This window comes from Rissa tridactyla, chromosome 17, assembly GCF_028500815.1.
Source record: "Rissa tridactyla isolate bRisTri1 chromosome 17, bRisTri1.patW.cur.20221130, whole genome shotgun sequence".
NCBI classification, from domain to species: Eukaryota; Metazoa; Chordata; class Aves; order Charadriiformes; family Laridae; genus Rissa; species Rissa tridactyla.
Window position 1 is genome coordinate 8,328,803 of NC_071482.1, and position 70,161 is coordinate 8,398,963.

General features: G+C 53.0%; 4 protein-coding genes across 4 annotated transcripts; 2 read left to right on the top strand and 2 right to left on the bottom strand.

Moving 5' to 3' along the window:
• Positions 1 to 5,904: 5,904 nt before the first annotated feature.
• Positions 5,905 to 6,810, bottom strand: LOC128918692 (olfactory receptor 14J1-like; the record flags this gene model as incomplete). The annotated part of the gene is made up of 1 exon (XM_054223225.1): positions 5,905 to 6,810. A coding segment is annotated over exon 1 (906 nt), but the record flags the coding sequence as incomplete, so codon positions are not given.
• An 8,864-nt stretch (positions 6,811 to 15,674) lies between these two features.
• Positions 15,675 to 16,637, bottom strand: LOC128918728 (olfactory receptor 14A16-like). Its single transcript, XM_054223282.1, has one exon. It carries the CDS (start codon positions 16,635 to 16,637, stop codon positions 15,675 to 15,677), a length of 963 nt encoding a protein of 320 aa, XP_054079257.1.
• A 13,980-nt stretch (positions 16,638 to 30,617) lies between these two features.
• Positions 30,618 to 31,457, top strand: LOC128918729 (olfactory receptor 10AG1-like). The gene has a single exon (XM_054223283.1). It carries the CDS (start codon positions 30,618 to 30,620, stop codon positions 31,455 to 31,457), a length of 840 nt encoding a protein of 279 aa, XP_054079258.1.
• A 4,771-nt stretch (positions 31,458 to 36,228) lies between these two features.
• Positions 36,229 to 37,032, top strand: LOC128918730 (olfactory receptor 14J1-like; the record flags this gene model as incomplete). The annotated part of the gene is made up of 1 exon (XM_054223284.1): positions 36,229 to 37,032. A coding segment is annotated over one exon (804 nt), but the record flags the coding sequence as incomplete, so codon positions are not given.
• Positions 37,033 to 70,161: the final 33,129 nt, after the last annotated feature.

A 70,161-nucleotide genomic window follows, 5' to 3' on the forward strand; every position in this document is an offset into this window, starting at 1 on the left:
CAGGTGCCTGAGCATGGCGAGCAGCAGGCTGCGCAACGCCACGAAGTTGACTGCCCCGAGCTCGGGCGTCCCGATGGCCTCGTCCAGCAGCTGGTACAGGCTGAGCTGGGCCATGGCTGCTGCCCTGCCCAAAGCCATGGAGGCACCTGAGGGGGATGGGAACCTTTCTGCCTGAGGGGGGCCCGGGATGGCTGGAAGGGATGGGCAGTTGAGGCTCTCCTCTTCCTCCTCCTCTTCCTCTTCCTCCTCCTCCTCTTCTTCCTCCTCCTCCTCTGCTGGCTCCTCGCAGCAGAGTGGTCGCACCAGCGGGACGGGTGACAAGGGACAATGCAGCGTCCCCTGTCGCTAGGCGACGCCCCGCCCCCCGCAGCCACCTATCAACGGGGACGCTGCATTGTCCATTGTCACCCGTCCCACCGCGGAGTGGATGCCCTAATGGCGAAGGTGGAAGCAGACAAGAACAACCTGATGCTGGGACTCGATGTGGTGGGACCGGCCCCATGGGGGCGATGGGGCGAGCAGGGCCACGTAGCCACTTCTCCCTCTCCTCCCAACGCGAGAATGTTTCTTCATCTCTGTGCCATGCTGACAGCTGCTCTTTGGGACCTAGCCATTCTGCACACCAGGAATGCTCCCTTCTTCCTAATTTGTCCCTTTTTCCAGTAAGTTCATGAGGAAATAATTTCATGTGTCCTGGGGAGAATTAACCCTGTCCCCGCCAGAACCAGGACATTATCCACATAAATAAGGACATTCCATACCATCTATGCCATGCCCAGATCTTACAGATTCCAATGAATTGCCACCACTTTCCCCTGTCATGTATATATATACATATATATTCATGCAGACATAATGCCCTTAGTTTATGGGCCATCCCTCCAAAGTGTTCGTTGAGTTCATTTCATCCATGGCTCTGGGCTCCGTTAGAACAGTCTCTTGGCTTGTTTGATTGCAGCGCATGTCTCACATTCATGGATGACCTGTGCAATAGTGTCCATGGTCAAGGCCACCCCTCGGTCACGAGCCCCCATCTACATGTCGCATCTCTTCCTTGATGGCCTGAGGCGTCATGGGCCCACCGAGCTATGAAGAGTTCACCCCTATGTTGCCAGTCCAGATCCAGCTGAGCCACTTCAATCCTAGCAGCCCGATCCACCTGCTGCTTGTTCTGATGTTCCTCCGTGGCCCGATTGTTTGGTACATGGGCATCTACGTGGCGTACTTTCACAACCAGATTCTCTATCCAGGCAGCAATATCTTGCCATAGTTCAGCAGCCCAGATGGGTTTGCCTCTGCGCTGCCACTTGCCCTGCTTCCGCTGCTATAGCCACCCCCACAGAGTATTTGCCACCATCCATGAGTCAGTGTAGAGATAAAGTACCGGCCATTTTTCTCGCTCGGCAGTGTCCAAAGCCAGCTGAATGGCTTTCATCTCTGCAAACTGGCTCGATTCACCCTGTCCTTCACTGGCCTCTGCAACTTGTCGTGTAGGACTCCACACAGCAGCCTTCCACTTTCCATGCTTTCCCACCATCCGGCAGGACCCATCAGTGAACAGGGCATATTTCTTCTCATTTTCTGGCAGTTTATTATATGGTGGGGCCTCTTCTGCACGCGTCACCTCCTCCCCTGGTGACATTCCGAAATCCTTGCCTCCTGGCCAGTCCACGATCACTTCCAGAATTCCTGGGCGACTGGGGTTTCCCATTCAAGTTCGCTGTGTGATCCGTGCAATCCACGTACTCCATAGAATCATAGAATCATAGAATCTTCATAGTTGGAAAGGACCTTTGAGATCATCGAGTCCAACTGTACACATGTGGCATCAGTTGCATAATGTGTGGTGGGGACCCTTTCTTTGACCATCCAGCCCAGCACCGGCAGTCGAGGTGCTGAGAGGAGCTGTGCTTCTGTACCAACCACTTCCGAAGCAGCTCGAACCCCTTCATATGCTGCCAAGATCTCTTTTTCTGTTGGAGTGTAGCGGGCTTCGGATCCTCTGGATCCCCGACTCCAAAACCCCAGGGGTCGACCTCGGGTCTCCCCTGGTGCTTTCTGCCAGAGGCTCCAGGTAGGGCCGTTCTCCCCGGCTGCGCTGTAGAGCACGTTTTCAATGTCTTGTCCTGCCCGGACTGTCCCCAGGGCCACTGCATGGACTATTTCCTGTCTGATTTGTTCAAAAGCTTGTCGTTGCTCAGGACCCCATTTGAAATCGTTCTTCTTCCGGGTTACTTGATACAGAGGGCTTACAATTAGATTGTGCTGTGGGATATGCATTCTCCAAAAACCCACAATGCATAAGAGAGCTTGTGTTTCCTTTTTACTAGTTGGTGGAGACATAGCTGCTATGTTGTTGATCACATCCGTTAAATACCCACATAAAAATACCCTCTCGGGAGGTAATCTATACCAAGGATGCATGGAGCCTCTGGGCCAGTCACAATGGGATGCATTTGCCACTCATTCCCAGTTAGGCTCACTTCAGCCTCCATCCAGTACAGTCAGCTCTTGGGACCCCCCTGTCACCCCAGAAATACAGATGGGTTCTGCCCCTCTGTAGCTTGATGGTATTAGGGTGCACTGTGCACCCGTGTCCACTAGAGCCTTATACTCCTGTGGGTCTGATGTGCCAGGCCATCGGATCCACGCTGTCCAATAAACCCGGTTGTCCCTTTCCTCCACCTGGCCGGAGGCAGGGCCCCTCTAATCCTGGTCATACTATCTGGTACTCACTTCTTGCAGAAATGACTTGGAAGTTCCTTCAAGAGGATCAGAAGCAAGATCAGGCCTTCTACTCTGTCTGGGCAACTGCCCCCTGGAGGCCGGGGTGGCACTTTTCCTGGAGGGATCCCCTTTTGTGGTTGTCCTTCCTTGCAACTCCTGTACCCATGTCCGCAGGATTGAAGTAGGTTGTCCATCCCACTTCCTCATGTCCTCCCCGTGGTCACGCAGGTAGAACCACAGGGTGCCTCGTGGTGTGTACCCTCTGTACTCTCTCTCTTGAGTGGGGAAACGCCTGCTCCTAAGAGCTGAGATGCTGGCCCGTACAGGTGGGGAGTAGGACATATTCTCTTCAAGTTGCTGGACCTTCCGCGACAGTTTCTCCACAGCTGAGACAAGGGGGGAAGAGAGACTTTCTTCATATGGCCGGAGACGGCCAGCCACCTCATCCACCCTTGGTCCCTCTTCACCTTTCCATTCCATTACTGCCAGTGAGTCGGCATATGACGATGGTGCGTTCCGTACAAACTTCTGCCACGTGGGCCTTGTGCATTGCACCTCATCAGGGTCTGTGGGTAAGTCTGCATCATCCGAGTCATAATAAACCATCTCCCGCACGGCTAATTCTCTCAGGTACTGGATACCTCTTTCCATGGTAGTCCACTTCCTTGGTTCCCTGGTTCAGCGGCAGTGGCTTCCACAGAGGGGGTTGGAGTAGCCGTAGCGTCTGTCGCAGCGGTTGCAGTAGCCGCAGTGTCTGTCGCAGGGGTTGCAGTAGCCACACTGTCTGTCGGCCTGGTCTCCATCTCTTTCCCCCGAGGGTGCTGCGTACCACTGAGCAATGCCTGGTAGATACTGGCCAGGGCCCAGCACAGTGCGGTGAGTTGTGCCTCTCCAGAAGAGCCACAGCATTTTCCCTTCAGATATTCTACCACTCTGTCAGGGTCCTGTAATTGTTCAGGGGTGAAGTCCCAGACCACTGGAGGCGAGAAGATCTCTAGATACCTGCCCACGTTGTCCCACATGCCATGCCACCCCTGACTGTCCAGCCTCGGAGCAGATCTCTGCGTGGTAGTCTTAAATAGTCGTTTAACCCTAACCAAGACCTGGAACACGTTCAGGAGACATAACGATAGGACCAGGCTGGTTTGAGCATCCCAAGGATATTCAACATTCTCAAAAGCTGTCATACCTGACCCAAAGGAGAAAGGGAGGCAAAAAGAGTTGGGGAAAGTGTCCCCCCGTTTTCCCCCCAGACGGGGTGTAATTATTAATAAATTGTGAGAGACGGTGCCCAATGTACGGGAGGGACAGCAATACCACATAGACACCCCAAAGTAACTGTCTGAACAGTGATGTTATCATATCATAAGCTGATATCGCACAGGACAGTAAAATAATAATCCTGATCCCTCTCCCAGAAGTAGCAACCATCATCGCAGGGAGTACATGAGCCATATAGGAATTTACATAACACAGGCACGAGAACAAACCAAGCAACAATTTACCTAATAAAATAAACGCATACAACAAAATCGTTTTTCCCAGCTCTAGTTGAATTCTGTTGTTATCTCAACCCGTCGAGCCCCACGTTGGGTGCCAAAAAGGACTGTCGTGGTTTGGCCTCAGACGGCAACAAAGAACCCCGTGCCGCTCGCTCGGGCCTTCCCAGTACGGGAAGAATCATAAGAAAAAGGCAAAACTCTTGGGTTGAGACAAAGGCAGTTTAACAGAACAGCAAAGGGAACAAGAAAACAAACAACAACAATCACACGGACAGAGGAACATACAAAGATGATTATGGAACCGCCGCTCCCTGCCACTCCCCGGACCCTGGACACCCCAGCCCCCTCCAAGCGGAGAAGTCCTGCCCCCTCCCCCGGCAGCTCAGGGTGGGCATGGCTCACATGGCATGGAAGAGCAGGGAGAATTAACCCTATCCCCACCAGAACTATGACAGCTAGAGATAAGGAAAACCTTCTTCCTCATCAGGAGAGACTAACATGGGAGCAGGTTGCCCAGAGGGGCTGCACTGTCTTCATCCTTTAGTATTTTTAATTCCTTACTGCATAAATTCCTTAGCAACCTGGTCTGATCCCATAGCTCATCCTGTTGGGAGCAGCAGCTACAAGCAGAGACCTCCTGAGGTGCCTAAATGCTGACTAATGCTGATTTCTTCCCCTCTCTCTCTCCCCTTGATGATGGTGGGGGAAGCGCTTGGGTTCCCTGTGACCATGGAAGTGAATGAGAAGCCAGTACAGTCAGATCAAGGGCCGCTTCCTTCTCCTGCTGCAGGCAGTGTTGCTCACATGCAGGGCTGCCCCACAGGTACCCCCTAACAGCCTACCTACCCTAACAGGTACCCCCACAGAGCAGCCTCCTCTCTCCTGCACCTGCCTGGCTTTAACCCTTTCCACAAGCCCTGGCTCTGCACCACAAACACTCTGGTGAGAGTCCTCACCCCGCATGGTCACACGGTACAAGCTGCACTCCGAGGATTTTTCCTCCTGGGCGCTTTCCAGCCCAGCCCAGCTCCCTCCAAGCTCTCCCACCTCCCCTGCCCTCTCTCCATCCCAGCCCAGTCTGCGCTGGCCCAACAGCAGAGCCCGCCCCAGGGTGCTGCAGAGCTCTGGGCACTCACTCCACAGCCACAGCCCCTCTGAAGGGCACCGCAGCTGCTGGGGGGCAGAGGAGGGTCAGCCCCAGAGACGGGGGGCATTTGGGCACAAGGAAAAGGCAGTCAGTGCGCCCCTGTGTTCTCCTCCCCAGGATATTCTGAGGGGTCTGCAGCCCCTCTGTGCCATCCCCTCTCCCCAGCCTGGTACAAGAGCCCTGTCCCTGGGGACCCTCAGGCAGCTCCTGCCGCCCCAGTGACAGAGTGGCACTGGGACAGCCTGCCCCAGGCTGCTGCAGCCACAAAGGTCTTCTCATTTCCCATCCATTCAGCGCTGCTGCTGGGGGGTCTCAGAAAAAGTAGTTGCCGCTGGTTCATTTATTTTATTTAAACACACAGAGGGCCTGACTCTTCATTTACACAAATCTTTTGTGTCACACAAGACAGGTGGATATTTAAGGAGGGGGGGATGAATAATGATAGGCTCGAGCCATCACAACAGATACAGGGAATCATTTGCAGAGGAAGGTACACAATCTATGGCTGATGAAAAAATGTCCAATCAGTTTCCTCAGGGCATCCTTGAGCTCCTGGTTCCTCATGCTGTAGATGAGGGGGTTCACTGCCGGAGGCACCACCGAGTACAGAACTGACAGCACCAGATCTAAGGATGGGGAGGAGATGGAGGGGGGCTTCAGGTAGGCAAATACTGCAGTGCTGATAAAGAGGGAGACCACGGCCAGGTGAGGGAGGCACGTGGAAAAGGCTTTGTGTCGTCTTTGCTGCGAGGGGATCCCCAGCACAGCCCTGAAGATCTGCACATAGGACACCACAATGAAAACAAAACAGGCAAAGAATAAACAGGCACCAAACACAAGAAGCCCAACTTCCCTGAGGTAGTCTGCGTCTGAGCAGGAGAGCTTGAGGATCTGGGGGATTTCACAGAAGAACTGGTCTAGGGCATTGCCTTGGCAGAGGGGTATTGAAAACGTATTGGCCGTGTGCAGGAGAGCAGTGAGAAAGCCACTGCCCCAGGCAGCTGCTGCCATGTGGACACAAGCTCTGCTGCCCAGGAGGGACCCATAGTACAAGGGTTTGCATATGGCAACGTAGCGGTCGTAGGCCATGATGGTGAGAAGATAAAACTCTGCTGAGATGAAGGAGGCAAAGAAAAAGATCTGGGCAGCACATCCCGAGTGGGAGATGTCTCTGGTATCCCAGAAGGAGTTGGCCATGGCTTTGGGGAGAGTGGTGGAGATGCAGCCCACGTCGAGGAGGGCGAGGTTGAGGAGGAAGAAGTACATGGGGGTGTGGAGGCGGTGGTCACAGGCTACGGCAGTGATGATGAGGCCATTGCCCAGGAGGGCAGCCAGGTAGATGGCCAGGAAGAGCCAGAAGTGCAAGAGCTGTAGCTCCCGCGTGTCTGTGAATGCCAGCAGGAGGAAGTGGGTGATGGAGCTGCCGTTGGACATTTGTTCCCTCTGCACATGGTGGCCTGTCCAAGGAGGAAAAGACAGTGAAGAGTTAGGACAGACGCGTCCAAGTAGAACCTGTTGCATTGGTCACAGTAAGGCCCCCCAAATGACCTCCGTCCCTCCAGGAAGGCGTTTGTGCAGATCCTGGTGTGATGCTTGGTTTGTGCTGGCTGAGGGTGCAATGGGGAGCAGGGGACTCTGCTGTGGACTCCAGAGGACTCAGTCATGCTGTGCAGCAAGAGGCAGAGAGGAGCCGGGAGTGATCGCAGGTTAACTCTACCCCCGATATAAAAGAGCTTTTGACCACCGTCACTCCCAGTTCCCCTGGCTGCAGAACAGAGCTGGGGGGGTTGTTTTGTTTATTTTGCTCCTGTTACCCGTGTCCCACCTGAGGAGTCATGTTTGAAGGTAGAAATCCCTGGCATTTTTGCTACCCTATGAGTGCTATTGTGAGAGTCCTGGGAGGGAGTAGGACAGACCCTTAGTGCAGAAGGAGGAGAGCTGGTCTCTCCATCCGTCCTGCTCTCAGCTGCTTTTTGCCAGCACCACTTTGGTCTGGAGGATGATCCCATGAAGAGCAGAGGAGTCCAGTTCCAAAGTGCAGATCTCCAAACTGCCCTCCCCAGGGAAGAGCTGTCAGCTTTTGGATGCCCAGAAGATGGGGTGCCCTTTGTGGAGAGTTAACGTTATCCCCACGCCATGGACTGCATTGCCTAGAGACCCAGAGGTTAGAAGAGGCCTTGGGCACCAGGGACACATCTGCATGGCAGGACCTGCAGGGTCAGTTGCTGAGCGGCTGCTGAAGCCCCCACCCCAGAGAGACTGAAAACAAGAGCAACAGCAGCAGCAGGGATGGGTGGAGAAGCAAGGAGAAATGCCCCGATGCTTCTGCCAAAGGCAGACAAGGCCTGGGAGGGACAGAGGGTGCTCAGGAGAGTCCCTTCTGCTGCAGCTCTGGCCACGGATGAGGCAGCTGCTGCCCTGGATCCCACCTCCTTGAGGGCAGAAGCTCACTGGGCAGGGTTAGAGTTGGCACTGGCAGGAGGCAGAGTTCCTCTGAAGCACAGGGACCCTGCTCTGAAGGACAGCCCTGGGCACCCCTGGCTGCACACCCGCCTTCATGCCCCTGCAACCATCCCCAGGAGAAGGCAGCCATCGTGTCCTGTCCCTCTGACGGTGCTGCAGGGAAGCCCTGCTCTGCAGCACACCCTTCTCCTCCTCTACACCAGAGAAAGATCCCACAGGCTGTGGGCTACGACAGCTTTATGAGAACCCTTCAGGATCGGCACTGGCATTGCCCTGCAGCATGACACTTACCGTGCAGAGGGCTGGGAATCCTTCTCCCACAGTGAGCTCTCAGCTCTCCTCCCAGTCACAACTGCCTTCACGCTCCCTCTGCATTGATGGTCTCATCCTCGGTGCCTGCAGGCAGTGCCCCCAGCCCTGCTGCCCGCTTCACATCACCCACCTTTGTCCCAAGAGCCTGGCCCAGCTCAGCAGCAGAGGAGCAGCCCAAGGACTTTTAATGACCCCTTGGGTGGGTCTGGGGTGGAGTCCATGAACCTCAGACAGTGAGAGGAAGTTGAAGAAACCTCTCAAGATGACAAACTCAGATGTAAACTCCAAAGTTTCTTGGAGTGTTAATGGGTCCCACTGAGGACCATTACCAACAAAGCCTCCCTAGGGGCTCGTTAGAGCAGAAAACTGGAGGCAATAATGACAGGTAGGGAAAGGGAAATTAAAGGTGACTCTGATGCTGAGCAAACCTGAAGGTGTTACTCCTTCAGTGTCCCATACCTGCACCTCTTTCTTTGAAGGCACCCAATTGTCTTTTAATTTTCCCCCCAATAGCTCACTACCCTTACTGATATCTCTCCATCCTCCCTGGCTGTTCCGGGAAAGACAAAGCCATGGGCTGGTCCAGCCTCCCCCTGGGTGTCCCCTTGTACCCAAGCACTGCCCTCAGGGTGACATTTCCCTCTCTCCATTTCCGGTCCCAACATCCCAAGCCACACTTTGGGGCATTCTTCCTTTCTCCTGCTTTTTTTCCACCATGTCTGCCCCACAGAAACCTTCCCATGGCAGGCCGCTGTGCACGTGCCTCTCCATGGTTTTGGTGCTAATCCCCAATGATCCGACAAAGGTGGCGTTGGTGCTGTTTGTAGACGGAGTGGTGGCTGAAGGGACTTTATGAGGTTCCTCACAGACCTACAGAATTCTTGATGTAACACTCTAGGGAAGTCAGGCTCCTGTCCAAGTGGGACATCTGCCTTAACATTTCTCTCCCTGCCAACAGCGGGAAGCTGAAAACAAAAACTGAAGTAAGATTTTTCTCTTTAAGGTAAATCCCTGCCTGTGTTTGCAGGGACTGTGAACACCAGGCTGCTGCTGTCTGTCTGTTGAGGGCGTGATCCACTTGGTCTTCCCGGTCAGGTCAGACACCCACTGTAACATCACCTTTACCTGTCCTCTCTTGAATCCTCTCCCAAAAGCTCTCATTTGGCTCCCCACCCATCCCCAGGCAGAGCTCCACACACTCCAGCTGCTCTCTCACGTACAGGGAAGCTCCCCATCCTCCTCTTCCCAGGCTGTCCTTCCTAAAGAGCCTGTGTGCCTCCATCGCAGCAGTCCAGTCATGGGAGCCATTCCAGCGTGCCTCCATGGTCCCAGCAAGTTTGTAGCCCTCAGCTACAGACAGGTCTCTAACTCATCGTGTTTCTTCCTCCTGCTGCATCCGTCAATGTCCATGCACTTGAGAGAGCCTCCCCTTCCTGGAGCCTCCCCTTCCTGTAGCATCCTTGGATGTAGCCAGGATGGACCTTGCCTCTGTGCCCTGCTATGGGTGTTCAGATGCTGCTACACAGGCACCAGACCCCTTTGGAAGGCCCTGGGCTCTCTGCCCTGCACCCACGGGAGGAGGGCATGGCTTTCCTGATGGCCCTGTGCTGCATTTGCCAGCTCCATGTGAGGACGCTCTGCACCCCAGAGCCTGGCATCAGGTAACTGGGGTGTCGAGCAACTGAGGTCTGCCTGAGAAGCTGAGGAATTGTTTTCCACGTTTAAAAAAATACGAGCACGTTTTCACCAGCAGAGATGATTGAACACTTTTCATGAAATGAAGATGTTTTCCCATGATGCCAAAAAGGGCATTTTCAGGAAGTGTATTAACCCCAGGACAAGAAATTAGCATTCTCTGGAGCACTGTGTTATATGTTCTATCAGGCTGCATTGCTTTGTACTTTTGTTTGTGCATAATTAAGAAAAACCCTTCTGTTCCTGGCTGCGGCCAGTTCTCTAAGAAAAGCAGGTGGGAACTGGAGCCCCAGAGCTGTAACGTTCAACTACAGACTTCAGTGGGAAAAGGTTAGATTTTAACATTGAGATGTTAAAATCAGGGCCAGGTGGCCACGGAGAGAAATGGCGGGGTTGGGGTGGTGAGGAGGAACTGTCTATACGGTGTTTGCCATCGAGGAGACTGCTTTTCCTACATGCCCAGAGCTCCTTAGGAGGCACCCTGGATGAATATCAGCCGAAGAATGTTGGCAACACTTATTCTGTCAGCTGGGAAAAAAAACTGACAAAAGAAACCAAAAATCTCAAAAAGTCCTTTCCCTTTGATATTCATTGAAATCTCCCTCTTTAAAGTCCTGAAACCTCTCCAACCAGCTGTACAAGACTTGAAGACTTGAAGAATCTTATGGGGAAAGGCATGGCTCATCAGAGCTTTTTGCATTTTAACGACCCTGTGATGTATTTGGTGCTGACTCCCATGGACCTCAGTTACCGTGAGGAGAGTGATCAAACCACTTGAGAAGTTAAAGTCAGATGGCTCTGATGCTGAGTCAACCTCTGATGTCTTCTATCAAGGAAAAGTCCATTTTAATGTCACCAGAAGCACCCACACAAACCATACACCGGCTCCTTGCCTAAAAGTTACACAGGCAGTGGGGAAATCACAGGCCATGTTCCTGCTCCTGCCCTACCAGGTACGTGGGCAGCAGTGACTTCACCAGCACCTACACAACGCATGGGCCTCTTGCTGGCCTATCAGCTGAACGGTCACAGGTGACCTTGCAAACACCTACACAAGATGGGTGCCTAGTCCTGGCCTCCCAGATTCTCAGGCACCTGGGACCTCAAAATACCCAACACAAGACATGTTTCTCCTGGGCTCCTCAGGCACCAGTGACATCGCAAAGACATCCACAAGCCAGGTGACAGCTCCTGGCCTGTCATCTGCGCAGGGACCAGTGACCTCACAAACACCTACATGAGCCGTGCACCTGGTCCTGCCTTATCAGCTACTCAGCCAAGAGTGACATCACAAGTACAAACCTGAGCCACGTGTCTCCTATCAGCTACAGCAGCACCAGTGACCTCACCAGCCCCTACAGGAGCCCTGGCCTTGCTCCTGGTCTATCCGCTACTCAGGCACCAGAGACCTGACCACCCCGTCTCCCCGTGCTTGCTGTCTGCTCACCTCTGAGATACGACTCCTCACAAGCTCCTACACAGACCAGAAGCCTCCTCTTGGCCTGTTGGCTACTCAGGCAGCAGCTCCTCACAAGCACATACCAACCTATTCGCTGCGTGCTCGTCTTTTGGGGTGACCCAAGCCAGTACTGACCCCCCTCTCCGTCACTTGCTCGCCCCTCCTAGAAGGGGGCCGTAGCCCCTGGGCACGTTCCAGCGTGTCCGTGCCCCACCGCCTTTCGGGCACCCCTCCGCCCTCTTGAATTCCCCCCAGCCCACCCTGTCAGGGCTTGTTCTGCAGCCTGGTAAAGTGGGGGACCCCCACCCGGCCTTTTCCTTCTGCTTCCGTTCACATTTAAACTGTAATTCTTCACTACACTAAATCTTATTGAAGGGGGATTTACTCAATTCAAAACTATAGCTCCAATTCAAATTTATAGTTATTTAAACTTTGGAAACAAAAATTATTAATTTAATTTCTATATGTTTATTAATGTTTACCATTGTAGAAATCTATACACATACACATAAGTATATATATAAAAATAGTGTGTGTAGTATTAAAAACAATAAATTCATTAGTAGAATTATACACTTCCTTTCATAGATATATACAATATATGATTATATTGTCTAGAAATATTCTATTTTTATATCCAAACGAGGCAGGCAGCCCATCCCAGGGGCTGCCTGAGAACACGCGGGTGTGACGGTGTCAAGAACTGGCCGTTAGCCAATCACGGAGCTGTGTGATCTTTAACCAAACGGCAGCTCCCTGCCAGGGAATGGCGGCATCTCGGCATCAAATGGTGGACAAACCAAAATGGCGACCCCGTGCATGGAGGGGAAGGGCCTTCCGGGTCCCATGCACCTCCGGGTCTATCCAGGCAGGGTGGCCGGTGCTGGCAGCCAATCAGAAGAGAGCAGAGGCCCGGTAGAGGAGAGGGGGCGGGACTTCCGCCGGAAGCTGGTGGGCGGGGCAGCTGTCAGGCCGAGTGGCCATAAAGAAGAAGGTGCAGGGCCCCAAACCTGAGGGCAAAGGCTCAGGGAGGCAGCGATGGGAGCCAAAGGTGGTCAGTCACGCTGAGGGATGGAGGCGTGTGAGAGGTGGAGTGTTTATTCCAGCAAGGTCATCTGAGCGGGGACCTTGTTAATGGGGAAACGGGGAGAAAAAAGGGAGAAAAACCAGAAGCAGAATGCACTGAGCCACAAACTTGAGCAAAGAACCATGGAGTCCATGACAAGAAAGAACTTTTGCCAGTCCCAGGAATTGGTGGGCCATCAAGAAAGTCCAGGTGGCACCTCCAGGAAGATCAAGTGGCCGTTTGAAATGAGAATGTTGTGACTCAGAGGGAGCCTGGTCTGGGAGGGATGCGGGAATGAATAGAGCTGTGCAAAGCCCTGAGGGACATGCAGCGGAAGGGGGAGCAGGGAGGAACCAAGAGGGAGGAGGCAGAAGACGGTATAAAAGAGGCCAGTTGCATGTCCGACTGGATTGACCGGGGGAAGGGGACGGAGTTTTAGGAAGAGAGAAGGGCCAGGGGCTGCTGGTATATTCAGAACCAACCCTGATCTAGTGGGAGATGTCCCTGCCCATGGCAGGGGGGTTGGAACTAGGTGATCTTTAAGGTCCCTTCCAACCCTAACAATTCTATGATTCTGTGATTTCGGGTGTGTTCCTCTAAAGAAGTTGTCCTGGTCAATGGCCCAGCTGAAGTGCCTCTGTACCAATGCACGCAGCCTGGGGAACAAAGAGGAGGAGCTGAGCACCCTTGTGCAGCTGGAATCCTCATGGCTGGGGTTTGCTCCAGGCCACCCGACCAAGAGGAGCCTTTTGACGAAGCGTTCTTACTTCACCTACAGGAAGCACCACAGACACTCCGATCCTCCTGGGGGACTCCAGTCACCCTGACAGCTGCTGGAAGAGCATCCCAGCAAGCTGTAAGGAGTGCGGGAGACACATGGAGTGTTTTGATGAAGGGCTTGAGAGCAGCCCTGCAGAGAAGGGCTTGAGGATACTGGGGTTTGAGTAACTGAACATGAGCTGGCAATCATAGAATCATAGAATCATTTAGGTTGGAAAAGACCCTTGGGATCAACTCCACTCTACGAAATCCTCCCTTACACCATATCCCTTAACACCACATCTAAACGAGTCTTAAACACATCCAGGGATGGTGAAACCACCACCTCCCTGGGCAGGCCATTCCAGTGTCTGACCACTCTTTCTGGGAAGAATTTTTTCCTAATGTCCAGCCTAACCCTCCCCTGCTGCAGCTTGAACCCATTCCCTCTTGTTCTATCGCTAATGACCTGTGAGAAGAGACCAGCACCAACCTCTCTACAATGGCCTTTCAAGTAGTTGTAGAGAGCGATGAGGTCTCCCCTCAGCCTCCTCTTCCTCAAACTAAACAGTCCCAGCTCCTTCACTCGCTCCTCATCAGATTTATTCTCCAGGCCCTTCACCAGCTTCGTTGCCCTCCTCTGCACTCGCTCCAGCACCTCGAGGTCTCTCTCGTATTGAGGTGCCCAGAACTGGACACAATACTCAAGGGGTGGCCTCCCCAGTGCTGAGTACAGGGGCACAATCACCTCCCTCCTTCTGCTGGTCACACTATTTCTAATACAAGCCAGGATGCCATTGGCCCTCTTGGCCACCTGGGCACACTGCTGGCTCATGTTCAGCCGCTTGTCAATTACAACCCCCAGGTCCTTTTCTGCCAGGCAGCTCTCCAGCCACACTTCCCCAAGCCTGTAGCGATGCATGGGGTTGTTGTGGTCCAAGTGCAGGACCAGAAAGCCAAGCACATCCTGGGCTGCATGAAAAGAAGTGTGGCCAGCAGGTGGAGGGAGGGGATTGTCCTCCTCTACGCTGCTGTGGTGAGACCCCAGCTGGAGAACAGTGTCCAGCTCCGGGGTGCCAAGCACAAGACCAATATAGACCTGTTAGCGTGCGTGTAGAGTAGGGCCACAAAAATGCTCTGAAAGCTGGAACACCTCTCATGGAGAAAAGCTGAGAGAGTTGGGGTTGTTTAGCACAGAGAAGAGAAGGCTCCAGGGAGACCTTATTGCAGGAATCCAATATAAAAAGGAGGCTTGTAGGACAGTCGAGGAGAGACTTTGTACCAAGGCCTGCAGTGACAGGACGAGGGCCAAGGGTTTTAAAGGGAGAGAGGGCGGGTTTAGATTGGAGATAAGGGAGAAATATATTGCGATAATGGTGGTGAGAGAAGGGAACAGGTTGCCCAGAAAAGCTGACGATGGCCCATCATTGGAAGTGTTTAAAGTCGGGTTGGACAATGCTTTGAGAAGCCTGATCTAGTGAAAGATGTCCCTGTGTGTGGAGAGGGGATTGGACTAGATGACCTTTAAAGGTTCTTTGCAACCCGAACCATGCTGTGATTCTGTGATTCGATGTCTCTATGACCCACATACAAGGAAGCACATGGCAGTGGTGGTTACCCAGGGGGTGTTACTCAAAACCTGAAGTGATCTCAAGAGACTGAGTTTCCCACAACAGGACACTCCTAGCAGTAGCTGCTGGCACTTGTGCTCCCTCAAGTTCATCTCATCACCCACATGACATGTGCATTCCAGAGTCTGTAAAGCAAGAACAAACTTCTGATGCAGTCATTTTGTGTCCCTCCATGGAGGGACAGAGCAGCTCTCTGAGCTGAGGTGAGTGGCTGTTGCTGCAGCTGTGAGGGGCTGGTTGGTGACAATTACCCTGGGGCAGGTTCCCCGGGGTGTCCATGGACCGTGGCACAGAGCAGGTCCTGCTCTGCTGGTCCTTCCTGTCTCTCCAGAAGGCCTGGCTGTGTGAGAACACTGCTGTGTGCACCCAGCCTTCACACTCACACAGCTGAGCTCTGCACTGGTGTTTTCCTCTCCCGAGCGCTTCCCAGCTCAGCCCAGGTAAAGCAAAAGCTGCGTGTGTAAGCAAAGCAAAATAAAGCATTCATTCGCTGCTTGATTTTCTGCTGCTGCCTTTATTTTGTTTCAAGTATAGAGGGAGTTTGGCTTCTCATGTACGTCAGGTTATTGGGAAGAAAGAACACTGAAATGCTCAAAAAGCGAGATTAGGAATAATATTATAACAAGCCTAAAATAAGAGGAAGAGAGAAAAAAGAGAAACAGTGAAAGAGAGAAAGAGAGGAAGAGATAAAGAAAGCAAGGAATATAGGAAGGAAAAAAAAGGAAAAAAAAGAAAGAAAGAAAGAAAAGAAAGAAAAGAAAGAAAAGAAAGAAAAGAAAGAAAGAAAGAAAGAAAGAAAGAAAGAAAGAAAGAAAGAAAGAAAGAAAGAAAGAAAGAAAGAAAGAAAGAAAGAAAGAAAGAAAGAAAGAGAGAAAGAGAGAAAGAGAAAGAAAGAAAGGAAGACTGTAAAAAGCTATGAACAGAAGGTTGTCCTGCTGTTTTCTGTGAATATTGCAGTATATTGCAATAGTTTCCTCAGGGCATCCCTGAGCTCCTGGTTCCTCATGCTGTAGATGAGGGGGTTCACTGCCGGAGGCACCACCAAGTACAGAATGGACATCACTAGGTCTAGTACTGGGGAGGAGATGGAGGAGGGCTTCAGGTAGGCAAATGTGGCAGTGGTCAGAAACAGAGAGACCACGGCCAGGTGAGGGAGGCACGTGGAAAAGGCTTTGTGTCGTCCCTGCTCTGAGGGGATCCTCAGCACAGCCCTGAAGATCTGCACATAGGACACCACAATGAAAACAAAACACGCAAAGAATAAACAGGCACCAAACACAAGAAGCCTGCCTTCCCTGAGGTAGTCTGCGTCTGAGCAGGAGAGCTTGAGGATCTGGGGGATTTCACAGAAGAACTGGTCTAGGGCATTGCCTTGGCAGAGGGGTATTGAAAACATATTGGCAGTGTGCAGGAGAGCATTGAGAAAGCCACTGCCCCAGGCAGCTGCTGCCATGTGGACACAAGCTCTGCTGCCCAGGAGGGACCCATAGTGCAGGGGTTTGCAGATGGCAGCGTAGCGGTCATAGGCCATGATGGTGAGAAGATAAAACTCTGCTGAGATGAAGGTGACAAACAGGAAGACCTGTGCAACACATCCCAAGTAGGAGATGGCCCTGGTGTTCCAGAGGGAATTGGCCATGGCTTTGGGGAGAGTGGTGGAGATGCAGCCCAGGTCGAGGAGGGCGAGGTTGAGGAGGAAGAAGTACATGGGGGTGTGGAGGCGGTGGTCACAGGCTACGGCAGTGATGATGAGGCCATTGCCCAGGAGGGCAGCCAGGTCGATGGCCAGGAAGAGCCAGAAGTGCAAGAGCTGCAGCTCCCGCGTGTCTGTGAATGCCAGCAGGAGGAAGTGGGTGATGGTGCTGCCGTTGGACATCGGATCCCTTTGTTCCCGAGGTACTGCCCAAGGAGGAAAGCACACTCACAAGTCAGGACAGCTCTGAGCAAATCTCTTCCCATTGCCTGCCCTTCCAAACCCAAGCCCCGAAAACACTCTTTGCCTGTGTCCTTCCTTCCGGGAGCTTTCTGCATTGCCCTTGTTGGAGCTCTCATTGTTGCTGGCCAAGTGTGCCGTGAGGAGCAGAGCTCTGCTTGTGGGCTCCCAAGGAGTCATCCCTGCTCCACAGCAGCGGGGATTTGGGAAAGGGGTTACAGCGTCTGACATTCACTAGTTACCTCATCTGTAATCCACTTGTAACGCAGAGGAGCTGCTCAGCATATTCCTGCAGGAAAACCTCAAGGAAGCTCCTGGTTGTCCTAAAGCTGCAGTGACATGAGCAGAGCCAGCTCACTCCTCAGCCTTGTCGGGGGGGAACGACCACGCAGCTTTTGACTCACTCCCCCCTGGCCCCCTGCAGAGGAACAGGGAGAAGAGGGAGAAAAAGGAATAAAAGTCTCATGGGTTGAGGTACAGACAGTTTGATAGACCAGTAACGGGAAAGAAAATGACAATCATTGTAAAAGAATATAGGAAACCAGGAGTGGTGCAGTACAATTGCTTACCACCCGATGCCCATCCCGAGCAGCGAACACGGATTCCTGCCGCCCGGCCAACCCCCATTTCTATACTGAGCATGACGTCTGTGGTATGGAATATTCCTAGGCCCAGCTTGTCCTGCCTGTGCTCCCTCTCACTTTCTACGGGAAACTGAACAAGTCCTTGACTTAACATACACACTACTTAGCAACAACTCAACCAAAATGTCTCATCATCCTTAGTCTCATACTAAATCCAAACCACAGCAGCTTCTAGGAAGAAAATGAACTCTCTCCCAGCTGAAACCAGGACAACTCCCAGGTAGCGCTTGTCTTGAGGTGCTTCTGGAAAAGTCCCTGTGAAATGTCCACTGCCTCTGATGGAGCAGCAGAGAATCTCTGATCTTGAGCATGTCCTCCTGCTCTACCCAGGAGAGAGATCCCATAGGTTTTGGGCTATGAGAGCTTTAGGAGATCCCTGCAGGAACTGCAGCGGCATTGCCCTGCACCCAGAGACTTACCGTGTCAAGGGCTGTGAAGGTTTCTCTCTCTGTGAGCTCTCAGAGTCCTCCCACTCCCAGCTGCCTTTAACCTCTCTCTGCCTGCTCGTCTCCTCTCACGCTTGGCAGAGGAGCTCCTTGCCATGACTTTCCTCCGTCCCGGAAGCCTGGACCAGTTTAGTGGCAGAGGACCAGCTCAAGGCATTTTATTGACCTCTGTGGTGGTTTTGGTGCTGAGCCCATGAAGCTCAGACACAGGGGAAGCTGATGAAACCTCTCCAGAAGTCAACGTCAAATGTAATTATGAAAGTTTCTTGGAGCGTTAATGGGTCCCACTGAGGGCCATTACTGCCAAAGGCTCCTGGGGGCTTGTTTGAGGGAAAACTGAAGGCAGTGAGGGCAGGTAGGCAAAGGCAATGGATAGGTGTCTGACGCTAGCTACTCCTGAATGTGTGAGAGGAAGGCAAAGGGCCGAGCCCTGGCCTCCAGCCCCTGGGAAGGGTGATCCTGCCCCACAACCAGAGCTCAGGGTCTTCCTGGGGCATTGTGATGGGAGGACGTGCAACGCCAAGGGCAGAAACACAGAATGACGGCTCCTGGGTGGGGAAGAGGAGGCGCTAAGGCCCTAGTGCTGTAAGGATAAGGTGTCTTCTGGTAGCCTTGGTGGCACAGACAACAGCCACAGCCAAGAGGAGAAAGACATAAGCACTGTTGGGGCCTTTCAGCCTTTCCAAGCTCCCTTGATCGTCTCCACCACTGACTGTGCTATGGTGTCCCACATCTGCTCCTCTTCCGCTGCAGGCTGCAGACATCCCCCCTGCTTCCCCGTCTTGCTCTCCCCTCAGCATCTCACTGCTTTTACTGACCTCTCTCCATCGTCCTTGCCTGTTCCTGAAACACAACGCCTTGGGCTGATCGCGACTCCCTCTGGGTGATCTGTTGCAGCACAGCACTGCCCTTGCAGTGGCATTTCTTCCTCCTGGTGTGCAGTCTCAACCTCCCAAGCTGACGTTTGTTGCATTATTTCTTTCTCCTGCTGTTTCCCACAAAAGAGAAGATCCATCATCTCACAACCATCCCTGCAACCAGTTTCAGGCTATTCCAATACTGCCCAGAGCCTCCCTGCCACTGGGCCAGAGAAGCCCAGGTCCCTCAGCCTCTCCACAAAGCACACGTGCACTGGGCCCTCAAGCCCATCGTGGCAGACCTCCTCTGGACACTCTCCAGGTCCTCTCCACTTCTCCAAAATGGGGAGCCGCACACTGGGACACAGCTGTGTGTGTTGGGCCACACCAGTGCTGAGTCAAAAGGGTATCACGGAATCACGGAATCATGGAATCTTCAGAGTTGGAAGGGACCTCTAGAGATCATCTATTCCAACTCCCCTGCTAGAGCAGGGTTGCCTAAAGCACATCCCTCAGGGCTGCATCCAGGCGGGTCTTGAAAATCTCCAGAGAAGGGGACTCCACAACCTCCCTGGGCAGCCTGTTCCAGTGCTCTGTCACCCTCACTGTAAAGAAGTTTTTCCGTGTATTTGAACGGAACTTCCTATGTTCTAGCTTGTGCCCATTGCCCCTTGTCCTGTCGCTGGGAACCATTGAAAAGAGCCTGGCTCCGTCCTCCTTAAACCCACCCTTTAGATACTTGTAAACATTAATCAGGTCCCCCCTCAACCTTCTCTTCTCCAGGCTAAAGAGTCCCAGCTCTTTCAGCCTTTCCTCATAAGGGAGGTGCTCCAGTCCCACAATCATCTTGGTTGCCCTACGCTGGACTCGCTCCAGTAGTTCCCTGTCCCTCTTGAACTGGGGAGCCCAAAACTGGACACAGTACTCCAGTTGTGGCCTCACCAGTGCAGAGTAGAGGGGGAGAATGACCTCCCTCGACCTACTGGCCACAGTCTTCCCTATGCAGCCCAGGATGCCATTGGCCTTCTTGGCGACAAGGGCACACTGCTGGCTCATGGATAATTTGCTGTCTACCAGGACCCCCAGGTCCTTCTCCTCAGAGCTGCTTCCCAGCATGTCCGCCCCTAACCTATACTGGTGTTTGGCATTCTTCCTTCCCAGGTGCAGGACCCTACACTTGCTTTTGTTGAACTCTCATTAGGTTCTTCTCTGCCCGGCTCTCCAGCCTGTCCAGGTCACGCTGGATGGCAGCACGGCCCTCTGGAGTGTCGGCCACCCCTCCCAGCTTGGTATCATCAGCAAACTTGCTGAGGATACACTCTGTCCCCTCATCTAGGTCATTAATGAATATATTGAACAAAACTGGTCCAAGTATTGACCCCTGAGGGACACCACTCGTTACAGGCCTCCAACTGGACTCTGTGCCGCTGATCACAACCCTCTGGGTTCTGTCACTCAGCCAGCTCTCGATCCACCTCACTGTCACCTCGTCTAGCCCATACTTCCTCAGCTTCCTAATGAGGATGTTATGGGAGACAGTGTCAAAAGCCTTGCTAAGGTCAAGGTAGATGACACCTACGGCTCTCCCCTCATCCAGCCAACCCATTATAACATCATAGAAAGCTATCAGATTGGTCAGGCATGATTTGCCCTTGGTAAATCCATGCTGACCACTTCCAATAACTTCCTGTTCCTCTATGTGTTTGGAGACGACATCCAGAATGAGTCGCTCCATTACCTTCCCAGGGACAGAGGTGAGACTAACCGGCCTGTAGTTCCCTGGGTCCTCCTTCTTGCCTTTTTTGAAGATTGGAGTGATGTCAGTCTTCCTCCAGTCCTCAGGCACCTCTCCTGTTCCCCATGACTTTTCAAAGACGATGGAGAGCGGTCTAGCGATAACATCTGCCAGCTCTCTCAGCACTCGCGGGTGCATCCCGTCAGGGCCCATGGATTTATGAGTGTCCAGCTTGGCCAAGTGGTCTCTGACCCGGTCCTCCTCAACTAAGGGAAAATCTTCCTCTCTCCCGACCTTCCCCCTTGCCTCCAGGGTATGGGATGCGTGAGGGACGGCTTTATCAGTGAAGACCGAAGAAAAGAAGGCATTCAGTAACTCTGCCTTCTCTGTTTCATGGTCACTCTGCCCAAGACGACCTCCAACCTTTACATCCCCCACAAGACCTTCTCTGTTAACAAACAGTAGGTCCAGTAGGGCACTTCCCCTAGTAGGTTCCTTCACCAGCTGTGTTAGGAAGTTGTCTTCCACACACTCCAGGAACCTCCGGGACTGTTCCCTCTCTGCTGTGTAGTATTCCCAGCGGACATCCGGGAAGTTGAAATCCCCCACAAGAACAAGGGTGACTCAAGTTGCCTGGGGGGCACACACTCCTCCTCCTGCAGCCCCGTAGACAGCCAGCCTTGTCCACAGTGAGCGTGCACCACTGGCTCATGAGGTGTCCCTCAGGGTGCCCAGTCCCGTCTCCGCAGGGTCACTGCTCAGCACATCAGGTCCCAGCCTGTCCTGCTGCCTTGGGGTTATTCTTCCCCGGGATGCAGGACTGGACACTTCTCCTTGGAATACCTCAAGACATTTCTGTTGGCCAATTCCCAGCGTCTCTCCAGCTGCCCCTGGACTCAAGCTCCATTTGGTCATCCATTGGATCGAGTGCACCCTGAGTAAGTTTGCAGATGACACCAAGTCGATTGGGAGTGTCAACCTGCTTGAGGGTAGGAATGCATTGCAGAGGGATCTGGAGAGTCTGGATCGATGGACCAAGGCCAGTGGTCTGAGGTTCAACAAGGCCAAGTGCCGGGTCCTGCACTTGGGTCACACCAACCCCATGCAGCATTACAAGCCTGGGGAGGAGTGGCTGGAGAGCTGCCCTGCAGGAAAGGACCTGGGGGTGTTGGTCGACTGCCGGCTGAATATGAGCCAGCAGTGTGCCCAGGTGGCCAAGAAGGCCAACAGCATCCTGGCCTGTATCAGGAACAGTGTGGTGAGCAGGAGTAGGGAAGTGATCGTCCCCCTGTACTCGGCACTGGTGAGGCCCCACCTTGAGTACTGCGTCCTGTTTTGGGCCCCTCACCACAAAAAAGGTAATGAGGCGCTGGAGTGGGTCCAGGGAAGGGCAACGGAGCTGGTGAGGGATCTGGAGAATAAACTTTATGTGGAGTGGCTGAGAGAGCTGGGATTGTTAAACCTGGAGAAAAGTAGGCTGAGGGGAGACCTTCTCACTCTCTAAAACTCCCAGAAAGGAGGTTGTAAGGATGTGGGGTCGGTCTCTTCTCCCAAGTAAGAGGCAATAGGACAAAAGGAAACGGCCTCAAGTTGTGCCGGGGAGGTTTAGGCAGGATATTAGGAAAAATTTTTACGCTGAAGGGGTTACCTAGCATTGGAACAGACTGCCCAGGAAGTGGTTGAGGCACCATCCATGGCGGTATTTAAAAGATGGGAAGATACAGTGCTTCGAGCTATGGTTTAGTGATGGCTTTTCTCAGAGGTAGGTTGATGGTTGGAGTAGGTGATCTGAAAGGTCCCTTCCAACGAAGACAATGCTATGATTCTATTCAACTTCCATTCCCTTTTCCAGTCTTTTTGCACTCTCAAGTTCTTCTCTTGGATCATCCTCATCTCCTCCCATACAAACAGCCAACTCTTTTTCACCGTTTCCTTGTTGGCCCTTCCCTTGGTGTTTCTGAGATGGATACAGTGGCACTTTCCACCTTCCTCATGACGTCCATGACACTAGTAACCCCTTTTCTTACCTCTGCTGTCCTACAGCTACTCAAGTTGTCTTGTTAGAGGAACCACGACTCAGCATGAGCCATCTGCACATGCAATTTAAATGCTGGCGTGCTGGAGCTTCAGTGCACAGGGACCTTGAGACACCTGAGGACGTGGCCAACAGAAACCTCCTCAAGTTTTTCAAGGAGAAGGGGCAAAGTGGGAGAGGACCAGGTGAGGAGTGAGTCTGAGGAGAGGGGCCTGGGCATTTTGAGGGATGCCATATGAGCCTCTGGTAAAGGCTCAGCACCATTAAGGCCAGCTGCATATGGGGTGGTGTTAGAAGGACCGTGGCCACCCAGACATGGGGATTTATCGTCCCCCTCGACTCGGCACTGGTGTGGCCACATCTGCTCTCCTAGTATCCCAGAATGGTTTGGGTTTGAAGGGACCTTTAAAGATCATCTAGTCCTATGCCTGTTTTTAGGGACATCTGTGACTCGATCAGGATGCTCAAAGCCCTGCCCTACCTGACCCCAAACACCGCCAAGGATGGGGAATCCACAACTTCTCTGGGCAACCTTTTCCAGTGTCTCACCACCCTCACTGTGAAATATTTCTTCCCTATGTCCAATCTAAATCTACCGTCTTTCAGCGTAAAGCCATTGCCCCTTGTCCTGTCATTACTGGCCCTGGTAAAATCTCTCTCTCTCTCTCTTATAAACCTCCCTCATAGATGAAGAGGCCACAAGAAGGTCTCCTTGCAGCTTTTTTGTTTCCAGGCTCAACAACGTCAACTCTCTCAGCTGTTCTTCCTAGGAGACGTCTTCCAGCCCTCCAATGATTTTTGGTGATCCATGTCTTGACCCGCTCTAACAGCTTTATCCATGAGGCATGTGGTGAGGGTTTCAGCTTTGGCGTTCGTGTTCATGGAAGGATTACAGATGAGAGCTGCAGGTGAGGGATTAGGGTTAGGGTCCAGGCAAAGGCTTAGGGGGAGCTGCGTCCTGCCGAGTCTGAGGGGCAAGAGTGTGGAAGGCACTCAGCGTGTCTGGGCCCTCGTGGTGAGCAGAGGGAAAGCTCATGTGGTGATGACCAAAAGCATCCCCGTTTCAATGAGCTGGGGGTTAGCACTGCGCCCCTTGGCTTGACCGGGCACATCCAGGGGGCTACAGCACACAGGATGTCTCTGCCTCCTTTCTTTGTCACCCTGCAATCACTGCCTCTGGCTTTCGGCTCTAATCAGCCCCCAGGAGGCACGCTTCCATTGCCTGAAGCAGCTTCATCACCCACAGCCCTCAGCAGACCCTGCTGAACCTCCAAGGCTCTTTATTCCTGCCAGGGCCCTCCACACTCCGTGACCTTCCCCTGGGAGCTTGTTAACGTGAAGGAACTGTAATGAGTTTATTCTTGCATCTCAATTGGCCACAGGGTTGCAAGGGGACTTTGAGGGGAGACTGTCTCCAAGGAGGAGTTTTGCTAGAGTTTGCTGGAGAAGAAAAGTTTTGTTTAACAAGCACATAATGTAACATGGGCAGGGACATCGCTAGAGTTATGAGCTGGTGACAAGGTTCTGGGATGGAAATTTGGCCAAGAATAAGGCAAAGTTTACTTAATCTGCCACACTGTCTCTTTAGCCAACTCACTAATTGTACGTATATTTATAATTTCCTATCAGTGTCTCCAACATATATCTTTTATGGTGATGGCTTGAGGAAGGTGGACCTTATTGGAGGCTTGGACTTGGCATATAGTGGAGGAATGCATTGGGTTTCTTTAATTAATTTGTCTCTTTTTTTTCCTTCTGGTTGTTCAAATTTAATAAGAATCCCTTGTCTATTTACAGCCAAGTCTGTGGGGGAAACAGGCAGGAATTGGTGCAAAGGAGCTGTTAACATTCAGCTGCAGACTCAGCGCACAAGTCTGATGTAGGCAAAGAATGCAAGTCCCAGGCAGCCCCAAGAGAAATGGTGGGGAGGAGGAGGTGGGGGGGCAAGTTGTCCATATAGTGGGGGACTTTGAGGAGATGGCAGTTGGTTCCTTTCCGGTCTTCCTTAGGAGACCCTCTGGTTCAGTATCAGTTGGAGAAAGCTGCAAGCATTTCTTCTGGAAGAATAAAGAGACTAATAAAAAGCCCTTTCAAAATGAAAAATTTCCTTTTTATTAAGTTCTTCTTGAAACCTTCCACTTTAAGTAGACTCCTGAGACCTCTCCAATGAGCTGTACCAGGTTAGAAGCCCTGAAGAAAATCATGGAAGAGCTGTGGCTCATTAGGGCTTTCTGCTTTTTAACGAGCCCCATGGGGCATTTGCTGCTGAGCCCAGGAATGCCAGATACTGAGAGGAGCTGGAACAACCTGTGCAGGAATTCAAGTCAGAAGCAAACGCCAAAGTGTCTTTGAGCATTAATTGTCCCCACTGAGGGCCATTACAGACCAAGCCTCCCCATGGATTTGTTGGAGCAGGAAAGTGGAGGCTGTGATTACAGGGAGGCAAAGGCACTGTGCAGGTGGAGCTGGTGCTGAGTAAAGCCTTGATGTATTTTATCCCGCCAAGCGGCCAGCCCTGTCCCTCACACTGGCTCAGGGCTCCTCCTGGGGCAGTGAGGTGTGGGGTGTGCAATGCCGAGTGAAGGACAACGGCACCACACCTCCCGGCCTCCCTGGGGGGTGCGAGGAAGCAGTGAGGCCCCGCTTCCATGAGATTAAGGTGTCTCCTTTCAGGCCTCGGTAGCAAAGACAACCGCCACAGCCAAGGGGACAAAGACCTGCAGGCTGTGGACACCCAACCTGTTTCCTCCCCTTGCTCCCACTGGGGCATCTCCTCGCCTTTACTCACACCTCTTCTTCCTCCCTGCCTGTTCCTTGGAACACCCAGCGTTGCGCTGATCCAGGCTCCCTCTGGGTGACCTCAGCACTCACAGCACTGTCCTTCATGGGACATTTCTTTCTCCTCATGTCCAGTCTTCTTGGGAATGTTGATTTGGGATCCTGCCCAACTTTGATGTGGCAGCAATATAAAATTTATTAACACAGGGTTTACTTGTATGATGTTAACAACATTAATCACCTGGTAATTATCAAAATGATTTAACAAAATTTGCTATAATCAACACAGCGTCTTATTGACAGATTCAAACATGGCAAGGTTCGCCTGAGACATACAAGAGTTTATATAGTTTAAAGGGGAGTTATACGTAAGAAAGGGACCCTTGACCAAGGCCTGTAGTGACAGGACAAGAGACAACAGTTCTAAACTGAAAAAGAGTAGATTTAGCATAGGCCTGAGGAAGAAATTTTTTATGAAAAGGGTTGTGAGACGATGGAACAGGTTTTCCAGAGATGTTGTGGGTGCCCCAGGACATCGAGGATATCAGGCTATCAAAGCGTGCATGAGGATATGAGGATATGAAGATATCAAAGTGTAGATTTTCCAAGGATATCAAAGTATAGGTTTTGCGAGGATTTCAAAAGTAGATTTCATGAGGCTTTCGAAGGTTGGATTTCAGAGTAGATTTCGCAAGGATTTCAGAGCTCATCTGCTGACAAATGCAGACGAAGGAAAAGAGTGAGTCATTCACTACTATTGGATTTCTCGAGGTGACCAAGATCATTTGGTACCAGGAATTTACTACTTTTTGCAAAAAGAGAAACATCTTAATTCTATAGGTTAACCTCTGTATCTCTTTGTGTGTGCACGATCCGATTTAAAAAGCTCTCTTGTAAGCCTTGTGTTTGTGTGTGTCTGTGTGTGTGATTTGATTTTGGAAGCGCATTAGAATGATGATGCTTTTGGTCATCGGCAGCTGAGTTTTCCCCTGGTCATCACGAGGGCAGAAACACGCGAAGTGGCTACACACCCTTCCCCTCTGACCCAGCACTGCCCAGCTCACACTGAGACTTTGCTGGACCCTAACCCTAATCCCTCACCTGCAGCTCTCATCTGTAGCCCTTCCCCGAACACCAATGCCAAAGCTGAAACCCTCACCACATGCCTCACGCCTAAACCCAAAGCCAACTCCCTAATCCTGTCCCTCAACCTCCTTTCGTCTTCAACCCCTCCCCTAAGTCTTACTCGTGTTTCCCAGGATGTAGGAGGAGGGCAGGGATTGTGAAGTTCTGGAGGGAAAGGCCAGGGAGATGATGAGATGTTAGGGGCAGGCAAGAGGAGGATGAAGGCAAAGGTGCCCTTGCTGGCGAGTAGATTGTGGTGTCATTAATGCTGGAGGAAGCTGCATGTGAGGAGCAGCGTGGTGAAGTGCTCGAGATGCCTGAGAGTTTCATCAAAGAGAGAAGGGAGCATGGGATAGGTGAAGGGAGAAGCGTGTGGGAGGGACAGCACTTGGCGAGGTTCCTGCTCTTGAAATGCCTTAACTCTGGCCTAACCCTAAGCCTCTAGCCCTAACCCAACCCCCTAACCCACAAAGCTGAGCAGGACTCAGATCAATTACAAGAAGCCCTAAGAAGAATCATCCTGAGCCTCACCATGACCCCTAGCCCTAAAAGGGGAGCTCTTACCAGCTCTGACCAGAGTTTTTGGTTCGCATGGAAGAGAACTGGTAACAGAAACCCCTAACCCAAAAGCCCTAGCGGCCTCCCTCGGAAACCCTAACCTTCCCTTGTCCTCCAAACCTCACTCTAAGCTGTTTTTCCCCCAGAGGCAGAGTGAATGCAGAGGTTGTGTGGTCCTGGAATGGTCGCATGACTTTGGAAGACGAAATGTGAGATGACGTGTATCAGATCAGCTTGTGGGTGACAAGGTGGGTGATGGTGGGGAAGCTACTCTTATGTCAGCTGTGCCTCAGAACCTCACAGGTGAGTAAGAGGCAGGTGTCTGTGAAGGTGCCTGAAGTCAATTCTGCCTCAGAACCTCACAGGTGAGTAAGAGGCAGGTGTCTGTGAAGGTGCCTGAAGTCAATTCTGTCTGAGAACCTCACAGGCCAGAAACAGGAAAATGGCTTGGCTGCTGATCGTGAAGTCACAACCTGTCTCTGCCAGTGAAAGGGAAGAAAGGTCCCATGGCTGGGTCAAGCACTGGGATAAGCCTGGTCTCAGCCATGGTCACCAGGCAGGCCAGCCAGGACAGCAGGGCATGGACACAAAAGGACTTTCTTTGGGTATTTTGGCATTCTAACAATGCTGGAAATGTGCATGGAGACCCCTCCAGTGGTAGTGGTGGGAAGGGATTCCCCTGTCATGGGGAATCTTTGGCCAGATTATCTCCAGCACCTCCAGTTTGTCTTCATGGAGTCAGAGCTTGGGCTTTCTCCTCCTCTTGTTCTCTTGGACTTTGCTGGGAAACCCTCTCAGTATTGCTGCAGTCTCCACAGAGTGCCCTTCTTGGAGAGTGAACAGCCAAGCCTGAACTGGGGGCCATCTAGAGCCCTAATGCCCACCTGGGAGAAGGAGTTAACATTAAGGGGGACAAATGATTCACCACGAACCACAATAAGGTCACCTGCCCAGTGGATGAAGGGAAGGTGGTGGATGTAGTTTTGCTGGATTTTAGTAAAGCTTTTGATAGCGTCCCTCAAAGTCTCCTTCTGGACAAGTTGCCCAACTTGGAGATGAGCAGGTAGAGGGTGCGGTGGGTGAAGAACTGCCTGAACGGTAGGGCTCGACCCGTGCGTAGAGTTGCAGAGTAAGAAATCAAGGGCTGCGTGAGCCTCACAGGAGGGCAGGAGATGCTCTCATCTGGAAGGGCCATTTGTGCTATTGGCGATAGAGCCACGCAAGGCTGCCTTGGTCAGACACACTCATCCATTGTTCGTGTCACGTTAAACTGTGCAAACGTAGACATCTGCAGTGCAGTGACAGTACACAGGCTCTCTAACCTTCCCATGAACCTCCAGCCTGAGCTTTCTCCCTGCACCCCCTTTGGAGGTGAACCTGAGCACAGAGCATGAGCCATTGGAGTTTGACCACTCAAGACCGTCTCCACCTTGGAGCTAATACGGGGCACAGCCAAGGTGGAGGCCCAGGGAGGAGGTGTTGCGGAGCAGCCTTTTCTGTTGCTGCAAACTAAAGCTAATCACAGACTGAATTTACTTATTTCCTGCTCCCTCCTTGATTTTTTTCTTTTTTTTTTCCCTCTCACAAGCTTAGCAGTTTTCTTTTGAGCTGCCCAGTCTCATTTCTCAATTTCTCTAGTTTTGAAAGTCATGTTCTGGAAGTTGCTCAGGGCGTGCTGGTGACGCAAACGTCCGTTATTCTAATAGTCTTTCTAACGTTGTTAATGATGCGGTGGGTGTCTGGGGAGGAGCACAGGTAGCACTAGCATTGCTGTCGTCTCTCCTGGGCTTGTTCACTAACTGACTTATACCCAGGTAGGAACATGAGTCAGGGAGAAGTGTCCTGAGAACCCCACGCAGGTGGTTTCCAGGGAAATGACAGAGAGGAAAAGAGGTCACCACCGTCTCCTGCGGCACCATGGAGTGAGCAGCGTGTTCCTGCATTGTGGCTTCTGCCAATGGTAAATCCCTTTCGGCATGCTCTGAAGTGCTGAGGCACCGTGGCGGCACAGCCACTGCCAAAAGCGGCTGCAGGCATTGGGGTGGCTTGGCTGGGCTCAGAGGAGCAGGTTTTGTTCGGCTTGGAGAAATGCCGCTGGTGAGACAGTCACTGTGCGAAGAGTCCTCCAGCAGTTTCCCACGCCCAAAGTCAGTCCAGCCCATGCACTAGGTGTGATCTCATGAAGCACCGAGTTATCTGGGCGTTAGAAAGAATATGCTGTAGGTTTGGGGCCGGGGGGTGGCGGAGTGTGTTCATACAAGGAGAAAATGCTGCTTATGGGCAACCTGCCTATAAATGGTTTCTTTCACTTAAAAATTTGTGTATGATAAATGCAAGTATCTGACGGTATTTCAGGAAATAAAAAACTTTCATTTTTCTACACGTGTTTGCATGCAGAAATGGGGAGATTAGGAAAGAAATCATGGTCACTTTTCCCTCACATAAACCCTAATTTTATCTTGGAGATTTTGAATGGCAGCTCTAGGAGAACTCACTAGGCAGGAGCAGTAAGAAAAAAAGAAAAAGTAATAGTGATCACGCTCTTAAGACTGCATGTCTCTGGGAATTCAAGCGTCCTCTTGAACAAGACATTTGTGTTGGTTTTTTTTCACTTGGCTAATGTGAATGCTTTTATGACATGTGTTCTAAACCGCTATTCTCGTTATTCATATGTCAGAGTTTAAGATGACAAACAGAGCTGCTTGTTAATGGCTCACGTTCTTCACATGTGATCCGTGAGAAGTCCGTGTGCTCTGGGAAATGCAAAAGGGAAGGCTCAGTCTCCCAGCCGACGCGAGCATCGCTCTGCTCTGCAAGGGCTTACAGGGACTGGGGAACGTTTCTGCGCTGGGAACGGAGCCATGGAGCCCTCAGTAAGCTGCCATGAATCCATGCGACAGAGCAGCAGGGTCAGGAACAGGAACCGGAACCAGGCAGAGCTTGTCCAGAAGTTATAAAAGCCCGACCTTTTCAGGAAAACTAGATATCTCGGGAGATCACCCACTGGTCTCCATTCCTCTATCTTTCATCACCTTCATTTTTTGAATGCTTTGAAAGCTCTTTGAGGTAGTGTTGTGATTGCTTGCATAACGCCTCCTTTTAGCACCCTGAACGCTCGTGATATATGCACAAATAGCACCTTTTCTGCCTTGTTGAAATGCCCCATGGGTGCATCAATGTACCTGATTCATTGACAGGTAGCAGTTTGTTTTCTTTCTTATAGACTTCACCTGTCAGCCATGTAAAAATGAATAATTTGGATCTAAGGCATGTCCCCCTGCTCTCTGTGTGTGTCGACAGAGCTTCGGGAGGTGGGGTCTTATCTCCGAGAAGAGCTGAGGGAACCCTCTCTCACTAAAATCTAAGAGTGAAAGCTGGTGTTGCCCTTCCCTTCCCTTCCCTTCCCTTCCCTTCCCTTCCCTTCCCTTCCCTTCCCTTCCCTTCCCTTCCCTTCCCTTCCCTTCCCTTCCATCATCCTAGCAGAAAAAATATTTTTTTCTGGTCCATACATCATTTGGACTGAAGAGATCTGTTCTGTTTTCTCCTGAGAAGCCTTTGCTCAATGAGCAACTGGTGTTCCGCTCCCATACAGCCATGCAGATCTCGTTTGGGCTTTCCTAATTACTGCAGTCACACTTGTGCTGGTGTCTGTAGTCTTTCACTGTGCTTGAGGGGTGCGTGATGGTGCGTGGGCCACTGCCGTTGTCCAGTGAGCGTGTTGTTTGGGTTGCTCTGTAGACAGAAAATGTCCCAAAGAAAAGGCTTGGAGAACCACACAGCAGGACCTGGCTTTCTTCTTCTGGGATTCTCTGACCACGCCAACCTGCAAGGCTTGCGCTTCACAGTCTTCCTGGTCATCTACCTCATGGTCCTCACAGGGAATGGCCTCATGCCAAAAATGCTGCGGGCTTTCCTGACGGGAGACGGCAGCATTTCCTTCCTTGGCTGTGCTGCCCAGCTGTATTTCCTGGTTTTGCTGGGCAGCACCGAAAGCCTTCTCCTGGCCGCCGTATCCTACGACCGCTGTGTAGCTACCTGTGACCCCCTGCACTATGGCCTCATCCTGAATGGGAGGCTCTGTGTCAGACTGGTGGTGGGCTCATGGGTGGCTGTCATCCCAGTACAAGTAGGGCAGACTTACCAGCTGTTCACTTTGCCCGGCTGTGCATCCCATAGCCTTCATCACTTCTTCTGTGATGTCCCCCCTCTGTTGGAACTGGCCTGTGCAGACACTTTCTGGAACCAAGTGATGCTGCACACCATCATCCTGCTCTTTGCAGTCCTTCCCTTTTCCTTGATGGTCGTTTCTTACACTCAAATTGTCAGGGCAATGCTGAAAATGCCTTCAGTTCTGGGCAGATGCAAAGCCTTTTCCACCTGCTCCTCACACCTGGGGGTGGTGACTGTCTTCTATGGCTCCGTCATGGTTGTGTACTTTAAACGACGGTCAAGAGACTCTGCAGACACTGACAAATACCTTGCCCTGTTTTACACGATTGTGACCCCCATGCGCAACCCCGTCATCTATAGCCTGAGGAATAAGGAAGTGACAATTGCCCTGAAGAGGCTCCTATGGAGAAAGTGATAGAGCAGAGTATGTGAAAGGAGCCCAAATAGTACCAAAAGTCCCAACAAGGTATTTGGTTGTGTGAACACAGGTGTCCCATAGTAGCTTAGACAAAACCCGTCTCCTGCCTGGCTATAATCCTGCTCAGGAGGGGGACAGGTCTCCCGGGGCATTCCTGTTATCTCTGATAGCTCCACCTAGGTATCTTCATACTCCAGAGCAGCTTCAGCTCCCCTGGAGAGCTGACTGCAAACAGCTTGTTCACGCTGTGTCTGCCCAAGCTGCCAGTACCTTTAAAGGAAAACAGTCGAATCAGTCAAGAGGGATTAGAGGGTGACTCATCCAGTGAGAAGAAGACGACTAACCTCAGGCTGGGAAATCATTTGCTGGACCCCATTGACTATCCAGAGTGTCCATGGATGGCATCAGCTTAGGAGAATTGAAGGATCTGAAAGTCATCTTCCCCTCCTATCATACTTTGCATTGAGCTGTACAATGCTTGACAAACTCAACATGAATAGATCAAAAGCAAAACCAAACCCGAAATCACTAGGAGATTTTCATGACACAAATAGGCAAAGCTGTGAGTAACAGAGCCTGAAATCGACGTGCAGCCTGCTTTGAGCAAGAGGTTATGCTGGAGACTTCCCATGATCCGTTGCCATCTGAATGGTTTTATGAGTCTACACAGCATTTCTTCGAAACTGACTTTGCTGATAAGATGGAGAAACAAGACTGAGACTGATTGACTGAGCTTTTGGAATGTCTGCCTTAGAATGAGATGGGTTCTCCCTGTGTCTCTCCAGTGGTGGCAAAGTGGGCTGAGATCATCACGTGCACATGGAAACCAGTGACGAGTGGCGTTCCTCAGGGGTCAGTACCGGGACCGGTGCTGTTTAACATCTTTGTTGGTGACATGGACAGTGGGATTGAGTGCACCCTCAGAAAGTTTGCCGACGACGCCAAGCTGTGTGGCACAGTCAACACGCTGGAGGGAAGGGATGCCATCCAGAGGGACCTTGACAGGCTTGAGAGGTGGGCCTGTGTGAACCTCATAAAGTTCAGCCAGGCCATGTGCAATGTCCTGCACCTGGGTCATGGCAATCCCAGGCACAAATCCAGGTTGAGTGGAGAATGGCTTGAGAGCTGCCCTGAGGAGAAGGTGGTGCTGGTGGGCGAGAAGCTCAACATGAGCAGGCAAAGTGCACTTGCAGCCCAGAAAGCCAACCGCATCCTGGGCTGCATCAAAAGAAGCGTGGCCAGCAGATGGAGGGAGGTGATTCTGCCCCTCTACTCTGCACTGGTGAGACCCCACCTGCAGTACTGTGTCGAGCTCTGGAGTCCTCAGCACAAGAACAACATGGACCTGTTGGAAGGGGTCCAGCGGAGGGCCACAAAGATGATCAGAGAGCTGGAGCCCCTCTGCTCTGAGGACAGGCTGAGAGAGTTGGGGTTGTTCAGCCTGGAGAAGGGAAGGCTCCGCGGAGACCTTACAGCGGCCTTCCAGTCCCTAAAGGGTGCCTACCGGAAGGATGGGGAGGGACTCTTTATCAGGGAGTGTGATGACAGGGCACGGGGTAATGGCCTCAAATTGAAAGAGGGTAGATTTAGAATGGATATCAGGAAACAATTCTTTACTGTGAGGGTGGTGAGGCGCTGGAACAGGTTGCCCAGAGAAATTGTCAATGCCCCATCCCTGGAGGTGTTCAAGGCCAGGCTGGGTGAGGCTTTGAGCAACGCGGTCTAGTGCGAGGTGTCCCTGCCCAGGGCAGGGGGGTTGGAACTGGGTGATCTTTAAGGTCCCTTCCAACTCAAACCATCCTGTGGTTCTGTGTGATTCTGTAAAGACATTAAAGTGATCTGTCCCCAGATACCAAGCACTGAGGAACAAGCATCAGGGTGACCATCTGCACACAACCATTAACAGCTGACCAAATGGAGCTTGAGGCCAGGGGCAGTTGGAGAAATGCTGGGATTTGGCCAACAGAAATGTCTTGAAGTTTTGCAAGGAGAAGTGTCCAGTCCTGCAGCCCAGAAAAGAATAACCCCAATGCAGCAGGACAGGCTGGGACCTGATGTGATGAGCAGGGACCCTACGGAGACGGGGCTGGGCAGCCTGAGGGACGCCTCATGAGCCAGTGGTGCACGCTCACTGTGGACAAGGCCGGCTGTCTACGGGGCTGCAGGAGGAGGAGCGTGTGCCCCCCAGGCAATTTGAGTCACCTTCCCCTTTAACTCAGCACTGCTGTGGCCCAACACACACAGCTGTGTCCCAGTGTGCGGCTCCCCATTTTGGAGAAGTGGAGAGGACCTGGAGAGTGTCCAGAGGAGGTCTGCCACGATGGGCTTGAGGACCCAGTGCACGTGTGCTTTGTGGAGGGGCTGAGGGACCTGGGCTTCTCTGGCCCAGTGGCAGGGAGGCTCTGGGCAGCATTGGAAGAGCCTGAAGCTGGTTGCAGGGTTATTTCAGAGACGATGGAGCTTTTCTTTGGAAGGAAACAGCAGGAGAAAGAAATAATGTAACAAAGATCAGTTTGGGAGGTTGAGACTGGACACCAGGAGAAAGAAATGCCACTGCAAGGGCAGTGCTGTGCTGCAACAGATCACCCAGAGGGAGTCGGGATCAGCCCAAGGCGTTGTGTTTCAGGAACAGCCAATGACGACGGAGAGAGGTCAGTAAAAGCAGTGAGATGCCGAGAGGAGAGCAAGACGGGGAAGCAGGGGGGATGTCTGCAGCCTGCAGGGGAAGAGGAGCAGATGTGGGACACCATAGCACAGCCTGTGGTGGAAGCGATCAAGGGAGATGGCAAGGCTGAAAGCCCCCAACAGTGCTTATGTCTTTCTCCTCTTGGCTATGGCTGTTGTCTGTGCCACCAAGGCTACCAGAAGACACCTTATCCTTACAGCACTAGGGCCTTAGCGCCTCCTCTTCCCCACCCGGGAGCCGTCATTCTGTGTTTCTGCCCTTGGCGTTGCACGTCCTCCCATCACAATGCCCCAGGAAGACCCTGAGCTGTGGTTGTGGGGCAGGATCTCCCTTCCCAGGGGCTGGAGGCCAGGGCCTGGCCCTTTGCCTTCCTCTCACACATTCAGGATTAGCCAGCATCAGACACCTATCCATTGCCTTTGCCTACCTGCCCTCACTGCCTCCAGTTTTCCCTCAAACGAGCCCCCAGGAGCCTTTGGCAGTAATGGCCCTCAGTGGGACCCATTAACGCTCCAAGAAACTTTGCAGTTTGCATCTGACGTTGACTTCTGGAGAGGTTTCATCAGCATCCCCTGTGTCTGAGCTTCATGGGCTCAGCACCAAAACCACCAGAGAGGTCAATAAAATGCCTTGAGCTGGTCCTCTGCCACTAAACTGGTCCAGGCTCCTGGGATGGAGGAAAGCCATGGCAAGGAGCTCCTCTACCAAGCGTGAGAGGAGACGAGCAGGTGGAGAGAGGTTAAAGGCAGCTGGGAGTGGGAGGACACTGAGAGCTCACAGAGAGAGAAATCTTCACAGCCCTTGACACGGTAAGTCTCTGGGTGCAGGGCAATGCCGCTGCAGTTCCTGCAGGGATCTCCTAAAGCTCTCATAGCCCAAAACCTATGGGATCTCTCTCCTGGGTAGAGCAGGAGGACATGCTCAAGATCAGAGATTCTCTGCTGCTCCATCAGAGGCAGTGGACATTTCACAGGGACTTTTCCAGAAGCACCTCAAGACAAGCGCTACCTGGGAGTTGTCCTGGTTTCAGCTGGGAGAGAGTTCATTTTCTTCCTAGAAGCTGCTGTGGTTTGGATTTAGATTAATGATGATGAGACATTTTGGTTGAGTTGTTGCTATGTAGTGTGTATGTTAAGTCAAGGACTTGTTCAGTTTCCCGTAGAAAGTGAGAGGGAGCACAGGCAGGACAAGCTGGGCCTAGGAATATTCCATACCACAGACGTCATGCTCAGTATAGAAATGGGGGTTGGCCGGGCGGCAGGAATCCGTGTTCACTGCTCGGGATGGGCATCGGGTGGTAAGCAATTGTACTGCATCACTCCTGGTTTCCTATATTCTTTTACAATGATTGTCATTTTCTTTCCCGTTACTGGTCTATCAAACTGTCTGTACCTCAACCCATGAGATTTTTATTCCTTCTTCTCCCTCTTCTCCCTGTTCCTCTGCAGGGGGCCAGGGGGGAGTGAGTCAAAAGCTGCCTGGTCCTTCGCCCCCGACAAGGCTGAGGAGTGAGCTGGCTCTGCTCATGTCACTGCGGCTTTAGGACAACCAGGAGCTTCCTTGAGGTTTTCCTGCAGGAATATGCTGAGCAGCTCCTCTGCGTTACAAGTGGATTACAGATGAGGTAACTAGTGAATGTCAGACGCTGTAACCCCTTTCCCAAATCCCCGCTGCTGTGGAGCAGGGATGACTCCTTGGGAGCCCACAAGCAGAGCTCTGCTCCTCACGGCACACTTGGCCAGCAACAATGAGAGCTCCAACAAGGGCAATGCAGAAAGCTCCCGGAAGGAAGGACACAGGCAAAGAGTGTTTTCGGGGCTTGGGTTTGGAAGGGCAGGCAATGGGAAGAGATTTGCTCAGAGCTGTCCTGACTTGTGAGTGTGCTTTCCTCCTTTGGCAGTACCTCGGGAACAAAGGGATCCGATGTCCAACGGCAGCTCCATCACCCACTTCCTCCTGCTGGCATTCGCAGACACGCGGGAGCTGCAGCTCTTGCACTTCTGGCTCTTCCTGGCCATCTACCTGGCTGCCCTCCTGGGCAATGGCCTCATCATCACTGCCGTAGCCTGTGACCACCGCCTCCACACCCCCATGTACTTCTTCCTCCTCAACCTCGCCCTCCTTGACCTGGGCTGCATCTCCACCACTCTCCCCAAAGCCATGGCCAATTCCCTCTGGAACACCAGGGCCATCTCCTACTTGGGATGTGTTGCACAGGTCTTCCTGTTTGTCACCTTCATCTCAGCAGAGTTTTATCTTCTCACCATCATGGCCTATGACCGCTACGCTGCCATCTGCAAACCCCTGCACTATGGGTCCCTCCTGGGCAGCAGAGCTTGTGTCCACATGGCAGCAGCTGCCTGGGGCAGTGGCTTTCTCACTGCTCTCCTGCACACGGCCAATACGTTTTCAATACCCCTCTGCCAAGGCAATGCCCTAGACCAGTTCTTCTGTGAAATCCCCCAGATCCTCAAGCTCTCCTGCTCAGACGCAGACTACCTCAGGGAAGGCAGGCTTCTTGTGTTTGCTGCTTTTTTTTCTTTTGCCTGTTTTGTTTTCATTGTGGTGTCCTATGTGCAGATCTTCAGGGCTGTGCTGAGGATCCCCTCAGAGCAGGGACGACACAAAGCCTTTTCCACGTGCCTCCCTCACCTGGCCGTGGTCTCTCTGTTTCTCAGCACTGCCACATTGGCCTACCTGAAGCCCTCCTCCATCTCCTCCCCAGTACTAGACCTAGTGATGTCCATTCTGTACTCGGTGGTGCCTCCGGCAGTGAACCCCCTCATCTATAGCATGAGGAACCAGGAGCTCAGGGATGCCCTGAGGAAACTATTGCAATATACTGCAATATTCACAGAAAACAGCAGGACAACCTTCTGTTCATAACCTTTTTACAGTCTTCCTTTCTTTCTCTTTCTTTCTTTCTTTCTCTCTTTCTTTCTTTCTTTTCTTTCTTTTCTTTCTTTCTTTCTTTTTTTTCCTTTTTTTTCCTTCCTATATTCCTTGCTTTCTTTATCTCTTCCTCTCTTTCTCTCTTTCACTGTTTCTCTTTTTTCTCTCTTCCTCTTATTTTAGGCTTGTTGTAATATTATTCCTAATCTCGCTTTTTGAGCATTTCAGTGTTCTTTCTTCCCAATGACCTGATGTACATGAGAAGCCAGACTCCCTCTATACTTGAAACAAAATAAAGGCAGCAGCAGAAAATCAAGCAGCGAATGAATGCTTTATTTTGCTTTGCTTACACACGCAGCTTTTGCTTTATCTGGGCTGAGCTGGGAAGCGCTCGGGAGAGGAAAACACCAGTGCAGAGCTCAGCTGTGTGAGTGTGAAGGCTGGGTGCACACAGCAGTGTTCTCACACAGCCAGGCCTTCTGGAGAGACAGGAAGGACCAGCAGAGCAGGACCTGCTCTGTGCCACGGTCCATGGACACCCCGGGGAACCTGCCCCAGGGTAATTGTCACCAACCAGCCCCTCACAGCTGCAGCAACAGCCACTCACCTCAGCTCAGAGAGCTGCTCTGTCCCTCCATGGAGGGACACAAAATGACTGCATCAGAAGTTTGTTCTTGCTTTACAGACTCTGGAATGCACATGTCATGTGGGTGATGAGATGAATTTGAGGGAGCACAAGTGCCAGCAGCTACTGCTAGGAGTGTCCTGTTGTGGGAAACTCAGTCTCTTGAGATCACTTCAGGTTTTGAGTAACACCCCCTGGGTAACCACCACTGCCATGTGCTTCCTTGTATGTGGGTCATAGAGACATCGAATCACAGAATCACAGCATGGTTTGGGTTGCAAAGAACCTTTAAAGGTCATCTAGTCCAATCCCCTCTCCACACACAGGGACATCTTTCACTAGATCAGGCTTCTCAAAGCATTGTCCAACCCGACTTTAAACACTTCCAATGATGGGCCATCGACAGCTTTTCTGGGCAACCTGTTCCCTTCTCTCACCACCATTATCGCAATATATTTCTCCCTTATCTCCAATCTAAACCCGCCTTCTCTCCCTTTAAAACCCTTGGCCCTCGTCCTGTCACTGCAGGCCTTGGTACAAAGTCTCTCCTCGACTGTCCTACAAGCCTCCTTTTTATATTGGATTCCTGCAATAAGGTCTCCCTGGAGCCTTCTCTTCTCTGTGCTAAACAACCCCAACTCTCTCAGCTTTTCTCCATGAGAGGTGTTCCAGCTTTCAGAGCATTTTTGTGGCCCTACTCTACACGCACGCTAACAGGTCTATATTGGTCTTGTGCTTGGCACCCCGGAGCTGGACACTGTTCTCCAGCTGGGGTCTCACCACAGCAGCGTAGAGGAGGACAATCCCCTCCCTCCACCTGCTGGCCACTCTTCTCTTCATGCAGCCCAGGATGCGCTTGGCTTTCTGGTCCTGCACTTGGGCCACAACAACCCCATGCATCGCTACAGGCTTGGGGAAGTGTGGCTGGAGAGCTGCCTGGCAGAAAAGGACCTGGGGGTTGTAATTGACAAGCGGCTGAACATGAGCCAGCAGTGTGCCCAGGTGGCCAAGGGGGCCAATGGCATCCTGGCTTGTATTAGAAATAGTGTGACCAGCAGAAGGAGGGAGGTGATTGTCCCCCTGTACTCAGCACTGGGGAGGCCACCCCTTGAGTATTGTGTCCAGTTCTGGACACCTCAATACGAGAGAGATCTCGAGGTGCTGGAGCGAGTGCAGAGGAGGGCAACGAAGCTGGTGAAGGGCCTGGAGAATAAATCTGATGAGGAGCGAGTGAAGGAGCTGGGACTGTTTAGTTTGAGGAAGAGGAGGCTGAGGGGAGACCTCATCGCTCTCTACAACTACTTGAAAGGCCATTGTAGAGAGGTTGGTGCTGGTCTCTTCTCACAGGTCATTAGTGATAGAACAAGAGGGAATGGGTTCAAGCTGCAGCAGGGGAGGGTTAGGCTGGACATTAGGAAAAAATTCTTCCCAGAAAGAGTGGTCAGACACTGGAATGGCCTGCCCAGGGAGGTGGTGGAGTCACCATCCCTGAATGTGTTTAGCACTCGTTTAGATGTGGTGTTAAGGGATATGGTGTAAGGGAGAACTTCGTAGAGTGGAGTTGATGCTCGGACTCGATGATCCCAAGGGTCTTTTCCAACCTAAATGATTCTATGGTTCTATGATTGCCAGCTCATGTTCAGTTACTCAAACACCAGTATCCTCAAGCCCTTCTCTGCAGGGCTGCTCTCAGTCCCTTTGTCAACACACTCCATGAGTCTCCCGCACTGCTTACAGCTTGCTGGGATGCTCTTCCAGCAGCTGTCAGGGTGACTGGAATTCCCCAGGAGGATCGGAGTGTCTGTGGTGCTTCCTGTAGGAGAAGTAAGAACGCTTCGTCAAAAGGCTCCTCTTGGTCGGGTGGCCTGGAGCAAACCCCAGCCATGAGGATTCCAGCTGCACAAGGGTGCTCAGCTCCTCCTCTTTGTTCCCCAGGCTGCGTGCATTGGTACAGAGGCACTTCAGCTGGGCCATTGACCAGGACAACTTCTTTAGAGGAACACACCCGAAATCACAGAATCATAGAATTGTTAGGGTTGGAAGGGACCTTAAAGATCATCTAGTTCCAACCCCCCTGCCATGGGCAGGGACATCTCCCACTAGATCAGGTGGCCCTTCTCTCTTCCTAAAACTCCGTCCCCTTCCCCCGGTCAATCCAGTCGGACATGCAACTGGCCTCTTTTATACCGTCTTCTGCCTCCTCCCTCTTGGTTCCTCCCTGCTCCCCCTTCCGCTGCATGTCCCTCAGGGGTTTGCACAGCTCTATTCATTCCCGCATCCCTCCCAGACCAGGCCCCCTCTGAGTCACAATGTTCTCATTTCAAACGGCCACTTGATCTTCCTGGAGGTGCCACCTGGACTTTCTTGATGGCCCACCAATTCCTGGGACTGGCAAAAGTTCTTTCTTGTCATGGACTCCATGGTTCTTTGCTCAAGTTTGTGGCTCAGTGCATTCTGCTTCTGGTTTTTCTCCCTTTTTTCTCCCCGTTTCCCCATTAACAAGGTCCCCGCTCAGATGACCTTGCTGGAATAAACACTCCACCTCTCACACGCCTCCATCCCTCAGCGTGACTGACCACCTTTGGCTCCCATCGCTGCCTCCCTGAGCCTTTGCCCTCAGGTTTGGGGCCCTGCACCTTCTTCTTTATGGCCACTCGGCCTGACAGCTGCCCCGCCCACCAGCTTCCGGCGGAAGTCCCGCCCCCTCTCCTCTACCGGGCCTCTGCTCTCTTCTGATTGGCTGCCAGCACCGGCCACCCTGCCTGGATAGACCCGGAGGTGCATGGGACCCGGAAGGCCCTTCCCCTCCATGCACGGGGTCGCCATTTTGGTTTGTCCACCATTTGATGCCGAGATGCCGCCATTCCCTGGCAGGGAGCTGCCGTTTGGTTAAAGATCACACAGCTCCGTGATTGGCTAACGGCCAGTTCTTGACACCGTCACACCCGCGTGTTCTCAGGCAGCCCCTGGGATGGGCTGCCTGCCTCGTTTGGATATAAAAATAGAATATTTCTAGACAATATAATCATATATTGTATATATCTATGAAAGGAAGTGTATAATTCTACTAATGAATTTATTGTTTTTAATACTACACACACTATTTTTATATATATACTTATGTGTATGTGTATAGATTTCTACAATGGTAAACATTAATAAACATATAGAAATTAAATTAACAATTTTTGTTTCCAAAGTTTAAATAACTATAAATTTGAATTGGAGCTATACATTTGAATTGAGTAAATCCCCCTTCAATAAGATTTAGTGTAGTGAAGAATTACAGTTTAAATGTGAACGGAAGCAGAAGGAAAAGGCCGGGTGGGGGTCCCCCACTTTACCAGGCTGCAGAACAAGACCTGACAGGGTGGGCTGGGGGGAATTCAAGAGGGCGGAGGGGTGCCCGAAAGGCGGTGGGGCACGGACACGCTGGAACGTGCCCAGGGGCTACGGCCCCCTTCTAGGAGGGGCGAGCAAGTGACGGAGAGGGGGGTCAGTACTGGCTTGGGTCACCCCAAAAGACGAGCACGCAGCGAATAGGTTGGTATGTGCTTGTGAGGAGCTGCTGCCTGAGTAGCCAACAGGCCAAGAGGAGGCTTCTGGTCTGTGTAGGAGCTTGTGAGGAGTCGTATCTCAGAGGTGAGCAGACAGCAAGCACGGGGAGATGGGGTGGTCAGGTCTCTGGTGCCTGAGTAGCGGATAGACCAGGAGCAAGGCCAGGGCTCCTGTAGGGGCTGGTGAGGTCACTGGTGCTGCTGTAGCTGATAGGAGACACGTGGCTCAGGTTTGTACTTGTGATGTCACTCTTGGCTGAGTAGCTGATAAGGCAGGACCAGGTGCACAGCTCATGTAGGTGCTTGTGAGGTCACTGGTCCCTGCGCAGATGACAGGCCAGGAGCTGTCGCCTGGCTTGTGGATGTCTTTGCGATGTCACTGGTGCCTGAGGAGCCCAGGAGAAACATGTCTTGTGTTGGGTATTTTGAGGTCCCAGGTGCCTGAGAATCTGGGAGGCCAGGACTAGGCACCCATCTTGTGTAGGTGTTTGCAAGGTCACCTGTGACCGTTCAGCTGATAGGCCAGCAAGAGGCCCATGGGTTGTGTAGGTGCTGGTGAAGTCACTGCTGCCCGCGTACCTGGTAGGGCAGGAGCAGGAACATGGCCTGTGATTTCCCCACTGCCTGTGTAACTTTTAGGCAAGGAGCCGGTGTATGGTTTGTGTGGGTGCTTCTGGTGACATTAAAATGGACTTTTCCTTGATAGAAGACATCAGAGGTTGACTCAGCATCAGAGCCATCTGACTTTAACTTCTGACTTTAACTTCTCAAGTGGTTTGATCACTCTCCTCACGGTAACTGAGGTCCATGGGAGTCAGCACCAAATACATCACAGGGTCGTTAAAATGCAAAAAGCTCTGATGAGCCATGCCTTTCCCCATAAGATTATTCCAGTCTTCAAGTCTTGTACAGCCGGTTGGAGAGGTTTCAGGACTTTAAAGAGGGAGATTTCAATGAATATCAATAGGGAAAGGACTTTTTGAGATTTTTGGTTTCTTTTGTCAGTTTTTTTTCCCAGCTGACAGAATAAGTGTTGCCAACATTCTTCGGCTGATATTCATCCAGGGTGCCTCCTAAGGAGCTCTGGACATGTAGGAAAAGCAGTCTCCTCGATGGCAAACACCGTATAGACAGTTCCTCCTCACCGCCCCAACCCCGCCAGTTCTCTCCGTGGCCACCTGGCCATGATTTTAACATCTCAATGTTAAAATCTAACCTTTTCCCACTGAAGTCTGTAGTTGAACGTTACAGCTCCTGGGCATCTTCATTTTATGAAATGTATTCATTCATCTCTGCTGCTGAAAATGTGCTCGTATTTTTTTAAATGTGGAAAACAATTCCTCAGCTTCTCAGGCAGACCTCAGTTGCTCGACACCCCAGTTACCTGATGCCTTTGCCTGGGACTGGCAGCCAGCACATGAGAGCTGAGGGACACCAGAGCCCCCAGCAGCTGCACAGGGAGGCTGGGCAGAGGGTCTCAGGGCATCTGCACTGGCAAGAGGCACCTGGGTCCCTACAGCTGAGGACATTTGTGTCCTGTTAAATGCATCGCATCTGAAAATCTGAAAATCACTTTCCCTTCCAAATGGAGACAGCACACCAAATCGCCCCTCTAAGTCTGCAACATTAAAACACAACTAAACCAAACAAGGAGGATGAGAACCGCATGAAGGGCTGAGTCACCATCCCTGAATGTGTTTAAGACTCGTTTAGATGTGGTGTTAAGGGAGTAAGGGAGAACTTCGTAGAGTGGAGTTGATGCTCGGACTCAATGATCCCAAGGGTCTTTTCCAACCTAAATGACTCTATGATTCTATGGCCCAGGTGCTGTGTAGCTAGGGATTGTTTACTTATCCCACGCTTTGCCGCCAGGGAGAGCGATGAGAACTCCAGGGCTCCTTCCAGGTGCTGCGTCCGCACGTCCTTCGGCATCCACAATTCCCCCTTCTTCATTTACTACAAAAACAGTGGCTAAGGTTTTAACTGTAAGACGCTGCGCACACCGTAGCACACAGGGAATACAAAGCATAATGCACAAGAATATGCTTATACAAAAAAGCAAGAATTTTAGAGCTGATTGCAACCATCCAGTTAAGCCCCAACTGTTAAAAAGGTTATCCAGCCATCCCCAACTCCCCCCATTCGTAATTTCTGCACATTTTGCTCTAACCGTTGTATACTTTTATGGATTGATTCAGAGTGGTCTGATAAATTCATACAGCACGTGCCATCAAAATCTTCACATCCATGGCCATGCGCTAATAACAGAAAATTGACGGCTGCTCTATTTTACAGAGTTGCATGGCGTACTGAATCTACATCTAATAAAAGGCCAGGAAGAGCTACTGAAGTAGCCTTACTTTGTTCCACAAGCCAACAACCTAGCTTTTTTTAAGAGCGTTAGCGCTTTTGCAGAAGCCACACCGGGAGCAGAGAAAGAAGAAATGGCAACCACAGGTGGCTGCCAAAAGTGTACCCGGTAATCAAGAGGGGTGACCTTTTGGAGATATGTTGCGTTTCGAGAGCATTTGGCAAAGTTAAAACACTTACGAGCATCCATCTGAATTTAGCCTAGAATACCAACCTCCTGTGGCTCTAAAGGCAGGGGAGAGAATAATTTATTTGCCCAATATAATCTAATGAGGCAATCTGTAGGTTAAGACTTTGTGATTACCAAGGGTCAAGGTCGTCCTTTTTGACAGGGACATGTATGTGGCTTGGATCCATTCCAGAAAGCTGCTGACAGCACAAACGACCCTGGGAAAACAATCGTGGTAACATTTCAGTCATCATAGTTACTGTTTTGGAAAAGGTACGTGGCAAAACTACCCACTCTAATGCAGTCGGGCTCTTTGCGAGTGCATCATCCCACTGTCCTATCAGGGCGTAAGGTTGAAATTCTTGTAGGAAGGTGTTCAACGTGTCTTGCAGCAGTAGTAGACTATATCTTACCTGCAACGTGCTGTAATGCCTTCTGAGCTGTTGGGGTTAATGAACATAGAACTTATGGGAGGGGGGGCGGGGACAGAGACAGCGCTCCAGGGCGTCCCCTCTATCTTCAAAGTGCACTCATTTCTCTCTCCCTCTCTCCGGCCCGAGACAGACCCCTTATATCCTGCACCGGATTGAGTGGAGAAGTACAGGCTAGAGTCGCTGCACGTGTGGCCAGCGCATGCAGCGAGTCCCACCAGACTCGTGATCCGGCTTTGCTAACGGCGGCTGTCTGATACGTGACCACATTGTTGTAATCCCTTCTTGTTATCTTCTTCTGTGAAGGTCAGGTTCTCATGGATACACACGCAGTTTTTACAGCAACGTATTCTACAACTCGTACCAGGGTACGATGCAAAGCGGCATCTACAACTGATCGTATAATGCTTATTAAACACGGCAAACAGCGTACTAAACATAACAGACAAATTCCTTCCATACAGGCAAACGAGTATAATTTGCTTCAACTAACCCCACCCCCAAGTCCATCCAAAAAAGATTGCACCCAGTGGTCTCCACAAGTTGCTGGTTGGGTCGGTGCCGTTCTTGCAACTGGGCATGGATGGATTTGGAGTGGTCACTTAGATTCATACAACACAGTCCTTTAAAATCTTGACAACCATGTCTGTGAGCTGAAAGCAAAAAGTCAATAGCAGCTCTGTTTTGCAGCGTCGCATGTCGACTACTATCTCCATCAGCAATAACTCAGAAATAGCTGTACCAGTAGCATTGCTAAACTTATCCTTGGCAGCAAGAGAGTCCTTGTTCTCAAGAGCACATGCGGACTCCCTGTTCTTCCTGGTACAGTTTTCTCACTGTGCTTTGATCTTCTTCCACAACTGCGTCCATGCCTGCTCGTTGGGACTCCGTAGACCGAACCAGGATAGCAGACTCATTCAATCCTTTTGGCTTTGCTGTTGCCTGTAAGGGCGCACATACCGGGCTGGAACCCACCGAGGTCCCGTTCCTGTGGAGACACAAGCATAGCCTCTCCCCCACGTTATCAACTGCTATGGACCCTCCATAATTCCTCATTCTAAATTATGTACTAGCACTTGAGCTTTACCCTCGCTATTGTGTTTGTCTGCTCGCAAAGATGAATAATGTCGGCTAATGGTTGACTCGGCACTGTCAGATAAATTCAAAAAATTGAGTACATACAATGCCTTAGCCAAGCCTTCCTGTGGTGAGAGAGACTCAACTTCCCCTTTTTGGCGCAACAACATGCCTTTTAATGAACTATGCGATCGTTCTACAATGCCTCGGCTGGTAGGGGAGTGCGGAATGCCTGTAAGGTGCTTGACCCCAAAAATCTTGAAAGAATTTTTGAAGGCAGAGGGAGATGTAAGCTGGGCCATTAGCCGTCTTAACCATATGGGTGACACCTAGAGCAAAAGCTAGAGTAAAACGTTTGATAACAACGCGAGCTTTTTCACCAGTAGGACAAGTGGCATGTATGGCTCTGGAGAAGGTATCTATAGAAACATGGATGTATTTAAGGCATCCAAATTCGGAAAAGTGAGTTACATCAGTTTGCCACAGCTCAAGAGCAGTAAGGCCTCGCGGGTTAATGCCAAAGGGTGATGAACTTGTATATAACCGCTGGCAATCTGGACAGGCAGCAACGACATTTCTTGCCTGCCAGGGCATCAAGGAAAAGGTTTTTTGCAACGCTTTTGCATTCTGATGGAAAAATGCATGAGAGATTCGGGCTTGCTCTATTACCTGGGGCACTACTTGAGCTGTGAGAGTTAATGCATCAGCTCGTCCATTGCTTTCCACTAGGGGCCCTGGAAGGGCGGTGTGAGCTCTGATGTGCATGAGCAAATAAGGATGCTGTCTATGGTTCAGCAAATGCAAAAGCGTTGACAGTAGAGTAAAAAGTAAGGGGTTGGAGACTTCCCTTAAACAAGCATTTTCTATGCGGGGTACAAGTCCCACAACAGAGGCAGAATCAGTTATTATAGTGACAGGAGCGTCCCATTTCTGGAACACTCGTACAGCAGCGGCGAGCTCTACGATTTGTGGGGACCCGCTAGTTCGGCGTACATCAGAATCCCACAATTTACTCTGCGGGTCTTGCCTTCCTACGACTGAGCGGCCGGTTCGTCCAGAACCATCAGTAAAGACAGTCAAAGCTTGTAAAGGTACATGACTCACTTTCGGGGCTACATACAAAATAAAATCTTTTCGTAAGAGTCTATGGCTAGGGCTATGAATATCTGTTTGTCCCGGCTGGTGAATAGTCGCTGTTTGAAACATCACTGAGGTTTGCAGAAGCCATTGCAGCACTTGCGTGGCTATTGGTAAGATAATATGAGAAAACTCCTGCCCAGCTAATAGCATAAGCCGTTGTCTTCCTTTTGTGATCAACATAGCAAAGCATTCTGGGCGAGTTACCACTGTCTTATACAGCTGGTGAGAAAGGAAGACCCATTCAATAATGATCAAAGGGTCAGAACGAGTCTCATCCCACTGATACGTTAATGCATACGGTTGCACAGCGGGATTTAATATCACCATTTGGAAAGGTAGGCTCGGACACACGCGATCCGCTTGACGTGAGGCTAATGCTTTAGAAACCTTTGCCAAGGCCGACTGCGCTTCTGGGGTTAGACTCCTAGGTGACAAAAGATCTGAGGTCCCTGTTAACAAAGAAAATAATGGACTTAACTCGTGACTTGGTACCCCCAATAGTGGACGAACCCAATTAATGGCCCCTAAGAGCTTCTGTACATCATTAAGGGTTTTAATATCTGCTTGAATTTTCACTTGTTGCGGGATAATTTTTTGTCCTGTGATCCTCCATCCCAAGTACTGCCACGGCTCCTTCTGGTGTACTTTTTCAGGCGCAATTTGTAACCTGGCAAGTTTTACTTGACGATATGTAAACTGCAGAGCTGCTTGCACAGTCTCTCGTGACTCTGCTGACACAAGGATATCGTCCATATAACGGTATCTTATAGCATCAGCAAACCTTTGCCGAACGGGAGATAGGGCCTTTGCTGCAAACCACTGGCACGTTGTGGGGATATTTTTCATCCCCTGTGGGAGAACTGTCCAATGACAGCGTTCACAAGGTTCACTTACTCTGATAGATGGCACAGAAAATGCAAATTTGGGGGCATCCTCAGGATGCAACGGGATTGTGAAAAAACAATCTTCCAAATCAATGATAGTGAGGCACCAATTTCGGGGGAGCATAGTGGGTGAAGGCATACCGGGTTGTAGAGTACCCATATCTTCCATTGCAGCATTAATTTTTCTTAGATCATGTAAAAGTCACCATTTGCCCCTTTTTTTCTGGATTACAAACACAGGCGAATTCCACGGACTGGTCGTTGGGACTATATGGCCTTCTCGGAGCTGTTCTTCAACTGGCTGATGAAGGCGGCGCAACTTTTCGCGTGACAAGGGCCACTGTTCCACCCAAACGGGGTTATTAGATTTCCAGGTTAACTTTAAGGTGGCTTGCGCCACAGTGGCCCCTAAGACAAATTTGACCCAATCTGTATTCCCCAGTGGCTCATACAGTCGCCGCCCCATAAAGTAATTGGCGCAGTTAACACAAAAGGACGGAATGAGGCAGCACAATTCTCGGGCCCCTGGGTCTGAATTAGGTGTTTGCTCTGTAAAGGCAAAGCATTCCCGCCAATGCCCATTAATGCCTCCCCCACTTGTACTAACGGCCAGTGCACAGGCCATCTGTCTTCAGAGATGACTCTGACATCCGCTCCGGTGTCCAGAATACCGCTCACGCAAACAGGACCTTTTCCTCGCATCGTCAATGTGCACTGCGTCAATGGTCAGCCAGCACTGACGGATTGCGTCCCTAGTATCTGTGGGCTCCCGGCTGAGCCAAAGCCTCCGTTCCCCCTTTGTGTTTGAACAACTTTCGGGGCACAGGCATCAAAATACACCAATTGGGCTATCCTGGAGCCGCAAGGTAGTGTGCAGGGGAGTGCTGGGGTCCATTTAGTCTCGCAGGATATAACACAGAGTAATTCACCAAGGCATGCAATAACATATACACATATAGGAAAAACCCAAAACCATCTCTCTATGGTACTGCTTTGAATCTGGTGTCCTATTTCTCTTTCTCTGCTGTTTTCTTGTAGCGCGCATGGCATACGTTTGTGGTAACGTGGCACATTTCCTGTCTAATTGTTCCTGTTTGGTTTTTCTTTTCTCTTTTCCTTTCTCTTTTCTTTTTCTTTTTATATTTTTCCTTTCCTTTTTCCTTTCCTTTTTCCTCTTTTTTCTTTTTTATCTTTTTTCTTTTTTTCCTTTTCTTTTTTCTTTATTTCTTTTTATTCTGTTTTTCTCTTTTTTTTTTTTTCATCACTTACAACTGACATAAAAGTCTGCCTTTGCAACAAGAGCTCACCCTTAAGTTCCTCATTTTCCTACAGAGCATCCTAGAGATTTTGGCTCAACTCCTTTTCCCAATCAACCATGAGCTTATAGGCAAACAACAAACAACCAGCCATACGCCCTGAACGGGCGAGCCGTTCCCACGAGCGTAAGCGTGTCGGCTGGTGAAAACTCCCCCAGTATTTCAGGACTTCCATCGGTTCTACGGCCCCTCCTGGTCTATCTACCTGGGGCGCACTCGCCTTACGTCTAAACATTGTGTATATACAAACTTCTTCACTTGACGGAGTGTCAGCCCCAGTCGCGTACGAGAACAGGACCACAGCGGGCAGAACACCTGCTCCAGGGGAGTCACCTAATGACACTGCACACAACAAAAACCAAACAGTAGCACAGATGATGATCAGCAGGTAGAAGCTGGCGCCCACACACACTCATACAGCAGACATACAAAAACAACACTTCTATCTCAGGGAGATGACTGGGGAGGGGAGGGGGCCAGGCGGGCGGTGGCAGGAGCGAAACGCCTCCGGCTCCGTCCTTCTCTGCTGACATTCTGACAATACACCGCAATACCCTGATTCCGGCTGCGCACGTATAAGCGGTTGATAAGGGGGAACAGATGCAGTACCTGGCGCAAATGGAGAAGGGTTAAGAACGGAGGAGCGCGATAGCGACTTTCGTCGCTGTTGCTGTAAAATGTCCTCCGCAATTGGAGCAGATGCAGGAATAGCTTTAATTGGGGTTAAAGGTGGATAGAAATCAGGTTCAGTCTCTGGATTTATTGCACCAGGATCAAAGGGGTCCCCAGGATCATCCTCAGGGCTATTACAGAATAGGGTAGAGTGAACTTGAGTGCCTCCTTTCCCTTCGCCTTGTTCTGATCTCAGCAAGACCGGGCGACAATTGTCCGCTTGAAAATTAGGAGTTGCGGCGGTTGCCCGAAACGGAGCGGCATCATTATTGCTTGCAGCTTATCTGATATCCTCCCGTTTCCGTAACATCTCTAGAATTTGCCACCAAGGGGTTAATAATTCAGCAGCAACCTTGTCCGCCTTTGTGGCTCTGGCCCAAAGTTTAACCCCTCTGGCGTCCCACGTTTTTATACTAAAAATAGTGATTGCATCGACACCATCGCAATTAACGGACACCCATTTCAGTATCTTTTTTAAGGTCTGGAGGCTCGTATATACATGATGTTTCCACAAGAGTCCCTCCATTAGCCCTAGTACTGACTTTTCTTCCCAAGATATGTTACTCCCCATAGCTCCCCACAGCTCACCTCTCTTGAAGAGATGCCTGAAGCCGGCTCCTGCTTCCTTTCAGCAGCACTTAAGTTCTGTGGGGCTTGACACCCGTCAAACCTCGTTAATCGCTCCGTCTCACACGGGGCACCATTGGTGGCAATTAGGCACGGACTCCGTTTGGTGCACAAACGAAAACGCTTTATTTTAGGCAGCAGCCTCTTTAAATACCCTCTGCTACAGAGCTAGCAATTTCCCAATGCTACCTCCTTATCATGAGATTACACAGCACATACCACACACATCACAGCCCACACATGCTGTAACCAAGACAAGCTATTCATCTTTAGCAACCCGGCCGGCCTTCAGCGCTCTCTCCTTTTCTCCTTCGTCTCGTGGCCCAGGTGCTGTGTAGCTAGGGCTTGTTTACTTATCCCAGGGTTTGCCGCCAGGGAGAGCGAGGAGAACTCCGGGGCTCCTTCCGGGTGCTGCGTCCGCAGCTCCTTCGGCATCCACAGAACGGGGCTGGCTGCAGTGCTGCGCCTGCAAGTGAGCGCCTCCGACGCACAGGAACACCAGGAGCGACACAACACACTCCCTTTTACATGGCACGGTGATTTATGATCAAAGCGCAACAAATTGCTGCTCCTGAGCACTGCAGCACAGTTTGCACGTGCAAACCTAGAGGTGCCCACGCAGTTCATCGTGCTGGCCCCGTTCTTCTTCCATATGCGCCAGGAAGGGACGCCTCAGCCCTAACAAGAGGCAGCAGCCACCAGCTGTGCATTAACTGTGGGCAACGTTGAGAGAGCCACCCCCACTCTTGTAGAAGCCGACACACGCACCGCGGGCATCTTACGGACGCGCATTTAGCCCAGAGTGCTTCCAGGGTGTTCGGGGACAGCAGTTCAGTGTTCAGCTACAGCAGAGCAGAGCGGGAAGAAAAGCAGAGCCAAGTACCAGCTGCTCATTCCGACGAAGGCCACCGCCGCCTCCCCCCGCCGCTCTCAGCGCGCACGGAGCGGCCACGGAGCACCCGGCCCCGACCGCCGCCAGCCACGCAGGGACGGAGCTCCGCTCCTCGCCCGCCCGCTCTGCGCCGGCCTCCCCGCCCCGAGGCGAAGGAGCCCGGGCAGGCAGGAGGGCGACGCGACAGCCGGTGGCACGGCGGCAGCGGCTCTCCCGCACCCCAGGGCGCCCCGGCCCGCAGCCGGCCCGGCCCCTCCGGCACCCACCTTCTCCCACCAGCCACGGCCTACGGGCCCCTCACGCCGCGGCCCCCCCGCGCGCTCGGCTTCCTCCTACGGCGGCGCGCGAGGGACAAGCGCGGGAGCGGCGGCGGCGCGCGCCTGCGCGGGAGGGTGCGGGCCGCGCGCCGCCCTGAGGCGAGTCCTGCCGCCGGGGCGCGGAGGGAGAGAGCGGGGTGAGGGGCGGCCCTGGCGGGCTGTGCGGGAAGAAACCCAGAGCCAGGGGGCTCCGCAGCGGCTCCGTGCCCCCGCGGCCCCGATCCGGGGTGCCCGCAGCCGCCGCCATCCGTTTGTTTGTCGATATTTCTCCCGCCGGTCCCTCCCCTGCCCGGCTGCAGGGATGCTGGGGGGGGCCCCGTCGCCCGGCAGTGCCTCCGTGCTGCTCCTTCCTTCTCTGCGCGTTTATGTACGTTAGATGAATTTATATATGATAGCTACATATTAAAAAAAAATAAAAAGGGGGGAGAAAAGGCTGGCTAGAAGCTCTCGTGGGCTGATGCCCCCCCCATCAGCGTGTGTGTCCCCCCTAAAAATAGGAATAAAACGTAGAAAATGGCTGCAGTGCATTTCTAGGGGAGTCCCCACTCCCAAGACCCTGGCCCAGAGCCCCCCGATTCCTCCCCGCCCCCCTCCCCGTGTCTATTACAAAAGTGGAAAGGTGAATACCAGAGATTTTGCAATAAGCGAGGTGCTAGATGTTGGATCTACATTTTGGAACAGATACCCTGTTTCTGCAGGATCTGCTGTTAGGACTCGCAGATTGTAGAAAGTTGCAGAATTTGACACTAATAACTATGACTTCCTATTTACGCTTTGAAGAAGTGCCTTAAGGCTTTAATTTTTTCACCTCCAGTGCAACCTCCAGACTTGCCCCAGGAGACAAGTGTCGTGCTCATTAAGTGTCTGCTCATGACCTCCAGCATCTGCTGCTAAAAATCCAGAAGCCATGATTTCAAGCCAGCTTTCGCAGTGTAAGTATGCAAGCCAGCGGGACTCTTCAGTCACAATACTCAAGGGACTATGAGACACGGGATTTGCTGAAGAAAACTCTACTTACAAACGTCAGCAGGAGATCCGGCTGTTTACCCGAAGTGGAGAAACACAGTGAAGTCACCTTGAATTCATCAGGTAGTGCAGCATAATGCGATACTATACCTGACTGCACATGCGAGAGAAAAAGGATCAGAAACCTGTTGGATGGAGGGACAGGAGCCGCGCTTTGGCTTGAGCTGGCTGCAGCGTCTGCCTTGGTGTATGGGCAGTTCCCGCACCTCGCTGATCTTTGCTGTGTGAAGCCGTAATGACTCCGTGTATTGTCTGCATTCTGTATCATTTTCACAGAACTATTTTTAGAGTCAACACAGAGTACTACAGCTGTAGCTGAAAACATAGAAGAAATGTTTTTGCTGATCAAACGTGCAAGAACATGTCCCGGTGAACGGATGACTATGTCAGTTCTGTTGAGGGAAGCGTCCCATTTATTATTGGCAAATTTTTTAGTAAGACTGTGGTTAGGAATAAGATCCGTCCTGTAAGGCAGCAAGTACCTTCCCCTTCACGCTGGAGCGCGTGAGTCTGTCATGGCTGTTTCCTCAGTTGTGCCTGTTAAATGTTTCCGTGTGCTCAGGATGCAGTCATTGGTGCTTGGTTGAGGATTTCTGCTGATGTGCAGGATCGAACTTTGGTGAAAGTTTATTGTGTGGCTGTTGGTTTTCTTTCTGTTTTGAGTAGGGATGCACATCCACTGTTATCAAAGCCATCGGCCAACAGATTCTGCATCAGCCAAGTGACGTGTTCCCAGAGCTTCTCTGTGGGGTGCCACTACTGGGAAGTAATTACCAAGGCCAGCGATGGGTGGGCTGTTGGAGTTGCTCATGAACTTCTTGGAAAAAGGGACAAATTAGGAAGAAGGGAGCATTCCTGGTGTGCAGAATGGCTAGGTCCCAAAGAGCAGCTGTCAGCGTGGCACAGAGACCGAGAAACATTATTATGCAAGGATAAACCGTTGAAGGTTGGAGTTTTGCTGGAGCTCCAAAAGAAGACCGTGTCCTTTTATTCCATCGCTGACAAAGAAATGCTTTTGCACACCTTTGAAATCAATACCTCACCTCCTCTTTCCCCTGCTTTCTGGCTATATAGTCTAGAAAGAAATGGATCTTTAAGTCACACAAACAGGAGGTAAGGGCTTTTCAGAAAAGTGACAATTTTGGCTGTGACAAGACAACAAGAAGAGATTTTTCCAGTATATCAACAGAAAAAGGAAAACTAGGGAAAATATAGGTCCACTGATGAATGAGACGGGTGCCCTAGTGGTGGAAGACACAGAGAAGGCAGAGTTACTGAATGCCTTCTTTTCTTCGGTCTTCACTGATAAAGCCGTCCCTCACACATCCCATACCCTGGAGGCAAGGGGGAAGGTCTGGAGAGAGGAAGATTTTCCCTTAGTTGAGGAGGACCGGGTCAGAGACCACTTGGCCAAGCTGGACATTCATAAGTCCATGGGCCCTGACGGGATGCACCCGCGAGTGCTGAGAGAGCTGGCAGATGTTATCACTAGACCACTCTCCATTGTCTTTGCAAGGTCATGGGGAACAGGAGAGGTGCCTGAGGACTGGAGGAAGGCTGACATCACTCCAATCTTCAAAAAAGGCAAGAAGGAGTACCCAGGGAACTACAGGCCGGTTAGTCTCACCTCTGTCCCTGGGAAGGTAATGGAGCGACTCATTCTGGATGTCGTCTCCAAACACATAGAGGAACAGGAAGTTATTGGAAGTGGTCAGCCTGGATTTACCAAGGGCAAATCATGCCTGACCAATCTGATAGCTTTCTATGATGTTATAATGGGTTGGCTGGATGAGGGGAGAGCCGTAGATGTCATCTACCTTGACCATAGCAAGGCTTTTGACACTGTCTCCCATAACATCCTCATTAGGAAGTTGAGGAAGTATGGGCTAGACGAGGTGACAGTGAGGTGGATCGAGAGCTGGCTGAGTGACAGAACCCAGAGGGTTGTGATCAGCGGCACAGAGTCCAGTTGGAGGCCTGTAACGAGTGGTGTCCCTCAGGGGTCAATACTTGGACCAATTTTGTTCAATATATTCATTAATGACCTAGATGAGGGGACAGAGTGTATCCTCAGCAAGTTTGCTGATGATACCAAGCTGGGAGGGGTGGCCGACACTCCGGAGGGCCGTGCTGCCATCCAGCGTGACCTGGACAGGCTGGAGAGCTGGGCAGAGAAGAACCTAATGAGGTTCAACAAAAGCAAGTGTAGGGTCCTGCACCTGGGAAGGAAGAATGCCAAACACCAGTATAGGTTAGGGGCGGACATGCTGGGAAGCAGCTCTGAGGAGAAGGACCTGGGGGTCCTGGTAGACAGCAAATTATCCATGAGCCAGCAGTGTGCCCTTGTCGCCAAGAAGGCCAATGGCATCCTGGGCTGCATAGGGAAGACTGTGGCCAGTAGGTCGAGGGAGGTCATTCTCCCCCTCTACTCTGCACTGGTGAGGCCACAACTGGAGTACTGTGTCCAGTTTTGGGCTCCCCAGTTCAAGAGGGACAGGGAACTACTGGAGCGAGTCCAGCGTAGGGCAACCAAGATGATTGTGGGACTGGAGCACCTCCCTTATGAGGAAAGGCTGAAAGAGCTGGGACTCTTTAGCCTGGAGAAGAGAAGGCTGAGGGGGGACCTGATTAATGTTTACAAGTACCTAAAGGGTGGGTTTAAGGAGGACGGAGCCAGGCTCTTTTCAATGGTTCCCAGCGACAGGACAAGGGGCAATGGGCACAAGCTAGAACATAGGAAGTTCCGTTCAAATACACGGAAAAACTTCTTTACAGTGAGGGTGACAGAGCACTGGAACAGGCTGCCCAGGGAGGTTGTGGAGTCCCCTTCTCTGGAGATTTTCAAGACCCGCCTGGATGCAGCCCTGAGGGATGTGCTTTAGGCAATCCTGCTCTAGCAGGGGAGTTGGACTAGATGATCTCTAGAGGTCCCTTCCAACTCTGAAGATTCCGTGATTCCGTGATTCCGTGACTGCAGAGCTTCTGTACGAGCTTCAGTGTCTCGCACAGGAATTTACCAAGGAGTGTGTAGTGACGCAGGCCTTTGTGGGAATGAGCAGCTGGTACTTGGCTCTGCTTTTCTTCCCGCTCTGCTCTGCTGTAGCTGAACACTGAACTGCTGTCCCCGAACACCCTGGAAGCACTCTGGGCTAAATGCGCGTCCGTAAGATGCCCGCGGTGCGTGTGTCGGCTTCTACAAGAGTGGGGGTGGCTCTCTCAACGTTGCCCACAGTTAATGCACAGCTGGTGGCTGCTGCCTCTTGTTAGGGCTGAGGCGTCCCTTCCTGGCGCATATGGAAGAAGAACAGGGCCAGCACGATGAACTGCGTGGGCACCTCTAGGTTTGCACGTGCAAACTGTGCTGCAGTGCTCAGGAACAGCAATTTGTTGCGCTTTGATCATAAATGACCGTGCCACGTAAAAGGGAGTGTGTTGTGTCGCTCCTGGTGTTCCTGTGCGTGGGAGGCGCTCACTTGGCAGGCGCAGCACTGCAGCCAGCCCCGTTCCATTACAGCGCTTGAAATCTGCATCGTGGCTCTCAATGGCAGAAAGCTGCGTCACCATCCCAGGGAAGCCCAGAGCAGAACTCCCGCGCAGAGGCGACAGGAGCCCACAAGCCCACTGCCTGCTGTATTTCCCACTGGGCTCTGAGGGGGGAGAGCGGAACTGGGGGCTGTGATTTGTCGAGGTGATGTCCCCTCTGTCCCTGTGACCGCCGTTCCTGGCCCAAAACAAAGGGGAAAAAACCCAACAGAAAATAAGGTGAAAGGCTTTTTATTAGTCAAATAAGAAATCACTTTCTGGAGAGCAGCTGTCCCTGCCCAGCTGCCCGGCTCCTGGGTCTGTCCCGCGGGGGCCTTGGTGCGTGAGGGAGGTGGCAGTCGGACGAGTCGCTCTTGCTCTCCGCTGCCTTGTGCAGCCCAGGCTGGTGCTGTGCTGGCCCTGTCAGGCAGCAGGGGTGGCAGGAGAGAGCAGAGTGAGCTGGGGTGGGGGCAGTGGGGGGGACACGGGTGGGGAAAACCCAGCACCTCGTGGGTGCCCTGCCCTCCCCGCTGTCCCCTTCACACCCATGGGATCCTCTCCCCAAGCCAGCCCCGGCCGTACCCTCTTTGTCTGTGAGCACGGGACTGTCCAGCTGCTCCCTGGACATGCAGCCGTCCTTTGCCAACAGGTCCACCACGTTGCACTGGGAATGAGAGAGCGGGCTGGCTGAGCCACGGGGCCGAACTCGGCATCCCTTGGCAACCCTCCCACGGCCAGCTCTCCCTGGGGAAAGTGAGGCACAGATGCCCCCCCCGCCCCCGCAGAGGCTCAGCCTCAGTCGCCCCCGCCATATCCCTACCTTTGTCATCCCTACCTTGTTGGGGAGCAGGAGCGGCCGGAGGCGCCGGGGGAGCTGGAGGTCCTGGTGGCGCTGCAGCGGGGTGGTGACAGTGTGCCGGCCCCCGCAGCTCCGCGGCACGGTGGGGTACTTGACCTCGGGGGTCGGCTGCCTGTGGGACGGGGTACGCGGATGCTCAGTGCCTGGCACCGTGGCAGCCCGTGCTTCAGCCTGCTACGCCAGGGAGGGGGCCAGGGGCTGCTCCCCGCTGGGGTCTGTCCCTCCCGGCCCCCCTCCGCCTGCTGCAGGAGACCCCCCAGCCGTCCTGCTGGATCTGCTCTTTCCCCACAGCCCCCGGGAGCTGGCCGTGGCAGTGGCAGGTCCCTGCACCCCACGCCAAGGACAGCAGGAGGCAGGAGCTGGGCTGTCCCAGCTGCAGCGCTTGATTTCAGCAACTTGTTTCAGAGAAGGAACCTGACCTCCCTAAGCCCGAGGTCAGGCTGAGACTGTGGGACTGTGAGACAGTGGGACAGGGATGGGTCCCCGTGTCCCCTACCTGTGGTCGTGCTGCTGTTCCTGCTCTGGCTTGAGAATGGGACGGGGGTGCTCGGCGAGGCGGGGGGACAGCGGCGGCAGGGATGGGATGGTCACGATGTGCCTGGGGAGGGCAGGAGCCGTAGATGGGTGACGGGGCAGTGCCCTGAAACCCATGGGCTTGTAGCCCACGGCAACCCCTGCTCCCCGGGGAGGGCTCTGTGTCCCCCTGCTCACAGGCAGTGCCGCGAGGGGGCTGGGCAGGGTCAGACCCCCCAGGCAGACCCCCGAACCCCTGTGCCTGGCACAGCGGGGCACTGCCAGCACCCATCGCCCCCCCATCCCGCCCACAGTGCCAGGTGCTACTCACGGGCCAGGCACCGACATGTCGAGGGGCCGGTCGCAGGAGAGGCAGTGGAAATGGGTCAGCAGCGGGCTGGAGTGGGGAGAAAAGGGCTGGGTGAGCTCCTGGGGGGGACACAGGCAGGCAGCTCGCAGGCAGCAGCGAGGTGTCCCTGAAGGCGCCGCTCTCCCCATTGCACTCACTTCTTAATCCCAGCTGCATCATCAGCCCCTGCCTGTGAGCCCTTCTGGAGCTGCTTCAGGTTGCTCTCCCAGTGCCCCTCCAGCTGTTTCTGCAGAGCCCCCAGCTCCTGGCGGTCCAGCTGTGGACAGGTGCCCCCCCTCAGCCAGCTGCCCCGGGATGGGACATGGTGGTCCTCGGCTGGGACAGCTGGGAGAGGGATCCTCGGAGGGATGCCAAGCCCTGAAGAAGCAAGTTTTGCGTGGCAGAGACGAGACACCCCTCACCTTGGAGGCCACCTCTTCACGAAGCTGTTGCTGGACCTTCTCCTGGCCCGTCTGCCAGCTCAGCATCTCCTCGAGCATCTCAGTCAGCCGCTCCATCCTTGTGTCGAACTCGCTGCGGTTGACTTTGCCAGCCAGGGTGGTTTTGTCTGCTTTCTAGCAAGAGGGAAGGGCAGGAGAGCGGTGGGGAAAGGACGAAGGTAGCCTAGGCAGGGCCAGCTCGTGCTGGGAGGAGAGGGAGAAGTGGCTACGTGGCCCTGCTTGCCCCATCACCCCCATGGGGCTGGTGCCAGCAGCCAAAGGGTCCCGTGGGGAGACAGAGGGACCTGGCGAGGGAGCCGCGGCCAGTCTGGAAATCTTCCCTCCCCCCGGCAGGTTCTGCCACCAAGCAGCCAAGGGACAAGGGGTGATTGTCACCCTGCCTGGGACCCCCTTGGCTGGTGCTGGGGACCCTCGAGGCCATACCACATCGAGTGCCAGCATCAGGTCATTCTTGTCCGCTTTGCCCTTCACCAGCTTCTCCAGGGACTGGAACAGAGCCTTCCAACACAGAAAGCACCCCATGATGCCACGGCAGCGTCGGAGCTGCCTCCCGGCCAGCTCAGCACCCCCCATCTCCCACCCCCCTTAAAAACCTGCCGGAAAGGGACAAATCCCTGGTGGTGCCCAGGCTCTGCCTGGAGGATGCTCTGACCCCGTGGGCCTTTCAGCCACCCACCTTGGTATCTTGCTGCTGCCGCTGACTGTCACGCAGGAGGTTCCCCACGACGGAGCTGAGCTTTTCGTAGCTCCCTTGCACCTGCACAAGGGTGGCCTGGAGGCGCTTCGGCACCTCCTCATCCTGCTGCAGGGAGGAAGATGACAAGGCGGTGCTGTGCAAGGGGGGACTGGCTGCCCCGTGGGGACAGAGCCAGGTTACTTGGCCGCTGGCCAAAGGCTCTCAGTGCCAGCAGGACATTTGCACCAAGGCTTTCATTTCCTTCCGTGCTGCTGACGTGTACAAGCCAATGTGGGGAGCAGCGAGGGGCTCCCCCATGTTACAGCAAAGCACGACCAGCCAGGGGAGTCCCGGCAGCCCCCTCCCAAGCCCCCCATGCCGCCACCTCCCTACCTGGCTCTGCCTCGGCAGCTGCCTCAGCACCTTGCCCACCGCCCGCCGGGACATTAGGGAGTCCACCACCTCCTGGAGCTTCTCGTAGCGCTGCAGGAGCTGCCCCACCTGCGCTCCGGTGTCCCCACAGCAGGCAGGGCATGCTGCCTGCGCCTCTGCCTGCTCCTGCCCTGCGCTCTCCGTCGCCTTCAGCTTGTCCTGCTGCAGGAAGGGGAGAAGGAATCGGCTCTCAGATGGAACGGATGCAGCCAACAAGCCAAGGTGTGTGGAGGCTTGATGGCTGCAGCCGGCCAGGGGCCGTGGCCGGGAACCCTGCCAGGACCCCCCCACCCAGCCGGCGGGCAGTGGGAGCACTCCCCCTAGACCTCACCTGAGCCTGCATCTGCTTGGCCACCTGTGTCACCAGCTGCTTCAGCGTGGCCTCGGTCATGTCCTGCTGCTCTCCCAGCTCCTTCAGCTCACGCTTTATCTTCTGTAATTCCAGCTCCTTCAGCCCCAACACCTCTTGCTTTAACTCCTGCAGTCCCAGCTCCTTCAGCTCCAACACCTCTCGCTTTAACTCCTGCAGCATGGACCTGGCCAGCAAGATGGGCGCACAGGCAGGCTTAGCCTCATCAGGGCCACTCAGGGGGCTGTCCCTCGCCCCCCAAACTGGGCTGGTCCCAGCCACTGGGCTCCCTTGCAGCCCCATGGGGTAGCAAACCCTCTCCCGTCCTTTTACCCCAGTTGCAGGGCGATCCGGTCGCTGCCATCTGCTCTCCAGTCCGCTCCGGCCACCCACAACTTTGCAAGGGCATCCTCCAGCTGCCTGATCTGGGAACGGCGGTGGTGGCAGAGTCAGGGCATGGCACCCCGTGCTGTCCCTTTTGGGGGGGGCCCTTTGGCTGCCCCTCCCTCTCCCAATCCCCCCTGGCATCCCTGCAGCCCCCTCGGGGACTGCCACCGGCTCACCTTCTCCTTCACTTCCTGCAGCTCGCTGGCGAGGCTCTGCAGGGAGGACACCTGACCCCGGAGGGCGATGCTGTTGTCATCTAGAGGGACATGGTCCAAGGGGACATGCTGTCAGTGAGGGGGCCTCGCCCTTGGGGCCAGCCTCTGAGCACGATGAGCCCCCAGCCCAGGGTGTTCCCACGCTAAAGACCCCCCACCAGCCCCCTCATGGTTCCTACCTCCCTCCGGGAAGAGCAGGTGCGTCTGCTCACGCACGGCGTGGTCTGACTTGGTGGCTTCCAGGTGGGCCACCTGCTTCTTCGGGTGGCCAAGCTGCCCAGACTGGCCGAGAGCCTCCACCATCTCCATGCCATGGCCAGAGGCACTGCTGAAGGCTGAGGACCCCCAGGGCATTGCTGGCTCTTGCAAAAGGGACATGCCGGGAGATCCTGGCTGCACCCCTGGGGTGGCTGTCCAGGTGCCAGGGGACTCTGGCTTCTCTCCTGGGCTGGTGGTCTTGATGCCTGGGAATGCTGGCTGCATGCCCGGAGTGGTGATTTGGGTGCTGGAGGGTTCTGCCTGCATCCCTGGGGTAGTGCTCTGACCAACAGGGGACACTGGCTGCTTTCCTGGGCTGGTGGTCTTGATGCCAGGGAATGCTGGCTGCGTGCCCGGGGTGGTGATTTGAGTGCCGGGGTACCCTGGCTCCATCCCCTGTGTGGTGCTCTGAGCGCCAGGGGACCCTGGCTGCATGCTGGGGGTTGTGGCGCTGGCATCAGAAATGCTCTTCCCATCTGAAGGAGCGCCTGCCGCCTTCTCAGGGCTCACTGGTGCTCTGTGTGTCCCTGCTTGCGTCTCCTCGGAGCCAGGCTGTGTCCCTGGAGCCCCCTTGCTTGTGCTGGGCTCAGGTTGTGCCCCTGGTTCCTCCGTCCCCGGCACGGAGCTTGCCCCGTGCTGGGTGTCCACGTCCGCCTGGGGGGACTCGGTGGGGGAAGAAAGGCTCCCACTGCCCTCCTGGGAAGAGGAGGCCAAGGGGAGCAGGGTTACAGGCAGCCATGCAGCGGCAAGGACAAAGCCCAGGCCCCCCCCCCCCCCGCCATGTCCCCACTGCCTGTCTCCAAGGCACCACCTCACGGGGCCAAACTCAAGGACACCACGAGAGCCCCAAGGCAAAGGCTGCCCCCCCCGCAGAGAGCCCCGCGTCCCACGGCCACAGCCTCCTGCAACCTCCCCAGCCCCCTTAGTGCTTTGCTGGCCTCTGGGCCGGCAGCGTCTGAGCAGTCGAGCCTGGGGAGCGGCAAACCCTCCCTCACTCCCCGGGCCACGGCAGCGAGGCCTTTTGCTCTCCAGCAAGGGCATTCGGTGCTCCAGGCCTGCTGCCCAGACCCGCTTCCCAGCCCAAGGGGCTGCGCTGGTGTTTCAGGAGCAGCAGCCCCCGGCGGGATTTGGAAACCATCTCACAGTGCCAAATGCTGGGATCTGCCCCCTCCTCCTCCCGCTTCTGCTTCGCTGCCCGCCAGGCGAGCCACCCCCCAGCACCTCCCAGCCCACCATGCTGCGCACCTCCTCCGGGACTGGGCTGAGGCTCCGCATTTCCTTCAGGCTTTTCTGGGGAAGGAAGGGATCAAGGGCTCAGGCCGGCCACGTAGCTGGGAGGGACGGCACCCTCGGGGACAGGACCCCCCAGCATCACTGCCCAGCACCCACCACCCATGGACCATGCCCCAGCACAGGAGGGACGGTCCCCCCAGGGGAGCTGGGGACACAGCTACCTCCCGTCTCAGTGCAGGATCCAGGACCCCCCGCGGCCATACTTCACCACGACACTTCTTGTGAGGGGGACCTGGCAGCTGGCTGGCGGTGTCCTGGAGTTTCCCCTGGAGCAGGGAGAGGACAGGGACACCAGTTTGGCTGTGGGAGCGGATGTCAAAGGAGCATCCACACCTTGCCTTGGGCACAAGGGAGAGGGGCGCTGGGAAGGGCTGTGCCCGGGGGCTGTGGCTGTGTTGTCCGGGGCAGAGCTTTATCTCCCTCCTTCCCAGCTCCCAGGTGTCGTGCCTTTTTTGATGGCTCTTTGGTTGCAAAGTGCCTGAGCATCCCTTTGGGTGATGCCCACAGTTCCTTCTAGCCCCAGCCTGAGCTGCAGGCAGTGGTGCCCGTTTCTGCCCTCCCTGGGGCCGTGCTGGCGGGCAGAGGGTGGGGAGCTCTGGGTGGGGGTGGCTGAGCTGCCCTGCTGCCCTCCTTGGGACATCCTTCCCACTCTGGCCTCCTGGTGCCCTTCCTGCTGGGGGACAGTGAGGGCTGATGGCCGCGGGGCAGGGGCTGGGGTGGTGATGGGGAGAGGGGCAGGGAGGGGGCGAGGGCCCAGCTCCCTCTCGGGGCACTGGCGGCAGCTCACCAAGCCGAGTGCCTCCTGCATCGCCCGCAGCTCCTCTTCCAGGTGGGACTGCGCCTCCTTCATCGCGCCCATCTCCTGGAGGAGCTCCTCGGAGAGAGCTGTGGCCTGGCAGAAAGGGGTGGTGGGGGTGAGCCCCAGGAGAGGGTCCCTGGGGACCAGGACCATTGCCGCCGCTGTGGCCTGCCCAGAGCCGGGGGGCAGTGCCAGGCTGGCAGGGCAGCGCGGGCAGCACGTCCCATCCATCACATCTTCAAGAGCTGAGATGGGGCAGCAGCTCCCCAGAGACCCCCACCCCAGCCCCGAGCAGGCAGCACAACGGCGGCATGGACCCCAGAGGACGGGGTGTCGTGCAGGGGAGCACCCAGGAGATGGGCAAGAGCCTCTACCTTGGAGATGCCGCTCTCGTTGGCTTTGATCTTGTCCTTCATCCACCCCACGTCGGTGGCCACGGAGGCCACTTGGGGGCTGCTCGTGCTCTCCTGGAGCAAGTCCTTCCCAGGCAGCCGCTCCCCCGGTTCCTGGGGCTGCTGCCCCGTGTCCTGGGCCCTGTCCCCCTCCTTCTCCAGCACAGGGGGTGCCTCTGCAGGCTGGTCCCCCTCCCAGAGCAGGGTCAGGCTGTCCCCCTGCTTCTGGGCGGGCAGGTCCCGCAGGCCCAGGTGCCCGAGCATGGCGAGCAGCAGGCTGCGCAACGCCACGAAGTTGACTGCCCCGAGCTCGGGCGTCCCGATGGCCTCGTCCAGCAGCTGGTACAGGTTGAGCTGGGCCATGGCTGCTGCCCTGCCCAAAGCCATGGAGGCACCTGAGGGGGATGGGAACCTTTCTGCCTGAGGGGGGCCCGGGATGGCTGGAAGGGATGGGCAGTTGAGGCTCTCCTCTTCCTCCTCCTCCTCTTCTTCCTCCTCCTCCTCTTCTTCCTCCTCCTCCTCTGCTGGCTCCTCGCAGCAGAGTGGTCGCACCAGCGGGACGGGTGACAAGGGACAATGCAGCGTCCCCTGTCGCTAGGCGACGCCCCGCCCCCCACAGCCACCTACCAAGGGGGACGCTGCATTGTCCATTGTCACCCGTCCCACCGCGGAGTGGACGCCCTAATGGCGAAGGTGGAAGCAGACAAGAACAACCTGATGCTGGGACTCGATGTGGTGGGACCAGCCCCATGGGGGCGATGGGGCGAGCAGGGCCACGTAGCCACTTCTCCCTCTCCTCCCAACGCGAGAATGTTTCTTCATCTCTGTGCCATGCTGACAGCTGCTTTTTGGGACCTAGCCATTCTGCACACCAGGAATGCTCCCTTCTTCCTAATTTGTCCCTTTTTCCAAGAAGTTCATGAGCAAATAATTTCATGTGTCCTGGGGAAAATTAACCCTGTCCCCGCCAGAACCAGGACATTATCCACCCCTTGTTCCATACCATCTATGCCATGCCCAGATCTTACAGATTCCAAAGAATTGCCACCACTTTCCCCTGTCATGTATATATCTACATATATATTCATGCAGATATAATGCCCTTAGTTTATGGGCCATCCCTCCAAAGTGTTCGTTGAGTTCATTTCATCCATGGCTCTGGGCTCCATTAGAACAGTCTCTTGGCTTGTTTGATTGCAGCGCATGTCTCACATTCATGGATGACCTGTGCAATAGTGTCCATGGTCAAGTCCACCCCTCGGTCACGAGCCCATCTATATGTCGCATCTCTTCCTTGATGGCCTGAGGTGTCATGGGCCCACCGAGCTATGAAGAGTTCACCCCTATGTTGCCAGTCCAGATCCAGCTGAGCCACTTCAATCCTAGCAGCCCGATCCACCTGCTGCTTGTTCTGATGTTCCTCCGTGGCCCGATTCTTCGGTACATGGGCATCTACGTGGCGTACTTTCACAACCAGATTCTCTATCCAGGCAGCAATATCTTGCCATAGTTCAGCAGCCCAGATGGGTTTGCCTCTGCGCTGCCACTTGCCCTGCTTCCACTGCTGTAGCCACCTCCAGAGACCATTTTCCACCATCCATGAGTCAGTGTAGAGATAAAGTACTGGCCATTTTTCTAGCTCGGCAGTGTCCAAAGCCAGCTGAATGGCTTTCACCTCTGCAAACTGGCTCGATTCACCCTGTCCTTCACTGGCCTCTGCAACTTGTCGTGTAGGACTCCACACAGCAGCCTTCCACTTTCCATGCTTTCCCACCATCCAGCGGGACCCATCAGTGAACAGGGCATATTTCTTCTCATTTTCTGGCAGTTTATTATATGGTGGGGCCTCTTCTGCACGCGTCACCTCCTCCCCTGGTGACATTCCGAAATTCTTGCCTTCTGGCCGGTCCACGATCACTTCCAGAATTCCTGGACGACTGGGGTTTCCCATTCGAGTTCGCTGTGTGATCCGTGCAATCCACGTAGTCCATAGAATCATAGAGTTATAGAATCTTCATGGTTGGAAAGGACCTTTGAGATCATCGAGTCCAACCATACACATGTGGCATCAGTTGCATGATGTGTGGTGGGGACCCTTTCTTTGAACATCCAGCCCAGCACCGGCAGTCGAGGTGCTGAGAGGAGCTGTGCTTCTGTACCAACCACTTCCGAAGCAGCTCGAACCCCTTCATATGCTGCCAAGATCTCTTTTTCTGTTAGAGTGTAGCGGGCTTCGGATCTTCTGGATCCCCGACTCCAAAACCCCAGGGGTCGACCTCGGGTCTCCCCTGGTGCTTTCTGCCAGAGGCTCCAGGTAGGGCCGTTCTCCCCGGCTGCTCTGTAGAGCACGTTTTCAATGTCTTGTCCTGCCCAGACTGTCCCCAGGGCCACTGCATGGACTATTTCCTGGTTGATTTGTTCAAAAGCTTGTCGTTGCTCAGGACCCCATTTGAAATCATTCTTCTTCTGGGTTACTTGATACAGAGGGCTTACAATTAGACTTTGCTGTGGGATATGCATTCTCCAAAAACCCACAATGCCTAAGAAAGCTTGTGTTTCCTTTTTACTAGTTGGTGGAGACATAGCTGCTATGTTGTTGATCACATCCATTAAATACCCACATAAATATACCCTCTCGGGAGGTAATCTATACCAAGGATGCATGGAGCCTCTGGGCCAGTCACGATGGGATGCTTTTGCCACTCATTCCCAGTTAGGCTCACTTCAGCCTCCAGTACAGCCAGCTCTTGGGATCCCCCTGTCACCCCAGAAATACAGATGGGTTCTGCCCCTCTGTAGCTTGATGGTATTAGGGTGCACTGTGCACCCGTGTCCACTAGAGCCTTATACTCCTGTGGGTCTGATGTGCCAGGCCATCGGATCCACGCTGTCCAATAAACCCGGTTGTCCCTTTCCTCCACCTGGCCGGAGGCAGGGCCCCTCTAATCCTGGTCATAATATCTGGTACTCACTTCTTGCAGAAATGACTTGGGAAGTTCCTTCAAGAGGATCAGAAGCAAGATCAGGCCTTCTACTCTGTCTGGGCAACTGCCCCCTGGAGACCGGGGCGGCACTTTTCCTGGAGGGATCCCCTTTTGTGGTTGTCCTTCCTTGCAACTCCTGTACCCGTGTCCGCAGGATTGAAGTAGGTTGTCCATCCCACTTCCTCATGTCCTCCCCGTGGTCACGCAGGTAGAACCACAGGGTGCCCTGTGGTGTGTACCCTCTGTACTCTCTCTCTTGAGTGGGGAAACGCCTGCTCCTAATAGCTGAGACGCTGGCCCCTACAGGTGGGGAGTAGGACATATTCTCTTCAAGTTGCTGGACCTTCCGCGACAGTTTCTCCACAGCTGAGACAAGGGGGGAAGAGAGACTTTCTCCATATGGCCGGAGACGGCCAGCCACCTCATCCACCCTTGGTCCCTCTTCGCCTTTCCATTCCATTACTGCCAGTGAGTTGGCGTATGACGATGGTGCGCTCCGTACAAACTTCCACCACATGGGCCTTGTGCATTGCACCTCATCAGGGTCTGTGGGTAAGTCTGCATCATCCGAGTCATAATAAACCATCTCCCGCACGGCTAATTCTCTCAGGTACTGGATACCTCTTTCCAGGGTAGTCCACTTCCTTGGGTGACATACATCATCTTCACTGAAGGGGGACCTCTCCCTCACGCCTGACAGGAGTCGTTTCCAGAGGCTGAGGGCTTGGGTCTTCTTCCCAATTGCCTTGTCAATGCCACCTTCCCTCGACAGGGATCCCAGCTGCCTGGCCTCCCTACCCTCTAATTCCAGGCTACTGGCCGCGTTATCCCAGCACCGGAGCAGCCAGGTGACAATGTGCTCGCCTGAAAGTCAGCTGAAATCTTTTCGCATATCCCGCAGATCGCTCAAGGATAGGGATTGGGTGATTATCTCTGGTTCTGCCTCTTCCTCCTGTTCTGGTGATGGCCCTTGTTCATCGTCATCCCTTACTAAGTGAACTGATTTCTTCGTGTACTTCTTCTTCTGTATGGGGGCAACTGATACTGGCACGGGTTGGTTCCCTGGTTCAGCGGCAGTGGCTGCCACAGAGGGGGTTGGAGTAGCCGTAGCGTCTGTCGCAGGGGTTGCAGTAGCCACACTGTCTGTCGGCCTGGTCTCCATCTCTTTCCCCTGAGGGTGCTGCGTACCACTGAGCAGTGCCTGGCAGATACTGGCCAGGGCCCAGCACAGTGCGGTGAGTTGTGCCTCTCCAGAATAGCCACAGCATTTTCCCTTCAGATATTCTACCACTCTATCAGGGTCCTGTAATTGTTCAGGGGTGAACACATTCAGGAGACATAACAATAGGACCAGGCTGGTTTGAGCATCCCAAGGATATTCAAAATTCTCAAAAGCTGTCATACCTGACCCGAGGGAGAAAAGGGAGGCAAAAGAGTTGGGGAAATTGTCCCCCCCTGTTTCCCCCACAGACAGGGTGTAATTACTAATAAAATGTGAGAGACAGTGCCCAATGTACGGGAGGGACAGCAATACCACATAAACACCCCAAAGTAACTGTCTGAACAGTGATGTTATCATATCATAAGCTGATATCACACAGGACAGTAAAATAATAATCCTGATCCCTCTCCCAGAAGTAGCAACCATCATCGCAGGGAGTACATGAGCCATATAGGAATTTACATAACACAGCCACGACAACAAACCAAGCAACATGGTGACCAGCGACTATTTACTAAAATAAACGCATACAACAAATTAATTTTTCCCAGCTCTAGTTGAATTCTGTTGTTATTTCAACCCTTCGAGCCCCACGTTGGGTGCCAAAAAGGACTGTCGTGGCTTGGCCTCAGATGCCAACAAAGAACCCCGTGCCACTCGCTCGGGCCTTCCCAATACAGGAAGAATCATAAGAAAAAGGCAAGACTCTTGGGTTGAGACAAAGGCAGTTTAACAGAACAGCAAAGGGAACAAGAAAACAAACAACAACAATCACACAGACAGAGGAATATACAAACACGATTATGGAATCGCTGCTCCCCGCTGCTCACGGACAGGACCCTGGACGCCCCAGCCCCCTCCAAGGAAGATGTCCTGCCCCCTGCCCCGGCAGCTCAGGGTGGGCATGGCTCACATGGCATGGAAGAGCAGGGAGAATTAACCCTATCCCCACCGGAACCAGGACAGCTAGAGATAAGGAAAACCTTCTTCCTCATCACGACAGACAAACATGGGAGCAGGTTGCCCAGAGGGGCTGCACTGTCTTCATCCTTTAGGATTTTTAATTCCTTACTGGATAAATTCCTTAGCAACCTGGTCTGATCCCATAGCTCATCCTGTTGGGAGCAGCAGCTACAAGCAGAGACCTCCTGAGGTGCCTAAATGCTGACTAATGCTGATTTCTTCCCCTCTCTCTCTCCCCTTGATGATGGTGGGGGAAGCGCTTGGGTTCCCTGTGACCATGGAAGTGAATGAGATGCCAGTACAGTCAGATCAACGGCCGGTTCCTTCTCCTGCTGCAGGCAGTGTTGCTCACATGCAGGGCTGCCCCACAGGTACCCCCTAACAGCCCTCATCGTATCCATTGCTTCACCTTTCATTCCCTTTTCCACTCTTTTCCCCCTCTCAAGTTCTTCACTTGGGCCATCCTCATCCCCTCCAATACAAACAGACAAGTCCTTTTCACTGCTTCCTTTCTTTGTCCTTCCCTTGGTGTTTCTGAGATGGCGACAGTGGCACTTTCCACCTTTGACATGACTTGATTACACTAGGAACCCCTTTTCTTACCTCTGCTGTCCTACAGCTACTCAAGTTGGGAGAGGAACCAGGACTCAGCATGAGCCATAAATAATGAACCTTAAATACTGATGTGCTGGAGCTTCAGTGCACAGGGACCTTGAGACACCTGGGGACGTGGCCAACAGAAACCTCCTCGAGGTTTTCAAGGAGAAGGGCCAAAGTGGGAGAGGACCAGGTGAGGAGTGAGTCTGAAGACAGGGGCCTGGGCATTTTGAGGGATGCCGTATGAGCCTCTGGTAAAGGCTCAGCACCATTAAGGCCAGCTGCATATGGGGTGGTGTTAGAAGGACCGTGGACACCCAGACAAGGGGAGGTATTGTCCCCCTCAACTCAGCACTGGTGTGGCCACATCTGCTCTCCTAGTGTCCCAGAATGGTTTGGGTTTGAAGGGACATTTAAAGATCATCTAGTCCAACCCCTTCTTTTCAGGGAAATCTTTCGTGAGATCAGGTTGTTCAAAGCTCCATCCAACCTGTCCTTTGTCACTTCCAGTGATGGGTCATCCACAGCTTCATGGAGCAACCCTTTCCAGTGCCTCACCTCCCTCACTGTGAAACATTTCTTCCTTATATCCAATACAAATCTTCCCTCATTCAGTTTAAAACCATTGTCTCTTGTCCTGGCATTACTGTCCCTGGTAAAATGTCTCTCTCTCTTCCTTTTAAGCCTTCTTTAGGTATTGAAAGGCCACTGGAAGCTTTCCTCTGAGCTTTTTGTTTCCAGGCTGAATAGCCCTAACCAGCCTTTCTTCCTAAGTGATTTTTGGTGATCCTTCTCTTGACCCTCTTTTACAGGTCCATGTCTTTCTTGTGCTGCGGAAGAACTGGATGTTGTCTTCCAGGTGAAGTAGCATGGGATCACCGTAGAGAGGGAGAATCCCCTTCCTCTACGCTTCTTTTGATGCAGCCCAGGGTATGATTGGCTTTTCAAGCACACATTGACAGCTCATGTCCATTTTCTCACCCACCAGTATCCCCAAATCCTTCTTCACAGGGCTGCTCTCATTCCATTCATCCCTCAGTCCATCTTGATACTGGGGATTGCCCTGACCCAGGTGCAGAACATTGCACTTGGCCTTGATGAAATTCCAGAGGTTCACCTGTGTCCCGTTTACCAGTTACTAAAAATCCTGAAGGTTTCCTCCCCAAGCTTTAGATTCTTGACTCTACTTTTCACCTGGCATATATCCTTTCAGGTCATGAATTCCACCAGGCCATGAACACTGCAGCCCAGGCTGCCACCAGTCTTGGTCTTGCCATAAGTTGCTTTGAGTTGGTGAGCAACAGGTCTCATAATGCTTCTTTCTCTGGTCTTTCTTTTCTTTCACATGACCTGTGTGGAGAGGCCGAGGGACATGGACTTCTCTAGTCTGGTGATGGCAGTTCATGACAGTAAAAGAGTAGCCAGAAAGTAGCAGTTTCACGTGGTTTCGAGGTGGTTTCAGAGATGACAGAGCTTTCCTTGGTATTGGGAAACCACCTGAGAAAGGAAAACCATCACAAAGTGCAGCTTGGGAAGTCGAGATTGACCATAAGGAGAAGGAAATGTCCCTTGAAGGGCAGTGCTGTGGTAGAACAGGTCACCCTGAGGAGCCTGGATCAGCGCAATGCCGGGTGTTTCAAGGCAACAGCAGGGAGGAAGAAGAGCTACCAGTAAAGGCAGAGAGATGTCACGGTGGGAGCAAGGTGGAGAAGTAGGTCGTGTGTCCCCAGCCTGCAGGGAAACGGCGGC

Coding starts and splice junctions, on each gene's coding strand:
- LOC128918728 (XM_054223282.1), bottom strand. CDS start 16,637: ATGTCCAACGGCAGCACCATCACCCACTTCCTCCTGCTGGCATTCACA.
- LOC128918729 (XM_054223283.1), top strand. CDS start 30,618: ATGTCCCAAAGAAAAGGCTTGGAGAACCACACAGCAGGACCTGGCTTT.